This window comes from Pinus tabuliformis, chromosome J (genome assembly GCF_031772625.1).
Source record: "Pinus tabuliformis cultivar Carrire ecotype Pingquan chromosome J, CPIR1, whole genome shotgun sequence".
NCBI classification, from domain to species: domain Eukaryota; kingdom Viridiplantae; phylum Streptophyta; class Pinopsida; order Pinales; family Pinaceae; genus Pinus; species Pinus tabuliformis.
Window position 1 is genome coordinate 502,070,397 of NC_142295.1, and position 72,089 is coordinate 502,142,485.

Genomic DNA, 72,089 nt, shown 5'->3' on the forward strand with positions numbered 1-72,089 from the left:
CAATTAATATAGATGTACTTAATGTCAAATTTGATGACTATGGAATTAATATAGATTGGTACAAAAGCTACAGATGATATGAGTAGAGAAATGACAGTTTAGAGATCGATGGATGTCAAAGGTGAATTTTGAGAAAGTATACATGAATCCTACAAAGAAGCGTCACATACATACGCAAGTCCTATAAGTGAAAGTGGCATACAAAATTTGAATCATGGTAATCTGGATATCAGGGTTTTCTACCATGGTTTTGGCCCATAGTAATTAGAGCAAGAATGGTTATTTGATCTCATTAAAGAATACTAACAATATTACCAAGGGATTTACCTAAGGTATTAACTAAGGATAAAGCTATATAAGGATATGGAGATCAAGGTGTTAAGTGTGCAAGTAAATGATCCATCTGTGTGTGATTTCATTTGGAACAGGTATGCACCAGGGAGCAAGGAGATGATTTAGATATGATGGACCTGAAAGTGTTGTGAAGGCTAATAAAAATACTTGTTTGATATGTTTATGATTTTAATGTTAGATTTGTAGCTATGATGATGGTTTGATCTAAATATAGTGATGCATGTTGAGATTTGGGTTTAACAGATGTTGAGAATTGTAGCAAAGGTTTGATTTATAACTCAAGATATGTATGCATGGTTTCTTCTGGTTAGTTGCGTACATATGCAGATGTGGTTCAGTATGGTAGCGTATAAATCTGTCAATAATTTATTCAATGTGTTGGTATCTAAAATCAAGTTTTATGCATTATAGTCACACATATATGTTGTTATGTTTCATTAATGTCATGTATATGTTCTAAGGGTTTGTAGTGCACCTTGACTATCACATTTGATGAGTTCTTCTTTGTTTGAAGTTGTCTCTATCTTAATGATTTGTGTCTGATAATGTTGATTGAACGTAGAATGGAGTTTTAATTCGTAATGATGCTACATTAGTTCATTAATCAATGATTGGTTCAGTAATTTATGTATGGTTCAATGATTGATTTTGTGTTACAATAATTCATGGTTCAACTTTCAGAATTTTGAGATCTGTACACAGGTATTATTCAAACGAATTGTGTATATAAGCGGGTTTTATTCAAAACATTTGCTTACATAGTCTGATATTTATTTGGTCTGGTTGGGTACTATATTTAGTGGTTTGATGCTTTAGAAACTCAATTGGTTTACAATGCTTCAGTGACTCAGATTTAGTATTTTAGTTTGTCATGTTAGACTGGGTTTATTATTGTTATGGGTCCAATTTGAAAATATAATGAAAGGTTGCCTACAAGTTGTTTGATGCTTGTTTGATAGGTGGATCCAGTCTAAAATATTCTAAAAATTTGTCCAACAATGAGTTGAGGGTTGCAAACTTCAGAAAGGGGGTTGGAGCTCCCTTCAAGTAGAAGTTGGTAAACAAGTCTAGGGGCTTTTGGCTCCCTTCTAGTGGGTGCTGGAGAACGAGTGGAGGTTGTAACCTCCTCCAGGTGGATTCTTGTGTACTGGTAAGAGTCTGCATTAGTAAAAAATTGTAATGAAGATTTTATTTACAGAATAAGAAATAAGACAGAGATAGCAACAACAATGGTTTTCTCCCACATTGGGTTTCCACCAAAAAATCATGGTGTTCTATGTGTGTTTCTTGTGTTGTGATTCATTTGTTCTTTACTGCTTACTAAATGATTAATGATTTGATTATGCATTGGTTAAAGCTAACTCAGTGATGGAAGTTAAGATAAATTAAGTAATCTGGATATATGTTGTTTGCATTCACAATATCCATGTACATATTGTTGAAAGTAGCAACAAGAAATGATAAAAATAGAATCAAGAAATTCCAATTTAATTTGTCCTTGAATTAAACTGAGAATTAAAATCGAATTTTATTCTCATAGAAACTTGTAATAGTTAAATAGAGTGAGTACTTGACTTAGTTAACTTAAGAATTTGGAGTTGGAAGTCTTTCTGAAGTCATGTATATGTTCTCCCTATATTATAGGGGTCTAGGATTAAGTCCAGTTAAATTAGTTCCAAATTGTTTGAGGAACTAATAGTGATTTAACAGTCAATTGATGCATTATTGCATTCAACTAGTTCTACTCCAGTTAGCTAGATATTTCCTCATTAGAAACTCATGCATGTCGATTATGAGAAAGACCTAGTTGAGACTAGAGTGCAGGGACAGTGTACTATTTGTTGTATAATTTTTTGAGTTATACAAATGGTGCATGCAATCAGGAACTGAACCTAGAAAGGATTGTATAGTTATGGATGAGGAATTTCCCTTTAAGTACGAGCTAATTCTCTCAGGAATTGTGTAAAGAATTAGAAGATTGGTGCCTTGGAAATTTGGCTAAGTATTGGCCAAAGGAGATCATCAAGTGGAGGATAGGAAACACTTGTGAAAGTTAAGCTCAAGGTTGAGTAGTGCATATTTCATTCATCTGAATTCTTTGACCAAGGGCGCAAGGAAATAGGGAGCTTGGAGAGCAGAGAAGAGGCCTGGATTTGGCTTGAGCTTGCTTGTGAGCTAGAGATTGATTTTATTGAGTGCTTGGATTGTTCTTGTGAGAACAAACATTTTATTATCATCTTGGATTTCTGATTAATGCAATACAGATAGTGAGGTTTTGAGTTGTGGCTTTCCCCAGATACTTATTGTGTTATGTGCCATTGATGTTCTTCCTCTTGTCAATTATTGTTTTTCTTGATCTTTATGTGCTTTCGTTGTAAAGAGTAGAAGTAGATTCTTGTCTCTTGTTTTATTAGATTAATTGAGCTTGTGAATCTACATGAAAATTATACACATACGTTGGTTGCATGAATGATAGTAGCATATGAAATTCACAATAAGAAATGAAAAGTTAAAGTGAGTTAAAAATATTGAGTTACCTCTGCCCCCCAGCTCTCTGTATTTTCACCAAGAAAAGAGCCATAAGGTGACATCAACAGAGATATAGGAGCTGGACAACCTACATTTTGCTACTAAATATTTCCATGGATATGATCCGAGGTGAATTGTCAGATAACATTTTCAAAGGATCAATCACAAGACAAGGTACTCGTTGATGTCAACTATAGAATATGAGAAAATAAAGAACTTGCACAATGCCAACATGAAGGCATATCCAGTAATGGAGACTAGTTTACCCCATGATCTACTAGCTCAATACTTACAAGTGCAGGAGGAGGAGGAGATAACACCTCAAGAAAATAATGTAGCTCCCAAGAAAAGTATAAGGTATTCCTCAACAAGCGAGAGCAGTGAGAAATGCAAATTCGGTCCTTTAAATTTAGGAACCATTCAAGTAGAGGAGGATGGGAGAGAAGTAGAAGAAGAAGAGAGGAAGAGATAATAGTATGAGTTATTGTAGAAGCAACAAGTAGAAGAAGAAGAGAAGAGGAGGATAAGAGAATAACAACAGAGGCACTGCTAGGAGGAGGAAGAAACATAGAGATTGGAAGAAGGCCTTTTGAATCAAGAGCTGGAAGAGGAACAGTTCGAGGAAGAAGATACCATCCAGCCAATGTAGGAAGAACCAAATACTCCAGGAGAACATCCTCTCACTGGTGGTCATCTTCCATTTGGAGAGATGGGGATCACACCTCCACCAACAGACAGAGTCATGGATGTATGCAGTGTAACGTTTGATTAGTTGAATAAGAGGATCGTGCAATAGAGGAATAGATATTTCTCAAAGGATCCTCAAAATCCAGTCTCAGTGTCTATAGAGAAGGTGATAATTGCCAACACTAGAAGGAATATGAGGGTAGTCATGCTGGAAAATGTTGAATTAGCTACAACGACACTAGATAGCTCTAAGTATTTATTGAATGAAAATTTCAAGTTGAGAAGATAACTTGTTGTAGTGAAGCAATAGGCAGAACATCTTGCGACAGAGAATCAACAATTGTCATCATAGAATTTCAACACCGAAGAATGGAAATCATGCATGCAAGAAGAGTTGGGGTTAATGGAGGACACCATGGTACAACTATATGATGATATGATACTTATACAGGAGGTCATGGATCCTCTCATTAACATTCATAAGAATGCACAAGAAGTGGTGAAACTCCAAAAGATAGAAAATAGATCAGTTGACTAGATGCATGAGTGGACTGCCAAATAATAAAATGCTCTGCAACATTTGGAAAAGAAGGATAAAATTATTGTATATATAGATAGAGTTCAATTGAGACTCCACCTATAGAACTACTCGCATCTTGAAGCATAGTCAACTAGTACTATAGTTGTGTATAATTGATTGCATAATGGGTTTAAGTCTCTAACATAGAAACATGGGATGCCCACCATCAGGTATCTTAAAGAAATTAGAGGAAAATAAGTCATATTCCAAGAGATCAGAGAATATATTGAACAAATAAAGCATACAATGGAATGGGAAGGCTTGGAGGTTACCAAAGACATTATTTTTCAATATACCTTGCACCAGTCAAAGTGCACATGGAAATCTTATGGTTGCGGAATAATGTACAATCAAGCTCCAAGAATATAGTGATGAAGGAACTGGAGGTGAAGATGCACTACAGAGGGGAATTTCTAGTTTGGGTTGAAGCCATTGCAAAGGAGTTCAAAGCATCAAACACTTACATCACAAGTGAACTCCAAGAGGAAGAAAATGATTTATCCTTTTGATGGGTCTTTGTCCCATTGTCAGTTTTGTCTTATTAGGCCACTGTCTCATTTGTAAATTGTCTTATGTAATAAATGTTATGTGATGAAGTCCAAGGGACACATGTGGAATGTGAAAAGCCACACATTGGAATGTAATGAGTCATGTATAGAATATGAACAATCAAAGAAGTAAAAAATTCATGAGAAAGCTCAAAGGTCATTGTAAATTGTTATAAATTGCTTTCCATAACGCAAGAAAAGGGCTTTCGGAGACAGATCATTCTTTGGAGAAGCAAGTTGTGGCTTCATGTTCCACTATTGGATATAGTGTTTCATTCATGTAATAGTGTACTTAGGATCTTACACTTTTAATAAAAAACTCAATGAGCTGATACTTCTTCATACATGTATCATAGATGTAGTTAGATTATTTTGGTTATGTTTATGATATATGTTTCCTTATTTACATACTAAGTTAATGAACTAATTCGTTGCTTATCTATGTCTATTATTTAATGAGTGTTGTTATGATTTAATGATTTTTGTTTATTATGTGGACTAATTTGTAGGCATTCAACAAGTCTTTTTCTTTCCCCGGGTCCCCCTTTAGGATAGTACTATTACTTTTCTAATTGGTGGCTTGATTCCCTCACCAGCTGTGGAAGTATCCATTGTATACCTTACATTGGATGTCTCACAAAGCCCACATTCTTTTTGCCCTAAAGTAGTGTTTGTTCTCTTATGTTGGTTGATACCTAAGGCATATCTTTAAATCATTCCAATGGTGGTCAGACCATATAACCAGATGGGACTTCTACACCAAATGGTGTGAGGTCTAATTGGGACTTCACATCGGAGAGATCCCCTTACAATGTTAGTGGAATCCAACACCATCAACATAACTAGAAAAAGATAATCGTCATGAAGATAACCTTGAACTTTTCAAGGTGATTTCATATGCAACACCCCACCTTATTTTTTTAACATACCCATATAATATTTTTTATTTTTTTAACAGTATGGGATGTAATAATCATTTACACACATATATGTCTCCTGATTTGTCTACCCATACACTTCCCTATCGTTATAAATAATAAACTTCTCTCTATTCACTATCTGACTGTCACGGGATATGATTTACTAATTAACATTTATTGATACTTAAGTCATCCAAAACGTTGTTTTCTCTGCTAAGCACTCAATATATCAGTTCTTGTATGTAAGGGTATCCCAAAAATAATCCTATTGGTATTTGATAACTTAACTTACGCAATAGAATTATTTTCAATATAACCATGACAATATTCTTCATTCCCTTAGTTGTATAACACAAAATTTTTATTATTTATTATTCATTTCCAGCTCTTAATTAGTAATTTCTTCCCTCAAATCTATTTTGTTGTTTAAAACAACATAATTTTTTATGTAGTTGTACCCATATCTCAAATTTTGATTTAGGTAAGGGCACAGAATTTGGTATTGTAGGCGGAGTTGCCATATTTCCAATTCTTCTTTCCTATGGAACACAAAATAGTTTTTTATTCTTTTCCATTAAGTAAGCCACAATGTAGGACCCTTTAGCTCTAATACCACTTTTGGTATTGTGGGTGGAGTTGCCATATTTCCAATTCTTCTTTCGTATGGAACACAACATAGTTTTTTATTATTTTCCATTAGTTTTTTATTATTTTATTTTCCATTAGTTTTTTATTATTTTTCATTAAGTAAGCCACAATGTAGAACCCTTTATCTCTAATACCACTTGTAACATCTCCCTAGTCTTAGGGTCAAGATAGGCTCAACCAATTGTACCCTTTAGCTCTAATACCACGTGTAACATCTCCATAGTCTTAGGGTCAAGATAGGCTCAACAGCTCTAGTACCACTTGCAACATCTCCCTAGTCTTAGGGTCAAGATAGGCTCAACCAATTGTACCCTTTAGCTCTAATACCACTTGTAACATCTCCATAGTCTTAGGGTCAAGATAGGCTCAACTACTTGTACCCTTTAGCTCTAATACCACTTGTAACATCTCCATAGTCTTAGGGTCAAGATCGCTTGATCTTAATAGAAATTATGAAATTATGACTGTGTATGTAGTGTAATATTATGTCAAGCATAGTTATATATGTTTATGGTATTTTCCTTTTAACAATTTATCCGAACATTTGGGTTATAAATTCATTACATTATAGGATGTGAGCACAGTATTTTCAACTTACTTGTAATTTATGACAACTTATGATTCATTGATATAACATTAATCTTATGCTTCATCAACCATGTGGAATATATTCTGAGTTTGGGCATTGGTCATTTAATTTGTTACCATATATACTTTATATTTATAATAAGACTTGGTATTTGGATCCTTCGAACCCTCTCGAAGTCTAGCTATAAAATTTTGACATAAGGTTTAATGGTCGTACTATCATCGTCCCATACAGTTTCTAATTTGATGGTTGACATACTAGGGCTTGGAATTAGACGGTTCTGATGGAAAGAGGAGTCACAATGGTAACTACCTCTCTCTCCCCTTAGCTTCACTTCAATCCATTTTCAATTTTTCATTCAGGGAAAACTTACTCTGCAACTGATTATTTCTTCATGGGTTTGGTCCACTATGTGCCATGCTCTAATAATATTCTTCATATAGACATAGCCTCAGGTGGTTTCATTGGTTATTTTTTTCGTCGGTCTTGATTACTATACTAACCCTCCTCGAACACCACTTACGCAGGGGTTTCCTTTCCTAGGGCGTTAAAGGTTTGGAGAGAGAACTAGCTGGAGGTATCAACACCAATCTTTGGTGTCGGAAAGGTTACCTTTCGAACTCAAATTTCTACTTCTATTCGCATAAGAATCAATTATAGAATTCCTTAGTAATTTTTCTAGTTTGACTCATGAAATTATTTGGGAAATTTCTTCAGGGTTCCACGAGGAAAGGGATGCTCATGCCGCTACAGGTAATATTATTATAACCCTAACTTGTTCTCTATCATCTTTGATTTTCTGAAAACTATAGAGTTTACCTAACCCTACCTCCACTTTCTGTTACAGGTTTGTTTCCTTCTAGTTTTATATGGCATGCAACCCATGTTCTCATTATGGGTGGCTATTTCTCAAATTATGGTGGTGTCGGTTGACTCTCAACCCAGATTCTAGCACCAAATTTTTCCACATTGAGTTATTACTCATTAATGTTGAAAATGCAACAAGATGATGGAGCTTAGTGGAAAGGAGTCGCCTTCACTAAGTGGGCCTGCAGGCTATTTTTGGCGCAAAGTCTATTTTTAGACTATGTCTATTTTTAGACATATGGATCATGGTATATGAGTTGCAGGATGTTGTTTATGGATGATTGGTCATGTTGGGAAAAATAGATGGACTTCTATTTTTGGATCACAGCAGGAGTGATCAGAGTCTATTTTTAGACTGCTAGTAAAAAATAGAAAAGTCAAATATTATTGTCTCATAATAATATTTAGACTATAAACTTTATCTTATCCTCTTGGAGCACTTCAGTTTGAGCTACAGATGTGACACATGCAGCTGTCAGAAGTAAATACGCTTTTCTTGTGAGTCATTTGAGCTATTGCATGCAGGACATCAGTTAGAACTCATGCATATGTGTTCTGTGGAGTTGGATGTGGAGTTGATGGAGTTGTGTTCAGTTTGACTTAGTTGAACTAGTTGTATTTAGTCTAACTAAAGAATACACTAGTGATGAGTTGTGTGAATTGATTGTTAATTAATTCACTAATTATTAACTCATAATGCAACTGAAGAATACATCAGTTAACTCAGTGCATGTACAGTTCAGTGGAGACAGGTGTTAGAGGTTGAGATTGCTATCAGTTGTGACTATAGTTGTGCATGAGATCTTGCACAAGCAATGTATTGAGTATGCCCATGAGGATTTCACAACATATGCCCAGTAGAATAGCCTGTGCTCACGTGATTTCCAGTGTGAGTGATTTTCACAAGGTAAATAGGAGTTTGGATCAACCATTCATCATTCATTCTCTTGCAGGGTTGTGCAGTGGAGGCAAGCAAACAGTGGAGGAGATTTGAGGCATCAGATCTGAGCTAGTTTGTGTGTAACAAGTGGAGATAGTTCTGGATACTTGTGAGGAGTATTGTACTATGTATTGTTACATGTTCTCAATCATTAATATATAGATAGTGTGGGGTTTTCAGTTGTAAGCTTTCCCCGGGTTACATACTGTGTTAATGTGTGCATGCTATTGATGTTTCATTATTTTTAATGCTACTAAATTGATGATCAATGTAGAGGAGGTTATGTATTATGCATGTATTCCACAATAGTGTATAATCGGGATAATCTCTATTGAATATGTGTTTATTATTCAAAATTTCTACAATTAATTATTTGCAAATCAATGTTTTCTTTAAATTTTATAGCCTATGGCCTTAGAGTTCTGTAAACAAGGTTTCAAGATTGGCCTAGGTAAACAAGAGTATTTTACCAAAAACCCTAGGCATTATGTTCAGAATAATTTCAAATAATAGTTGATTTTTTTGGAATAGTTTTCGACATTCTTGCCATGAAACACAAGACCTAGTTTTCATAATTACGCCGATAGGTGTCCTTCTTATCAGAATTGGCAAGTTAATCATTTTCTTAATTAATATTTTTGATCACATGGCCTGAATTCAAAGATGCCAGTATATTCTTGTAGTCTCCATTAGATCAATGACTAAAATTAAATGCCATAACTTCCTTGCATATCTAAAAGGGGTGTTTAAACCCTACTTAAATTAATTTTTTACCAAATGAGATTAAAATGTTACTATGCCTTTCATTTATCTCCACATATAAGGATTAACAAAAATAATATTAAAAAATAAAATAAAAAAATATGAAACAATATAGGATGGAACAACAGTTTTCCTTGCATATGCGCAACCTGGCAACATGCAGTTATCCCATCATTTAATCATGAAACTCTTGACTGTTGGCATTCTCACCATTCCTCCTCCCCCTTCGTATGAAGATGTATACAGATACCTCGGCTGGCATGCTCCTCCCCGCCGTTCTCCAAATGCTTTCCCAAGTTACAGGGACGGATCGTCAGCATTTACTCAACTTGCACGGCTCGACGCCATGAACGAATCGTTGTGGAGCTACAGGTAAATAACTAGGGTTTAGTTTTAGCTGCTTTTTTCATTATTGTTTTGACCTAATGGGTTACCATTTTTTATTGTTTTTTTGGTTTCTTCTCCAATGCAGGATGTGATTCCATTCAGAGGTGCACTTGTCCTCTCTGCAGATCTCCCACATTCTAAACACAACACGTTTGGAGATGCTCTATCATCAACAATATGAAGTCTGGTTTTCTGGTAATTGTTACTGTAACTCTATGCTGCTGGTCAAATCAAATGAAACGAGAAAGGCCATTGTGAAAAGGCTTGGCGTAGATTTAGGAACATTTTAGGTTGGATCTGGACAGTCTTTTCAGTTGTAGTTTTTCATTATTCAGTGAATCACTTTACAATTTTGTGGGTAATTTGATTATTTATATTTAGTTTCTTTGTTTCCATGCTGTCAAACTTGTCTGCCGCATAAAATGTCATATCATTATCACGACTTTCACTCGCCCGTGAGCGTTATTATTTTCATATAACCATCAATGGTGTAGTCTACATAGGAACTGATTTCATGGACCATTTTCAGTAGAAAGCCGCCATTAGTTCTTTGAGGATTCTCATAATGAATTTGTTCTTTGATATTGCTTTACTTTTGACTTTAAATTTGTGCCTTGAATTTAATGTTTACTATAAAAAGTACAATGAGTAAATTTTATTTTTCTATAATCTGAATACCTAATATTTTTGACTTCTTATTGCGATCGCACATCATTCTTAATTACATAATTTATAAGATGATTTATGATCCTTTCTTCAAACAGCTAGGTTTTTTCCGTTCTGTATCCTTTCCAAAACTTTTTATTGCATTCTCTGTCTCAGAGTTGAGGACGTTGTCCAATCTAGAATTCGAAGACAACAATCACCATGCATGAACAAATAACTATGAACATAATTTCAGCATTAAATTTTGACAGAACCTTCACATTAATTCTTCTGGTGGCGGATGTATGGAAACGCTTTTCTGCTACAGAGGTGGTATGGCCATTAATAAATCTCTTCACCGCCATTCTCACTGATATGAAAAAAGATTTTTCCTTTTGCGGTATCAAACTGATGTAGTAGAATAGTCCGCATCGCAGTACACTGAGAAATTTTTTTCTTCTATGTATGAATGTGTATTATGAAAAAATATTAATTATTAATACTCATTTTGTAACTACTAATATCATTTTTCATTACTATATTATACCTGAAAATAAATCATTCGGAATCAAATGCAAATCACTATAAGACTTCATAATGAATGCGCAGCCGACTACATAAGAAAACATCAGTAAGAGTAGGGTGTACCTATCAATGCAGCAAAATTAAACAACTGTGTGATTGATAAGTGATTTTAAATAATGTTAACAAAATATATCAAAAATCTTCCGGATCCAATCACATTACATGGCATGAAAATTGCTCTTTTACAGAAGTTTAAAATTTTAAATTATTACTCTATATAAAAGGGAGAGGGTAAAAAGAGTTATTTTTTGACATTACACGTTTGTCGCAAACTTTTTGAGTTAAACAACTGTGTGCTTGATAAGTGATTTTAAATAATGTTAACAAAATATATCAAAAATCTTCCGGATCCAATAGTGTTACACGGCATGAAAATTGCTCTTTTACAGAAGTTTAAAATTTTAAATTATTACTCTATATAAAAGGGAGAGAGTAAAAAGAGTTATTTTTTGACATTGCACGTTTGTTCCAAACTTTTACTCAAAAATATCATATAATGTAATGGATCCAAAAAAATTCACATCAAAATGGTTCATCTCACTAAAACTTAAACTCCCAAAAATATATAATAATAATAATAAAACATATTACTATAATAGCAAGATCTTTGTAAGAAAGTATCAATCTTGATTGCATTCAATGCCTCTCCCCATCTCACCTACCAAGCCCCCCAGCACCCATTAGAAAATAATATATTTTATGTAAGTGCTATTAAATTTTGATGTAACTTTTATCATATATATAGTAAACAATAATTAGTTATTAGTTCACTGTCTTTTTATTTTATTCCGTTATGTTATATACGAACGATGTGATATTGGGTAAATAAAAAAATAATAAACTAATCATTAACCAGATGCATGATATTTATTGCTTTCTCACACATCAATTCCGTCGCAATCTTCTCTGTGGCCATTACATTCTGCATTTAGTCTAAATGAGGCTATGGCTTTGATGCAGAGGTTTTGTTCTGCTACATCCTGATCACTGTTCTTCTTACATGCTAAATTTTTAATGATGTAAATGAAGAGATTTAATGCTAGATTTTAGACGTAATTGATATGGATAATAAGATTGTCTTTCTGATTAAGGGAACAGTCACTAAAATACTGCTAGCTGTTAAATAATTTTCGCAGGTCAATGAGAAAGATTATGATACTGCTGAACCAATGTTATTCATTCTTTACATGGTAATTACATAGTACCAAGTTTAGTTGATGTATTAAAGAAGGCGCCATGATGCAGATGGCTGATAAGTGAATGCATCCTTGATGCAGTCCGAAAGATACCTAAACGGATGCTATGATCTAGAATGTCCAGGATTTGTGGCAGCTGATGGCACTGACATTCGACCCGGCGTTACACAAATGGGGCCAGTATCGGAGATTGGAGGGGAACAGGATGAGTTTTCTCTAATGCTTGACCTCGTAAGAAATGTGTATTTTGATGTGTCAATTTTATGCCAAATAAAAGCTAAATAAGTAAAATATTATTGGATGCACAACGAATGACGCAAGACACAGGTCTGGTATGGGCTTTATTTTTCAACGGTGAGAATATAGGTCATTGGCCTGCCTCATTGTTCAATCGGCTTGCTCATGGTATGACTCACTTCGATGCTGGAGGGGAAGTTTGTCATGACTCAGCTCCCCTGGGGGCCATGACTAAGACGTAGATGGGTAGCAGTCGCTTTGCTGCGGAAGAAGATGGTTTTTCCGTGTATACGAGGGCCATACAATTGTTTGATCAGATGGGGGCTGAGTTTGATCCCGAATATCACGTTATTGTAGACAAGCCCAGAAAATGGAGGAAGTTCGCCAGCTTCCGCAAGGCGGCTCAGGCTTAGGCTCTAGCTAGTTATCGTCCGATGCACTCATGGGCCTTCGCATTATCCTCCTCCGTCGTTGATCTTCTCCCATAGATCCAACGCTTTACATTGGTTTCAGGTTGCCAACACGCATGGGGTTTAAACACTCGGTGAAGCAGTTTCCCCACTCTACTCACTGCTACATGTCAAACACTAAGTGGAATCGGGTGCTCAGCCTCTAATACCGATTACCATTCTTCCTCCGCCTGATAATCCGTTTACACTATTTAAAAACCACTCCTACATGTTTTTGGGGTTTTCTTCAGGTTCTGCTCCTTCAGTTAATTACTGCGATGCGATGTGATCCTGATTCTTCCACTCCTATCTTTACCTCTGTGGCGCTATTCAAGAAAATGTAACAGCTTATATGGTTCTTTTAATGGATGTTGTTTTTTCCTCTCAAAAAAATGTTCAATGGTTCGAGGAGGAGGAGTGGATTATTTCTGGAATGATGGGGTTCGACAGTTTATGGCCAAAGTTTGAAAGATTGCTGAGCTTAAACTCTTTCGTGGGATGCCAAAAATCATTTTAGTTTTGAGATTCTCATCTGCAATTTCGAGTGCCCTTGATTCTGAATTTTTATGTGGAAAAGGGTTTATGTCCATTTGGTTTTGAAACTGAATCTTGGAAGCATGGGATGATATATGTTCGAAATCTTGGAAATATGGGATGATATTTGGGATGATATATGTTAAGGCAATGATAAGTATTTATTTTTGAAAAATAATAAAGATTGAAATATAATTCTAAAATTTATCTTTGTTAAACATTAAATTCTTAAAATGTTAAGTAGATTAAATTTAATTTGAAAAATTATAAACATCAATACTGATGAACCAGTGAACTTTGAAATATATTTGTTAAATAATAATATTTGAAATGCAATTCTAAAAAAAAATCAAAATATGAAATAGATTAAAAAAATAAATTGAAATAGATGATGAAGTCTTATAGTGATTTGCATTTGATTCCGAATGATTTATTTTCAGGTATAATATAGTAATGAAAAATGATATTAGTAGTTACAAAATGCTTATTAATAATCAATATTTTTTCATAATACACACTCATACATAGAAGAAAAAAATTTCTTAGTATATATTTAAATTTAATAGGGAAAAAAAAAAGAATATTAATATATAAATACAAAATTGTTTATCCCCATGTTTATGAAATTATAAATGTTGAAAATGTATCTTTATAATAAAATTATCATATGAGGCCATAGAATATAAAATTAATTAAATATCTTGTGTATCTATTAAATTATACATGTCCATATTTGTGAAATAGTAATTTTGAAGCTTACTTTTAAAAATTTATAGTTTCACTAAACATAAATTTTAGAATGTAAAGTGGGAAAGAACAATACAACATTATAAATATACATGGTTTTGAAAGAGTAGAAAAACATTAAAAAAATTGATGTAAATTCCAAAATAACAACACATCATAAATATATGGATTCCAAGTTGTAATAATAACACATAAAATTTTGAAATATTATATTAATTTTGTCTTTATTAAGGATAGAAATGTTAAAATATGAAGTGTATATTAAAATTAATGGAAAAAATGGATATGTATCAAATTATCCATGTCCATTGTGAAACAACAAATTTTGAAATGTAATTGTAAAGCTTATTTTTATTAAACATAGAAATTTTAAAATATCAAGTGGAAAATAACAACAAAACATCAATTAATAAATGATAAGTATCTATTTTTGAAAAATATTAAATATTGAAATATAATTCTAAAATTTATCTTTGTTGAACATCAAAATTTTAAAATGTAAAGTAGATTAAATTTAATTTGAAAAATTATAGATATCAATACTAGTGAATGAGTAAGCTTTGAAATATATTTGTTAAATAATAATTTTTGAAATGCAATTCTAAACAAAAATCAAAATATGAAATAGATTAAAAGAATAAATTGAAATAGGCAATGAATATAATTAGAATAATAAATTATGCATTCAATTATAGATCTCCAATATTAATATTCATAACATTTAATTAACAATATTAAAATTATTAATGACATTGACATTATTATTATAAATAATATCATCAACATTTAATATTAAAAATAATATTAAATTTTTTTAATTTACAATCTTATCTATTATTATTATTTTAATTTATTAATATTATTGATATTATATTAATTAATTAGTTAATTAATTAATATAATATACCATCAACATTAATAACATTAAATATTAATAAAATTTTAATATTAAGTTTTAATACTATTTATAAATGTTAGATATTAGGCTTTTGTGAACAATATTGTAAATGAGAGTGCCTTTCGGATTAATCACATTATTAGGATTTGGTCGACAATTTGAACCAACTAATGTGCATGAACCACATTAGTTGGTTCGAAATGTCGACCAAATCCTAATAATGTGATTAATGTGAACGGTACTCTCATTTATTTATAAATATTAATTTTAATATTAATTATTAATATTAATATTACTTTTAATATTATTAATATTTATAAATATTAATTTTAACGTTAATTATTAATATTAATAGCATTAAATAATATCATCATGGTCAACCATGGTCAATATGAAAATCAACCATCGTCAATCATGGTCAGCCATGGTCCAACATCACATTGTGAAAGAACTGCCTCAACATGAAAATCAACCATGGTCAACCATTGTCGACCATGGTCAACCATGTTTCAACGTCGCATTTTGACAAATATTTTTTCAATGTGAAAATCAACCATGGTCATGTCAACTATGGTCAACCATGGTCAATAATCATGTTCACATTGTGAAGAATATTGTCTCTTTGTCCAACGTCACATTGTGATAAAGATTGTCTCAATACGATAATCAACCATGGCTAATCATCATCAAGCATGGTCATTCATGGTCAAACATGGTCCAACATCACATTATAAGAATTATTGTCTCAATATGAAAATAAGCCATGTCAACCATCTTCAATCATGGTCTACCATGGTCAAGTGCCACATTGTGACAAATATTGTCTTAAATGAAAATCAATCATGGTCAATCATGGTCAACCATGGTCAATATGAAAATCAACCATGGTTCAACATCCCATTGTCACAAAGATGTCTCAGTGTGAAAATCAACCATTCTTAATCATGGTCAACCATGGTCAATAATCATGGTCACATTGTGACAAAGATGGTCTCTTAGTCCAATGTCACATTATGAAAACCATGGTCATCCGTGGTTAAACATGGTACAACGTCACATTGGGACAAAGATTGTCTCAATATGAAAATCAACCATGGTCATCCATGGTCCAACAGCACATTGCGACAAATATTTTCTCAATATGAAAATCAATTATGTTCAATCATGGTCCAGCATCGCATTGACACAGATTGTCTCACTATGTAAATCAATGATGGTCGATCATGTTTATTTTAATGTTTATAATATTTTTCTTAGGGTTTATATACGTTGGGTTTATAATATCAGTCTCTTGGATTTAATATTGTTCCCTTGGGTTCATAATCCCTTGGGGTCTTACTATTAATCCCTTTGTTTTATTATTCCTTTGGGTTTCTCATATTAATCCCTTGGGTTTATTATCCCCTTAGGATTATAATATCAATCATGGTAAACCATTGTCAGTCATAGCCAACCATGTTTGAATGTCACATTCTGACAAGGATTGTCTCAGCATGAAAATAAATAATAATCCTTTGGGTTTATTATATCAATCCCTTGGGTTTATTATTCCCTTGGGTTTATATTATTAGTCCCTTTTGTTTAATAGTATTCCCTTTGGTTCATAACCCCTTGGGGTTTTAGTATTAATCCCTTGGGTTTATAATATGAATTGCTTGGGTTTATTATTCCTGAGTCAATCATGGTTTATTATTATGTCAACCACGGTCCAACATGGAATTGTGATAAGTATTGTCTCAATATGAACATCAATGATGGTCTATCATGTTTATTTCAATGTTTATAATATTTGTCTTAGGGTTTATATATATTGGGTTTATAATATTAGTCCCTTGGGTTTAATATTATTCCCTTGGGTTCATAATCCCTTGCGGTTTTAGTATTAATCCCTTGGGTTTACTATTCCTGTAGGTTTATAATATCAATCATGGTCAACCATTGTCAATCATAGCCAACCATGGTCAACCATGTTTGAATGTTGCATTGTGGCAATGATTGTCTCATGATCAAAATAAACCATGTTTATTTTTATGTTTGTATTATTTATATTTGGGGTTATCAATATTGGGTTTATAATATTAGTCCCTTGCAATTAATATTATTCCCTTGGGTTCATAATCCTTTGGGGTTTTAATATTAATCCCTTGGGCTTAACATTATTCCCTTGGGTTCATATTTGTTGGCATTATGATATGGGTGTTGTCCTTGATGGCAACTCACTCAGAGGCATGATACAGGTGATGGCAACTTAATCAGATGGCAGATCTAGTGCAGTAGGTCAAAAGAAAGGTATACGCGGGTTAGACTTGATGAAAGCATGTATACACGTGGGTAAGCGGAGCAAAAGGCGCGTGTACATACACACGCAAGTTCATAGAAGGAAAAACACGTACATGTGGGAAAGCTTATTTTTGGGCCCGTGGTATTTAGACCTATAGTTTTGGTCCTTAGTATTGCGTTCGAAGTGTTGAACCCAGGTATTGGGTCCCTAGTATTGTTTCTACATGGTTTTGGACCATGGTATTGAGAGAAGCCTAAACCTATATAAGGAGAAAATCATTAGGCCAAAGAGCAGGTGTGCAAGTGATGAATACCTGATGAAGTGTGAGATCCAGATGCTGGTTATGGGTTGGTGATGCCTTGCTTGATCTGAACCAAGGTTGCACTCATGTGGAGGATGATGAACGATGGAACGGGATCTCAAGGCTTGGAATGATTATCTTTATATGGTTTGATTATGGATAGACTAGATCCATTGACGCATGTTTATTGTATGAATGTTATGTTCTGGGTATGTTTTGATGTCTGAAATAGCTGCAAAGTTATAAGTTAGAATTTGCAGATCTGTACGCGGGTTGTCTTTGGTAAAAGCGCGTATACACGCAGGTTGGGTTCGTCCGAGTAGCGTATACAGTATGAAGTATGATAATTGAAGATGGAGTTGGATCTGGTTGTTGTTACAGAGTTATGTTGTCTGTTCTATGTTCTGGTGACTGTGTTATTGACAGGGTTTCAGTATTGGGTGATTAAGAGATTGATGATGTAGGTTGTACTGCAATGGTGATTGTTTTATGGATCCAGTATGAAAATGTATGAAACGTGGTCCTGGGATGATCATAGAGTTCAGTAGGCTGGCGCCTATGTATTGGTAAACATGTTGGCCAGTACAAGAGCCAGGGGGTTGTAGCTCCCTTCCAGGAGCAGTTGGAAAACGAGTGAAGGTTGGAGCCTTCTAAATGGATCGGATAGTACAAGAGCTAAGAGGGTTGTAGCCCTCTACACGTTGCAGCCTACGTGCTGGTAAAGGACTGCACCAGTACATTGTAAAAGAAGTTTCTTATTAAAGGAAGATAGAAACAAATTGCAGCAGGTGGTTTTCACCCACATTGGGTTTCCACCTTATATCATGGTGTTCATGTGTGTGGCTTATGTGTGATGATCTGTTTTGTTATACTACTCCTGTTTAATGTTAATATGGTTAATAATGTTCTGATGCATTCACTGAAGATAAACCAATTGAATCATAAGATTACTGTATGTACGCTAGTTCCATTTAACACAGTCGCGTATATACGCGGATATCCTGAACTGAAGCCGCGTATATGAATCTTAATATGGAAATGAAAAAGTCTTATTGATTTGATAATACTGATTCACCCCCCCCCCTCTCAGTATTATTTCCAACAATTGGTATCAGAGTAGGTCCTTCGGTAGAAGCTTGATCGCTTGAAGGAGATCCGTAGAACAATGGGAAAGAAAGCGCGTCAAAAGAAGAAGACAACTCAAAAGAACAATGACAGCCTGCCGGTGAGTGGAAGTAAGTATTTAGATTCTGAATCACCTCAGATTGAAGATGGACAAGCAAATGAAGCATCAGATAAAATCATAGATCAAGAAGATCTACCTAGCAAAAGGGAGAGTGCCCTCAAAGAAGAAATTATCAGCTTAAAAGCTCAGTTGGAATGTGCCTCCAGAGTACGACAAATGCTGCAGGTGCTGAATGAAGAGCAAGAAAATGAGATTCTCAAACTAAGGCAGCAAGTGGAAGAAGGAAGAAAGTCTGAAGAAATTTTGAAGAAGCAATGTCTGGAAAAGGAAGAATATCATCAGGTTGAGGTAAATATTTTGAAAAGTAAATTAGAAGAAAAGGATAAACTATTGTGATTTCAAGACAGTACTAAGATTTTGGATGATATTCTTAGTAGTCAACGATCTCCTGCTATCAAAACTGGCCTTGGTTTTTATGAATCTGTTGAAGGTGAATCTAGCTCACAAGGTGAGGCAAGGAACTCTAATGAGAAATCTGAAATGCTCAACAAGGAACAACCAAGGAAAGAAATTCCTCAAAGACAATTCGTTGCTCCTAACTATGGAAGTGATAGACGATTATTTCCTCCACTGAATAATGTTGAATGTTATGTATGTCATAATCTTGGACATGTTGCAGCCAGATGTAGAAGTAGAATGGTTCAAGACCGTCAAACAGAAAGATCATCATGTTCCAAGTACTTTAAGGGATATTGTTTTGCTTGCAATATGTTTGGTCACAAAGCCATTGACTGTTTTAGGAGGAATATGAAACATGTAAGATGTTATGCATGCAACAAGCCTGGACATATAGCGAAAGAATGCAGAAGAAGATTGTGGACACCAAACCGAAAGAAGAAAACATCATCACAGTTGAAGATATGGAAGAAAAAGGAAGTACAGCCAGAAATATGTGGCATAGCAGTATACATAGACATGACAGACTCAGAGGAAGTTGTAAATGTGGAACCTCTGTGTTCTAAATCTCATACGCTTGTTTCATGAAGACAAGTCACGTATATACGCGAGTTATATGCTGCACAGTCGCGTATATGATGTTCTGAAGAAAAGCAACAGTACAGAAGTCTGATATGGTTCAGTCACTGTTTTGATGATGGCATGGCACAGGTTCAGGGGGAGCATATACTTCAAATAATGCATTGTTGGCATTATGGTTAGAAGTCTTTGGTGATGATGCTTATTGACATATCTTGCTTGACTAAAAGAATGGATTGCAGGTTACAGGTCTGGATGCTATATGCTTATAATGTAGATCATATGATGTATGATAGCTGCTAATAACTATCATGGTCTTGTTTAGGTCCTTGGTCTTCGTGAGTCATATGATGTATTTTGTTACCCCACTATGCATAGGATGGATGATGTAATGAGTCATGTATATCCCCACTTGGTAGGGTGGATGAGTCAAAAATAGTGTATTCCCACTTGATTGGGAGATTGATGTATGTATAGAGTCATCTTATGCTCAGGGGGAGCATGGACGGATTGGTACATCTTGGCATGTACAAAGGGGGAGCTCATCAGAGATTCCAGCAGGTACTCAGGGGGAGTATGGACAACAGATGGAGATCAAGAAGAGAATATCTTGGTCCGCTTTTTGCCCTTGATGTCAAAGGGGGAGAGTGACTTGGTGTAGTGGTTGCCATCAAGCCCAAAGGGGGAGATTGTTGGCATTATGGTACACGTGTTGTCCTTGATGGCAACTCACTCGGAGGTATGATACAGGTGATGGCAACTTAACCAGATGGCAGATCTAGTGCAGTAGGTCAAAAGAAAGGTATACACAGGTTAGACTTGATGAAAGCGTGTATACACGCGAGTAAGCAGAGCAAAAGGCACGTATACGTACACACGCAAGTTCATAGAAGGAAAAGCGCATACATGTGGGAAAGCTTATTTTTGGGTCTGTGGTATTTAGACCTATGGTTTTGGTCCTTGGTATTGCGTTCGAAGTGTTGAACCCAGGTATTGGGTCCCTAGTATTGTTTCTACATGGTTTTGGACCATGGTATTGAGAGAAGCCTAAACCTATATAAGGAGAAAATCATTAGGCCAAAGAGCAGGTGTGAAAGTGATGAATATCTGATGAAGTGTGAGATCCAGATGCTGGTTATGGGTTGGTGATGCCTTGCTTGATCTGAACCAAGGTTGCACTCATGTGGAGGATGATGAACGATGGAACGGGATCTCAAGGCTTGGAATGATTATCTTTATATGGTTTGATTATGGATAGACTAGATCCATTGACGCATGTTTATTGTATGAATGTTATGTTCTGGGTATGTTTTGATGTCTGAAATAGCTGCAAAGTTATAAGTTAGAATTTGCAGATCTGTACGCGGGTTGTCTTTGGTAAAAGCACATATACACGCATGTTGGGTTCGTCTGAGTAGTGTATACAGTATGAAGTATGATAATTGAAGATGGAGTTGGATCTCATTCTTGTTACAGATTTATGTTGTCTGTTCTGTGTTTTGGTGACTGTGTTGTTGACAAAGTTTCAGTATTGGGAAATTCAGAGATTGATGATGTAGGTTATATTGCAATGGTGATTGTTTTATGGATCCAGTATGAAAATGTATGAAACGTGGTCCTGGGATGATCATAGAGTTCAGTAGGCCGGCGCCTACATACTGGTAAACATATTGGCTAGTACAAGAGCCAGGGGTTGTAGCTCCCTTCCAGGAGCAGCTGGAAAACGAGTGAAGGTTGGAGCCTTCTATAGGCTGGGGCCTACGTACTAGTAAATGGATCGGCTAGTACAAGAGCTAAGAGGGTTGTAGCCCTCTATAGGTTGCAGCCTGCATGCTGGTAAAGGACTGCACCAGTACATTGTAAAAGAAGTTTCTTATTAAAGGAAGATAGAAACAAATTGCAGCAGGTGGTTTTCACCCACATTGGGTTTCCACCTTATATCATGGTGTTCATGTGTGTGGCTTATGTGTGATGATCTATTCTGTTATACTGCTCCTATTTACTATTAATATGGTTAATAATGTTCTGATGCATTCACTGAAGATAAACCAACTGAATCATAAGATTACTGTATGTACGCTAGTTCCATTTAACACAGTCGCGTATATACGTGGATATCCTGAACTGAAGCCGCGTATATGAATCTTAATATGGAAATGAAAAAGTCTTATTGATTTGATAATACTGATTCAGCCCCCCCCCCCCCCCCTCTCAGTATTATTTCCAACAATATTCCCTAGTGGTTTTTGTATTAATCCCTTGGAGTTTAAGTATTAATCCCTTGGGATTTTAGTATTAATGTAAATAAGCTGGGTTTACTATTCCCTTAGGTTTATAATATGAAAATCAATGATGGTCGATCATGTTTGTTTTAACATTTATAATATTTGTCTTGGGGTTTATATACGTTGGGTTTATAATATTAGTCCCTTGGATTTAATATTATTCCCTTTGGTTCATAATCCCTTGGGGTCTTAGTATTAATCCCTTCATTTTATTATTCATTTGGGTTTCCCATATTAATCCCTTTGGTTTATTATTCCTTTGGGTTTATTATACTCAATACCTTGGGTTTTTTATTCCCTTGGTTTTATATTATGAGTTCCTCCTGTTTAATAGTATTCCCTTTGGTTCATAATCCCTTTGGTTTTAGTATTAATCCCTTGGGTTTATAATATCAATAGCTTGGGTTTATTATTCCTGAGTCAAACATGGTTTTTTATGATATCGACCATGGTCCAACATGGAATTGTGATAAGGATTGTCTCAATATGAAAATCAATGATGGTACATCATGTTATTTCAATGTTTATAATATTTGTCTTAGGGTTTTTAGTATTTATATTTGGGTTTATCAATGTTGGGTTTATAATATTAGTCCCATGCTTGAATGTCACATTTTGACAAAGATTGTCTTGCCATGAAAATAAAACATGTTTATTTTAGTGTTTGTAATATTTATATTTGGGTTTACGAATATTGGGTTTATAATATTAGTCCCTTTGGCTTAATATTGTTCCCTTGGGTTTATTATTCCCTTTGGTTAATAATATAAATCATGGCAAACCATTGTAAATCGTAGCCAAACATCGTCAACCATGGTTGATTGTCGCATTGTGACAAGAATTGTCTCACAGTCAAAATAAACCATGTTTATTTTAGTATTTGTAGTATTTGTATTTGGTTTTACCAATGTTGGTTTTATTATATTAGTCCCTTGGTTGAATGTCCCATTTTGACAAAGATTGACTCCCCATGAAAATAAACCATGTTTATTTTAGTGTTTGTACTCTTTATATTTGGGTTTAACAATGTTGGGTTTATAATATTAGTCCCATGGGTTTAATATTATTCCCTTGGGTTCATAATCCCTTGGGGTTTTCGTATTAATCCATTGTAAACCATTGTCAATCATAGCCAAACATGGTCAACCATGGTTGAATGTCGCATTGTGACAAGAATTGTCTCACCATCAAAATAAACCATGTTTATTTTAGTGTTTGTAGTATTTATATTTGGGTTTACCAATGTTGGGTTTATAATATTAGTCCCATGCTTGAATGTCACATTTTGACAAAGATTGTCTCACCACGAAAAAACATGTTTATTTTAGTGTTTGTAATATTTATATTTGCATTTACGAATATTGGGTTTATAATATTAGTCCCTTGGGCTTAATATTGTTCCCTTGGGTTCATATTCCCTTGGGGTTTTAGTATTACTCCCTTCGGTTTATTATTCATTTGGGTTTATAATATCAAAATTTGGGTTTTTTTATTTGCTTAGGTTTATAATATAAATCGTAGCCAAACATGGTGAACCATGTTCGAATGTCGCATTATGACAAGGATTGTCTCGCCATCAAAATAAACTATGTTTATTTTAGTGTTTGTAGTATTGATATTTGCCTTTACTCGATGTGAAGTTTATAATAGTAGTTCCATGGGTTTAATATTATTCCCTTTGCTTCATAATCCCTTTGGTTTATTATTCCATTTGGTTGATAATATAAATCATGGTAAACCATTGTCAATCATAGCCAAACATCGTTAACCATGGTTGAATGTCGCATTGTGACAAGAATTGTCTCACCGTCAAAATAAACTATGTTTATTTTAGTATTTGTAGTATTTATATTTGGATTTACCAATGTTGGTTTTATAATATTAGTCCCTTCGTTGAATGTCGCATTTTGACAAGTATTGACTCACCATGAAAATAAACCATGTTTATTTTAGTGTTTGTAGTGTTTATATTTGGGTTTAACAATGTTGGGTTTATAATATTAGTCCCATGGGTTTAATATTATTCCCTTGGGTTCATAATCCATTGGGGTCTTCGTATTAATCCTTTGTAAATCATTGTCAATCATAGCCAAACATGGTCAACCATGGTTGAATGTCTCATTGTGACAAGAATTGTCTCACCATCAAAATAAACCATGTTTATTTTAGTGTCTATAGTATTTGTATTTGGGTTTACCAATGTTGGGTTTATAATATTAGTCCCATGCTTGAATGTCACATTTTGACAAAGATTGTCTCACCATGAAAATAAAACATGTTTATTTTAGTGTTTTTAATATTTATATTTGGGTTTACGAATATTGGGTTTATAATATTAGTCCCTTGGGCTTAATATTGTTGCCGTGGGTTCATATTCCCTTGGGGTTTTAGTATTACTCCCTTCGGTTTATTATTCATTTGGGTTTATAATATCAAAATTTGGGTTTTCTTATTCCCTTAGGTTTATAATATAAATCATAGTCAAACATGGTAACCATGTTTGAATGTCGCATTGTGACAAGGATTGTCTCACCATCAAAATAAACTATGTTTATTTTAGTGTTTGTAGTATTGATATTTGCCTTTACTCGATGTGAAGTTTATAATATTATTCCCATGGGTTTAATATTATTCTCTTCGCTTCATAATCCCTTGGGTTTATTATTCATTTGGGTTTATAATATTGATCCCTTGGGTTTATTATTCCATTTGGTTGATGATATAAATCATGGTAAACCATTGTCAATCATAGTCAAACATCATCAACCATGGTTGAATGTCGCATTCTGACAAGAATTGTCTCACTGTCAAAATAAACCATGTTTATTTTAGAATTTGTAGTATTTATATTTGGGTTTACCAATGTTGGTTTTATAATATTAGTCCCTTGGTTGAATGTCGCATTTTGAGAAAGATTGACTCACCATGAAAATAAACCATGTTTATTTTAGTGTTTGTAGTGTTTATATTTGGGTTTAACAATGTTGGGATTATAATATTAGTCCGATGGTTTTAATATTGTTCGCCTAGGTTCATAATCCCTTGGGATTTTCGTTTTAATACCTTAGTTTTATTATTCCATGGGGTTTATAATATCAATGCCTTGGGGTTTATTATATTATTTTAATAATATAATGATAATTTAATATTACTATGAGCTAGTTTTATTATTAATTAATATATATTAGGAGTTTATATTATTGGTATAATATTTATATAATAATATATATAAATTATCTCGTTGTTAATATTTATATAGTTATTAATAATCTTAAATGTGTTTGATAATATTTATATCATTATTAATAATCTTAAATACCAATAATAATTAACCCAATGTATACAAACCCTAAAATAAATATTCAAAACACTAAAACCTAAGAAAAAGAAGAAGAATATGATTTTATATTATAATAATAATAATAATAATTAAATTTATATATTATTATAATAATATAATAATAATAATAATATATTATTATATTATTATTATTATTATTATTATTATTATTATTATTATAGTTGTTATTATTTTTTTTATAATTTTATATTATTATATTATTTTAATAGTATAATGATAATCTAATATTATTATAAGCTATTCTTATTATTAATTAATATATATTAGGAGTTTATTTAATTATTATAATATTAATGTAATATATATATAGATAATATTGATTATATTATTATTATAATAATAATTATATTTGTAATAATAATAATAAAACCTAATAATAATAATAATAATATTGATTATATTATTATTATAATAATAAATATCTTTGTAATAATAATAATAAAGCATAATAATAATAATAACAATATTATTATTATTATGAGTTTATATTATGATAATAATATTAATATGATAATCATAAATATATAATTATATAAGAATATAGTTGCTATTATTTGTATAGTTATTAATTATAATTATTATTATAATCAAATATTATTAATAATTATATAAATATAAATATAATAGTCATAAATATATAAATATATAAGAATATAGTTGCTATTATTTGTATAGTTATTAATTATAATTATTATTATAATCAAATATTATTAATAACTATATAAATATTAATAAAAATATTATAATAATATTATGAGTTTATATTATTATAATAATATTAATATAATAATCATAAATATATAATTATATAAAAATATAGTTGCTATTATTTGTGTAGTTATTAATTATAATTATTATTATAATAGAATATTATTAATGACTATATAAATATTAACAATCAGATTATTTCTATATATTATTATATAAATATTATATAATATTATAATAATATTGATTATATTATTATTATAATAATAATTATATTTGTAATAATAATAATGCGTGATAATAATAATATTATGAGTTTGTATTATTATAATAATATTAATATAATAATCATAAATATGTAATTATTTACGAATATAGTTGTTATTATTTGTATAGTTATTAATTATAATTATTATTATAATCAAATATTATTAATAACTATATAAATATTATAATAATATTAATATAATAATCATAAATATATAATTATATAAGAATATAGTTGCCATTATTTGTATAGTTATTAATTATAATTAGTATTATAATCAAATATTATTAATAACTATATAAATATTAACAACCAGATTATTTCTATATATTATTATATAAATATTATAATAATATTGATTATATTATTATAATAATATTAATATAATAATCATAAATATATAATTATATAAGAATATAGTTGCTATTATTTGTATAGTTATTAATTATAATTGTTATTATAATCAAATATTATAAATAAATTTATAAATATTAATATAAATATTATATAATTTTATAATAATATTGATTATATTATTGTTATAATATTAATTATATTTGTAATAATAATAATAAAGCATAATAATAAGAATAATAATATGAGTTGTTGCGGCTCTGAGAGACCAGGCTAGCCCTCGGCTCTGTCCCCTAAGATCTGCTCCTCGCATGTCCTGCAGACTGCGCACAAGCCCACACTCCACTGCCTAGCTCTCTGCGGGAGTGTTCGCACGAAGATTTCCCCCTGCCATGTGGTCGGCCTGATCCATGGAGGTTTGAGCTGCCTCTGATCGTTTTTGGCAGGCTCCCCTCAGAGCTTGTGTCCATGGAGGTGCTAGGCACACCCTAGGCAGCTATCTCCCCTCCCATCCCACCGATCTCATCAGCGCAGGCCTTTAACCGGCTCTTGGAAGGTCTCCCTAAGAAGAAGAATGTCGAAGCTGTGAAATTCGTCAAGAAACTAGACGATATTCCAGAGATCTCCCTCCCTCTGGAAACCCCGATTCAAGTTGCATTGTCCTTGTCCAAGAGAGCTCTTATCGGCCAGTTCACTGGACTATGGCCATCCCCCAAATCCACTGAGAGCTGGGTCAAAAGAAACTGGGCGTTGTTGATCAAAGAAAGTGTGACCACTTACTTTCTGGGGCGAGGATTCTTCCTCTTCGAATTTACCTCAAAGGGCAACAAAGACCTGATCTTTCGAAACAGCCCCTACTTCATGGGCCCTCATGTTCTGTACCTGAAAAAATGGACTCCAAACTTTGATCCAGCTGTAGATGTACCCAAAGCTATCCCAGTGTGGGTCAACCTTCCAAACCTCCCAGTGCATTACTGGAATTGGGATTCATTGATGCACATAGGAAACGCCCTGGGGAAATTCATAGATCGAGAGAATAACAAGGATCAATATGATTTTGCCAAGATCTGCATGGAGGTATATCTAGAGGTGGGACTTCCAGAGGCCATCAAAATCAAGGTAGAATGCTGGACACACATGCAGAAACTAGACTATGAACAGTTGCCTTTCAAATGTCAGAAATACCATGTTTATGGCCACTTCGCCAGAAGCTATTCGTCCTACATGGAAACTGAGCAAGGGAAGGAGGACGGCTGGAACGAAGTCAAACGATCTAGAACTCCTCTCAAGGCACAGAAGGTGGGAGGCACTAACGGTAAAGATCCTCATCAGGGCCCTGCTCAGCAGATCCCGCCTAAGACTACTCCAGAAAATAGGTTTGATCCTCTTAGCTCTCAACCAGAGGACACACATGAAGTCGTGGCCCAGAAATCAGTGACTCCAGAGAAAGGTACTCAGCCCAACCTTTCCAAGGACTCAGGCATTGCAAAAAGCTCAAAAGGAACTCCAGAAGAAGTTGAGGAAGAGGACCAAGAATCGGAAGACTCGAAGGAGGAAGGAGAAATAGGAGATTCCCAAGCCTCTGTAAGGAGATCTACAAGAGGGAACAAAACAGATTGGGACAAAAGGGAATATGAAACGTACAAGGACAAGTTGTAGGGTAGCCAACCAACTTTGGAGAGGCTGTTAGCAAAAAAACCGAAGATGGCTAGAAACCAGCATCAAGGCTCCAAGGGAGCCCACCAAAGCGAAGGTAAATAATGAAAATAATCTCCTGGAACTGTAGGGGTATGGGGAGCAAAATCAAAGAAGAGCCTATAAGAAATTTAATAAGAATAGAAGCCCCGGACATACTCCTTCTCCAGGAGACTAAGATGGAGGACTCAGACTTCCTTCATTCAAGTAGAAAATTCTGGAATAAGAGCAAAGCAGTAGCTATCTCAGCCTGAGGAGCCTCTGGAGGGCTGGGAACCCTTTGGAATGATAGCATGTTCTCGCTAATAACCGAGATTTCAACCACCCACTGGTTGACGTTAAAGATGCAGCATTTAGTTACTAAAGAAATCTTTTGCCTCTTCAATGTTTATGTGCCAGTCAACGCTGGAGAAAAAAAGACCTGCTGGGACTCAAAAAGAAACCAAGAAGATCTGGGCACTCTAGAAAACACCATCATTGCAGAAGACCTAAATCTCACGTTGCATTCTTCAGAAAAGCGTGGAGGAAGCATTGTGCGAGACCCGACAAGGGAATGGGCAGAGGATCTCCTTCAGGATTGGGATCTGTTAGATATCAAGCCTATTTCAGGTAAGTACACATGGTCAAATAAAAGAATAGGGCTTGGACACATTGTAGCAAGGCTCGATAGATTCTTTGTGCAAAGTTCCTTCCTTTTGCTTGGTTTAGATGCTAGTCTGCATATTCTTCCTTGTAGCACCTCTGATCATAACCCTATCAAGATGATCCTCTGGGCTCACTCTGATCTTGGCCCCATCCCCTTCAAGTTCAACTCTCTTTGGATCAAAGAACCTAGCTTCTTGCAGATAGTCAAGCAAAGTTGGTCCCAGCCAGTCAACGAATCTCCATTTTTCATATGGGAAGAAAAACTTAGAAGAGTGAAATCTGCCCTAAAGTGTTGGGCCAAAACTCTTCCTAACCCAGCTACTGAAAGGAAAAAGATCCAAAGTCTGCTAGATGTCCACCATCTGCTCTCGAAGGAGGCTCACATCTCCAAAGAAATTCTTTACAAAGAGGTCCATCTTCAACAGCAATATCATAAAGCCTGCCTGGACGAAGAGGAAACACGGAGGGTTAAATCTCGCTACCTTCGGCTCAAAGCAGGAGATAGAAACACTTCATATTTTCACAAACAATCTCAAGCCAGAAAAAGCTTCAACTACATAGCTGAAATCAAAGAAGAACCTATTATCCACAAAGGCTTTACAGGCATCAAGCAAGCAGCCTTCCTCCATTTCCAAAATCTGTACAGCGAAGAGGTGAATGTGACTCAGAACTCTTGTCTTCTGGACGGGGTTCCCTCTTCAATCTCAGCTGATATGAATCACCATCTAGAAGCCAAAGTCACCATGGACGAGGTCAAAAATGCTCTCTTTGCCATGGACCCAGACAAAGCCCCAGGTCCTGACGGTTTCTCTGCCAGGTTTCTTCAATCCTGCTAGCACATTGTGGGAAAAGATCTCCTTAAAATGATCCAAAAATCGCAAGCCTGTCAGAAAATTGGAGGAAGCACAAACTCCTCGTTCCTTGCACTTATTCCTAAGGAGAAGGGTGCCAATTCCTTCAATAGATTTCATCCCATATCTCTTTGTAACATTGGCTACAAACTGATCACCAAAATCATTGCTATTAGGCTGAAACACATCCTCCCTAAAATCATTCCAGAGAATCAATGGGGCTTCATTCATAGAAGACAGCTAGTGGTCAACTTCATTTTAGTTCAAGAGGTAATCCTATCAAGTCACCAGTGCAAGGAAAGAGGTATGGCCATCAAACTGGACTTAGCATATGCTTTTGATCATGTTAGACATAGCCTTCTAATGAATGTTTTGCAAAAATTTGGATTTGGAGAGAGCTTTATAAACTGGATCCGAGCTTGCATCTCGGAGCCATGGATAGCTCCTCTAATTAATGGTAGAGCTGCTGGTTTCTTTAAAGCTACAAGAGGATTAAGGCAGGGCTGCCCCCTGTCCCCTCTGTTGTTTGTTATCCAAGCCTCCATTCTCAACTTTCACTTAAATAAAAAAATGCAAGATCAGGAGATTCCAGGGATTTGCATTGTGAGGGGAGTTCAGAATATAAATCATTCCCTGTTTGAAGACGATACACTGCTACTTGGGGCCGCTTCGATCCACTCAGCCACCAAATTCAAAGAGGCTCTATATGAGTTCGGCATGATGTCTGGAAGTAGTCTCAACAAGGGAAAGTGCCACATCTACTGCTCGAATACGTCGCCCTCTATGCTTAATTCCATAGCCAGATGCTTAGGATTTGCTGCCTCCTCTGTATGGACCTCGTTTAAGTATCTAGGGATGCCTATCTTCCTCAAGCGTGCCTATAGCAGGGATTGGCTTCCTCAACTAGAAAAATTCAAGATCAAACTCCAGGCATGGGGCTTTAACTGGCTAAATATTGCAGGCAAGTCAGTCCTGATCAAAGTCGTTCTCTGCAGTCTCCCCTTATTCCAGTTCTCAGTGCTTCTAGCTCCTGTCGGCATTCTTCAGAAAATGGACCAACGCATTCGAAATTTCTTCTGGAAGGGGGGCAAGCAAAATGAGAGGAAAATCCCTCTTGTCAATTGGGAGACAGTCCTCAAACCTCAGATGGAGGGAGGTATAAACTTCAAGAAGCTCCCCCTGCAGAACATCGCCACGGGAGCCAAGCTTCTTTGGAAAATCATAGCGCCCAAGCCTGGCTGGGCTCAGCTAGCGTTTTGGAGGAAATACTTCAAAGGCGAGAGGGCAAGATGTCTGGATGGGCCTCTTCCCCAAGGCACCTCTTCATTTGCTAGACTCAACTCCAAAGCTGCCCCTCTGATCTGCTCCAAGGCCTACTGGATCCCTGGAAATGGAAAAAAATTAACATATGGATAGATCACATAATGGATCGCGATCCGATCGGTGACTCCCCCTCTGTGAAGACGTTGCGTGATTGGCTAACAGACACAGGTAGATCCACATTGTGGGATATCTCCAAGTGGGAAGGGACGCGTTGGAATGGCTAGAAATTATTTGATCCACCTTCGGAACTCCTTCAGGATGCTAATTGCCTCTGCGCTATGCTAAATGGACCTGCCCCTTCGCACATCCGCAGAAAAGACAGGCGAGGCTGGGGTTCCTTAACTGCGGGCTACACTGTTGCTCATGACTATTCAAACCTTGCCTCAATACCAAACGTTCCTCCTGATCCGGCCCCATGGAAGACTGTTTGGGGCATCCCATCGCTGCCCAAGATAGACATGTTTAGTTGGCTTCTATGCCACAAAAAAATTCTCACTGATGAGAACCTGCAGAGGCATGGTTTCTATGGCCCGTCTAGATGCTCCTTGTGCAGAGAGAAGGCGGAATGCATCACGCATCTCGTATTAAATTGCAAATTTGCAGTGCAGGTCTGGAGACAACTGATGGATCATTGGAATCCAAATTTCAAACTTCCTGCCTCCATAACTGATCTTTTCACTAACTGGCAGAACATATATCCAGGTCCCCCCCAAAAAAACAAAGTCATAAAGGTCGCCTGGTCTTCTCTCCTCAAAATTTGTTGCTGGCAGGTCTGGCTAGAGCGGAACAGCAGAACCTTCAGAAACGTCGAGCACGATGTCAAAGTGGTAGTGGCTAAGATAAAGATACAACTAAAAGAATGCCTGGAGGATCAAAAAGACAACTCAAATCTTAGTCAGCTCGACACTATTTGGGGGACTTCCTTAAACCTGCAATTCCGCCAAGCCGATAGAAACATTACCTCTCTTGAGGAATGGAAAATAAGGGGGATAAATAAGGAAGAATTTCAAGACTGGATCTCCAACCATAAGGTGCATTATCTCTTCTTCGATGGGGCAGCAAAAGGAAATCCTGGCAAGGCTGGGGAAGGAGGAACAGTTAATAACACTGAAGGCATACTGATCAACAACTTTTCCTGGGGTCTGGGGTTCAATTCCAGCATTCAAGCGGAAGCATTGGCCCTCTACCAAGGTCTCAAGATGCTCTTGAATTTGGAAATTAAGGAGGCAATCATAATTGGGGACTCCCAAGTGATCATAAAACTCATGGTGACCAATACTGCCCCCCGGGACTTAAGATTAGCAAGGCTGATTCATAGAATCAGAAGCTTGGGGAAGCTATTCTAAAACTTGAAATATTTTCATGTATTGAGAGACAACAACAAAGAAGCAGATTGTGAAGCTAATAAAGTTGTACTTCTCTCTGCCGGGGCAATGATAAGGGACAGGGATGAAACATGGGATCCAATTCCATAATCATTTCAATAGATATGTTTTATTGTCTGATTCTAAATTAGTTTGTTTGCATATTCAAGCTTGGGCAAATCACAGAAATCAACTCCATTGTTGAACTGAAAAAGCGCTGGAAGCGGAATACAAACCCCCCAGTACTTCAGGAGGTCGGTTCTATTTGGATCTGGACAACTCCCATTGTAACCAGAATTTTGTCATTTAGGCCAATCAACTAATACAATCCATAACCGTTCTTGTGAAAAAAAAGAATAATAATATGAGTTTATATTATTATAATAATATTAATATAATAATCTAAATATATAATCATATAAGAATATAGTTGCTATTATTTGCATAGTTATTAATTGTAATTATTATTATAATCAAATATTATTAATAACTATATAAATATTAACCACCAGATTATTTCTATATGTTATTATATAAATATTATATAATATTATAATAATATTGATTATATTATTATTATAATAATAATTATATTTGTAATATTAATAATAAAGTGTAATCATGATAATAATAATTTTATAGGAGATTTTTCGGCGTAAATCACTTGAAATTTCATTTGTCCACGCTTTTCGAACCCACTAGTGTGGTTCATCGTCAGGACAATTTGAAGAATTAGATCTAGCATGCATGTTAAATACTCAGAGTGATTCTTCAACTTGTCCTGACGATGAACCACACTAGTGGGTTCGAAAAGCGTGGACAAAAGAAATTTCATGTGATTTACGCCGAAAAATCTCTCATAAAATTGATGTGGATTAGAGAAGCCTCAATTCAATAATAATAATAGTAGTAGTAGTTTAGATTATTATAATAATATTAATATAATAATCATAAATATATAATTATATAAGAATATAATTGCTATTATTTGTATAGCTATTAATTATAATTATTATTATAATCAACTATTATTAATAACTATATAAATATTAACAACGAGATTATTTCTATATATTATTATATAAATATTATATAATATTATAATGATATTGATTATATTATTATTATTATTATATTGTATATTATGATAATAATATAATAATAAGATAATATTATTATAATATTATAATAAAATATTATTAATAACTATATAAATATTAACAACCGGATTATTTCTATATATTATTATATAAATATTTTACAATATTATAATAATAATAATAATAATGTTATTATTATAATAATAATTATATTTGTATATAATTATAATAATATTATAATATTATAATATTATAATCTATTATTATTATTATTATTATTATACAATATAATTGTTATTATTTTTTTATAATTTTATATTATTAGATTATTTAAATAATATAATGATAATCTAATATTATTATCACATATTCTTATTATTATTAATTAATATATTTGGGGAGTTTATATAATTATTATAATATTAATATAATAGTTATACAATAATATATATAAATAATTTGTTGTTAATATTTATATACTTACTAATAATCGTATATAGTTATTTATATAGTTATTAATAATCCTAAATACTCATAATAATTAAGCCTATGTATACAAACCCTAAGATAAATATTAAAAATACTAAAGTCTAAGAATTATAATAATAATAATAATAATAAATTATGAGTTTATATTATTATAATAATATTAATATAATAATCATAAATATATAAGAATATAGTTGCTATCATTTGTATAGTTATTAATTATAATAAATAATAAATAATTGGTCTTTATTGTTCTTATTATAATTATATTATATAGATGCATGTTCAACTCTGAAGTCCCTTCGGTTAGAGGAGATTCGGAAGCAGAATCAAGCTTCTAAGTTTCAAAGGCTAGCTGGAAATTCAGCGGTTCTTGATAGATCCGTGGGAGCAGCTTCCCGTAGCCGTATCTCTTCTGGTCAAATCTCAGCGCTTAATAATTGGTTATCTGGCAGCTCAGGAGATGACCGAGCTGTCCTTACACCCTGCAGATTGGGGTTTGGTTCCCAGGAGAGCGTTCTTCCCGGTTTCTGCGTTGAGGGAAATCACTCTGGTGATAATGAGTGCTCTCCTCCTGTCGCCAATCATCCAGATCGCTATTCTTTTCCTGGCGTGAGTCAGGTATCGCTTGACAGCAACCTGGCTGTGGGTAGCTCTCTGTCAATGCCATCTTCAGGTTCCAAGCCAGCGCTGAAGGTTTCTGATCTGGGGGTTTTATCTACACTTTCACCTATTGATATCTCTGTTTCCTCACTGCGTAGAAGGTCCTTGAAGCCAGGGGGTGATTTGGCAGGCCGGTTTGGTGTGGTCAGCATGGATTCTGATCAAGTGGTTCTGAATACGCGGGCTCCTATTGATAATTCCGGTTCCTCGAAGGTTGATTTGGCAGGTGGGTTTAATCATGTTCACTGTCACCTAATTCTGGTCGCTCCTCAGTGCATAGCAAGACCGCAGAGCCCGGAGTCGAATTGGCAGGCCGGTTGGTCAGTGTGGGTTCAGATCCGGTGGTCTCGTGTTCACTGTCACCTAATTGTGGTCGCTCCTCGGTGCATAGCAAGACCGCAGAGCCCGGAGTCGAATTAGCAGGCCGGTTGGTCAGCGTGGGTTCAGATCCGGTGGTCTCGTGCTCGTTGTCACCTAATTCTGGTCGCTCCTCAGTGCATAGCAAGACCGCAGTGCCCGTAGTCAATTTGGCATGCCGGTCTGATGTGGTCAGAGAGGGTTCGGTCCCCTTTCCCCGCCCTCTGGTCTTTGGTGGTTTATTATATTATAATAATATTAATAATATTTATATTAATTATAATAATAATAACATTATTAATAAGGATATTAATAATTATAATCATAATGATATGAATAATGATAATAACATTATTAATAAAAATAATAATAATGATATGAATATTAATAATAATATTGTTAATAAGAATAATAATAATCATATGAATAATAAGAATAACATTAATATTTGTAATAATATTAATAATTTTAACAATAATAATAGTTATAATAATAATAATAATAAATTCATTAATAATAAAAATACTAATAATCCAATTAATAAGGATTCAGTATTTAATACAAACATTTCTAACATGGAGAATAATAAGAATGGTGTTAATAATCATTACCTTTCTTCTCGTTCTAATAATAAGGTTATAAATCTTTCCAGTTTCTCCTTTCCCCCTTCTGTTTTTAAAGTTTTGGGTAAAGGTTTAAATTTTTCCTTAGCCCCGAAGAAAATCCCTGTGGATGATATCATTTGTGACATAGAGTTTTGGATCAGAGGTTTACCTGATAGGATCAAGGATACTATTAGGCAAGAAATTGTGGTTGTATTGAGAAAGGCTAAGCCCCCTCAGAGCAACCTTAGCAAGGAAGAATCAGTAGCTCTCAAATCCTTAAACCAGAACAAGGATATCATTGTTTTAAAGGCAGACAAGGGTGGTGCTGCCATCATTCTTAACAAGGTCGATTACCACAGCAAGATGTTGGATCATCTTCATAATAGTGGTAGCTAAAAAAAGCTTCCCAAGAATCCTTTAAAGAAGGTTGCTAGGAATGTGGTACTTGCCATTAAATCCATTAGCTCAATGAGTTCCCTGCACCATAAACTCATTGAAAGCAACCCTATCACTCCTAGAATCTATGGTCTCCCTAAGATTCACAAGGATGGAGCTGCCTTAAGGTCCATTGTCAACACCATTGAAGGTCCTGCCTACCTTCTTGCTAAGTTCCTTGCGTTAAAGCTTAAGCCCTTGGTTGGTCGTACGGAGTCCTTCGTTAAAGACTTTGCTTCCTTTATTGAGGAGCTCAAGGACATCAAGCTTGACCCTGGGGACATTCTTGTTAGTTTTGATGTTGTTTCCCTGTTCACTTGCATCCCTATTAATGAGGCCATGGAGGTGATCAACCACCTAACAGATCGTGACACTGCTAAGTTAGTTGAGATCTGTCTCACTTCTACCTTTTTCTGTTTTGAGCAAGATTTCTTCGAGCAAACCTGCGGGGTTACCATGGGCTCACCCCTTTCCCTTATTGTTGCTAATCTTTTCATGGAATATTTTGAGTCCAAGGCTCTAAACTCTTCCCGGCTCTTGCCAAAGCTTTGGAAAAGATATGTGGATGACACCAATGTTATCTGGTCTCACGGCCAAGAAGAATTAGGTCTCTTCTTCGATCATCTCAACAATCAATCCTCAGCCATTAAGTTCACTATGGAGCAGGAAGTTGATGGTTGCCTTCCGTTCCTCGATATTCTTATTTCTAAGAATAGTGATGGTTCCCTCGCCCACCAAGTTTTTCGGAAGAAAACGCATACTGAGCAATATCTTCATGCCAGTTCCCACCATTTCCTGGCTCAAAAGATGGGTGTTCTCAATACCCTTGCTACTCGGGCCCTAAGGATCTCGGATAAGAAGAGTTTTGAGAAAGAAAAATCCCATCTCCTTGATGTCTTTGTTGAGAATGGTTATAGTAGATACATGGGTCAGAAGGCTTTCCTTAAAGCTTCCAAGAATTCTCTGGCTCAAAGGGAACGGAAGGAACGAGTTCCAGGTGTCCATCTTCTGTATGTTCAGGGGACTACTGATAAGATTGGAAGGATTCTCAGGATGCATAGTGTCCCTATGACCTTTAGGCCCCTGAACACCATTCGCATGTCCCTCAGATCAGTGAAGGATCCTATCGACCCTAAAGATATGAAAGGTGTGTACATGATCCCCTGTTCCTGTGGGACCCCCTATATTGGGGAGACTGGTCGCTCCATTAATCAAAGGATTAGTGAGCATGCAACAGACCTTAAGCATAGGCAAACTAAGTCTTCCGCTTTAGCTGAGCATGCTGAGAAAACCAATCATCATGTTTGCATTGAGGAGGCTAGTGTTATTGCTAAGGTTTCGCACTTCCATCATCAGAAATTTAGGGAAGTGCTTGAGATTGAAAAGAGGCTGAGCAATCTCAATAGAGAAGATGGCTGGAAAATCAGTAGGTGTTGGGTCCCAACACTCTCTTCCTAGTCATTTTTTCCGCTCCCTTCCCCCTTTTTTTTAGTATATTCCATCTACTTTCTTAATTAATTTTTATTATTATTATAACCATCTACTTTCTTAACTAATTTATCTATTTTTATTTAGATCAACTTAATATATTTATTTATTTATTTATTTTTTTAAGGATTTTTAAGTTAACTTAATGTTAGTTTCTCGATTTTATTTATTCTTATTTATTTTTATTTATTTTTTATTTTTTTTTTTTTTTATTTTTATTTATTTTATTATTATTATTTATTTATTTATTTTTTGACTTATTTTATTTTTCTCGTTTTTATTTTTGTTTTATTATTATTTATTTTTAAGTTGACTTATATTATTTTTCTCATTATTATTTATTTATTTATTCATTTTTTTTTTTAACCATCCCTTTCTTATTCTTTTATTTACTTTTTTTACATTTAATTGATTTATTTAATTATGTATTTTTCTAGCTAACTTGTATATACATATAATTTATTCATATAAGAAAAGGTCCTTTTTATAACTAATTTCCATTTAAATACTAATTTAACTTATAATTTTTAATTATTTATTAATACTTTTTAACTAACTATTATCATAAATTTAAATCATTTTTATATATATTTTAAGGGATTGGTCCCCTAAGATAACTTATTTCCCTTAAATTATTAAAAAAGTTTTGATCCCGGTCCAATAGTCAAAAGTAGTTGTTGGTCAAGCTAGCCGTTGGAGGCTCTGCTCAGTCTATTTAACTTGCTAAGCTGGATCTGTTTCTTCAACTTGTCCTGACAATGAACCACACTGGTTGGTTCGAAACGCGTCGACAAATGGTATCTCATGTGATCTTCGCCGAAAAATCTTTTGTAAACTTGATATGGATCACAGAAGCCTCAACTCTATAATATTGATTATATTATTATTATAATAATAATTATATTTGTTTATTATTATAATAGTATAATAATAATATAATATTATTATAATATTATAATCAATTATTATTATTATTATTATTATTATTATACAATATAATTGTTATTATTTTTTTATAATTTTATATTATTAGGTTATTTAAATAATATAAAAATAATCTAATATTATGATGAGCTATTCTTATTATTGATTAATATATATTAGGAGTTTATATAATTATTATAATATTTATACAGTAATATCTATAGATAATCTCGTTGTTAATATTTATATTGTTATTAATAATCTTAAATACCCATAATAATTATTAATGTCCACATTGGAAAATGTGGTTGGTATATATGATTGATATAAGCCTATCGTGTATATCAACCATATTTACCTTCATAAATATGACTGTGCTAGTTATATATACTAGCTCTTTTGAAACTAGGTCAAAACCCTATTAGTCGATCTTCTTTATTGACTTTGGTATCTTAGGGTTTGGAACTATACCTTGTAATTTTTTTCCCTATGATGCATTCTTATTAAACTACTGCTAGCATGTACATAAATGTTGGAGCTCTGTCGACATAATAGTTTGATTCTGGTTTTTCGTTTTACATGTTAGCTAGTTCGACTATTATTGTGAGCGTAAATTCTCTGCCAATTGTATATAATTAGCTACAAATTATTTCCATTGTATAGCCTATTTCTTATGCAGTTGTTATGACTTGATAATTATAAGTATCTCCCACTTTGTCAAATAAGTCAAACTTGTGTGTGAAAATTAAATTAGTGTTTTTAATTATAGGAAGACAATGGTTCCTATATTAAACTATATTTTCTCGGTTGCGTCTTTTTTATTAAAAATTATCGTTCCAGTATGCAAACTTGTTCACAATTTACTCTGTTATTTATAGTTTCCTATTCAGTACCCTATAATATTATTACTGCTCCAATGTTTAGGCAGGACCTCGTTCCTCAGGGACTTGCCACTCACCATTTGTAGCATAATGTAGTTACGCATATACATATATTGAACAAGGATTGTTCTAGATGGAGAAATTATGTTTGCCTTCTAGAACTAACCTTTGTTTTCATAGTGTTATACTAACAAAATATTATTTGCTCACTTTATTCCTGGTATAATGTTTTTTTGCTGAAGCAAGAGTCGTACCTTCTATTTCATTAAATCTGAAAAAAATTACATAAAATACAACAGTACGCAAGGAACTGTGGACCAAGGAAAAACTATTCTCTTACTGCCAAGGCCACTAAGCTAAAGGCAAAAACCCCGAACCCTACAAAAAAAACCTCAAAACCCTCAAATGACAGAAAATGTTGAGGCCGTTCGAGCTTCCCACAGAAATGCGACAGACGAGATTCAAATCGTGCCAGCAACAAGCATACGCTTTACATTGAGAATCAGACCCGAAGAGGAAGAAAGGTACCAATCTAATAGGATTTCGGGTCCGAATGGGGAATAACCCACATACATGTAGAACGTGCGAAAATCATCGATTCCTGCCATGAAACGAAATAAGCACGGAATATATTCCTCATCCGGACTTGCATTCTTAATCTCAACTGTCAATTCTCCTCGCTCGATCCAATGGTAGAGGAAGATGCCATAGTACTTAGAAGCATGGTGCTTAACCACCTAGACCCACCTACAAGCTCGTTTGTTCCTGACCATGGATCTTCCTTGCTTAATCTAATGATTGAGGATCATATCGCATGGGTCTAAAGCACCGAACATTACTGCGCAATGAGGGCGGTATTCATTCCCTCCCCTTGGCCACGTGTCGCATGGTGATTGGAATCACTCCCATTTCGGAAAAATCGCTTCCCGCTTGAAAAACCTGCGATAAACCATATACCACCCCGAGAGCAGTATTGCATCCATAGAAAGAAAACCGAGGGTATTAAGGCCACCGAGAAAGCCCAGATTCCGGCCCCTCACACCATCCCCTCTACGTCAGTACATGAACCACCCATCCAGTCGACCATCCGATAAACACAGTCTGCCAAGCCGCTTCCACCTGGAACCACTGTGTTTGTACTTACCAGGGTTGTAGAGGCCGACAGTGGTCTGCACCCCACAAAAAACCAGAGGGTGAAAAAAACCGCAATTCATAATGAATCCAAGTCATCTAGACCCCGCCTCCATGGCTCTGTTTCGAAACACCATCCTATCTTCATCTGCCTAGTCATGAAAATGTGCCTTTAGTCTATTTTGAGGCATCTCTTGCCAACCCATCGTGACCCTGCTTTTGGTACAGATCACTCCTTGATTGGCCAAGATATCCACCAATTTATTTGCAGTCTTTCACACATGGTTAAAACTTACTATACGAAGGCACTGGAGGTGAAGTTGAATCTGTTGAAAGACCTGGATTAGCCTCCAGAGTTTTGAGACTTTTTCTGGCTCCGTGCCATAGCTGATTCTCTTGAATAAGTCAATGATTAACTCAGAATCAGCTTCGAAAATCACATTTTGGCAGTTATCCTACTCCACCAAATCTAAACATTACTCCATAGCCATTAATTCCGGCATATTGTTAGTGGCTCTTCCTAATGGCAATGCAAGATGAAAAGTATACTTCCGTTTTCATCCCTTAATGCCCCTTCAAAGCTAGCAGTACCCAGGTTGCCTTTCGAAGCCCCATCAATGTTGTATTTCAAGAAACCCTGAGGGGGAGGATACCAGAAATCCTACACAGTATCCATTTTCATTACCTTCCTATCCAGGCCCTGAGGAATAATCCCCTGCATACCTAGTTGATGAAGAATCCTCATTTTAGCTTCTGAAGGTGGATTCTTAGGGGGATTTCACACTATAGTGCCAGCCGTCTACTTAACCTATTTTAAGATTTGCTCAAAAAGGCATTGGGAGGGACTCTTTTCATTTTTGAAGATTCTATTGTTCCTTTCTTTCTAGAGATTCCATATAATGAAGCTTGGCATAAGAGCCCAAGCTGAGCCAAGAAATTCATAATCAGAAAATTTTCTTCTCGAGTTGTTTAGGATATTTATAATACTCCCTTTATCCCTGTCGGTTTGTTGGAAAATGGTGGCGAAAGTATCCCACAACTTGGACGTGAAAATGCAATTATTGAGAAGGTGCTCCATTGTTTCCTCTTGGGCTTCACAGAGCTGGCATCTGGAAGGCCCTAGAACACCCCTCTTCCGAATGTTATCCCAAGTCAGAATTTTCTTATGATGAACCAGCCACATGAAGAGTTTAATCTTCATCCAACCTTGATGCCTCCATAGGTTCTGCCAAATCTTATCCGGAACATGGGAATTGAGCTCAAGGAGTAAGCGTTTTGCCTCCTTAAGATTAAAGGTACCCTCATTGTTGTTGCCCCATCTAAGTTGGTCATGCCCCCTTGTCACTAAAATCTTCCTTTATTCCAACATTTTCATAAGTGCCTCTACTTGTGCTTTCAAGGGGCCGCCATCCCTGAAATCATTGTTCCTCCAGGTTCTCCATTTTCCAGCACTGTTGGTTTGATCCCAAACATCTTTTACCTTAGATAACCCTTTGTTTTTTGTCTCTTTCTTGAGGTCCAAAAAGTTCTCTTTTGACAGTATAGGTTCTTGTTGCCATTTATCCTCCCAAAATAAAGCTAGATCTCCTTCTCTGATTTCCCAAAAGCTATTTTTTTGTGCTAAGCCTCTATTCTCCCATACCTTATTCTAGATGTGTGAGCCCTTTATACTTCCAGACATCCTTATGTGATCATTAATTTACCAAGTGTTGGCATATTTTTCTTTCCAAATACTAGCCCACTGAGCCTTTGGGTCTTTAACCCAATGCCACCATAATTTTGCCCCTAAAACTTTGCTTAGAACCTCTGAATCATCCAATCCAAGACCCCCATGGTTTTTAGGCTTGCGGATTTTTTCCCAGGCTACAAAGGCCCATTTATTTCTTTCCTCCCCCTTACCCCAAAGAAAGTCTCTTTGAATGGTTCTGAATTGTTGCAAGACTCCTTTTGGTGTTGGGAGTGCTGATAGCATGAAAACTGGGATTGATTGAAGAACAACCTTTGTAAGCACCAACCTACCAGCCAAGTTTAAAGATCTAATAGTCCATTTCCTGATTTTATCCTGCATCTTATTAATCACTAGCTCCCAAATGCTCTTGTGCAAAGGTTTAGTAGTTAGAGGAACTCCCAAATATTTTGAAGGGAGGACATCCCTTTGAAAGCCCAAAATTCTAGAGATATTCCTCTAAATAGAAATATTGGTATTAAAGAAAAAAATCTTAGATTTGGAGAGATTAACTTCCATACTTGCAACCATGGAAAAATAACTCAGGATTTGTTTATACACAAGTGCTTCTTTGACCGTGGGGATTCCTTGTAGCATGGTATCATCAACAAATTTTTGATGAGTCAAGGCATGTCCATTCTTAGAAAGTTTGAGACCCTTAATCTTAACAACTTCTTTTACATGCTTGATAGACCGACCAAGTCCTTCCATCATGAGGATGAAGAGAAAGGGAGAGAGTGGGTCTCCCTTCCTGAGGCCTCTTGAAGGAGTAAAAGTCTCAGAGGGAGAACCATTAACCAATATTGAGAAGCTGGAAGAAGTCACTAGGGCCATGACCCATCTAACACGGTTATGATCAAACCCAAAAGCAATAAGAACCTTCCTGATATAGGTCCAATTCAACTTATCATAAGCTTTGGCTAGGTCCAATTGCATGATCATTCCAACCTTTCTATTGCTAGTCAATGAGTGCACCACCTCATGCACTTGAATGATGTTCTTGAGAATTTGTTTGCCTTCCACATAACCATATTGTTCCACAGAAACTAGTGTAGGAAGAAGAGGTTTGAGTCTATTGGCAACAACCTTGGATATTATCTTGTATACCACATTGCACAAAGCTATGGGTCTAAACCTTTTGGGAGTTTCAGCATTGTCCTGTTTAGGGATCAGGGAGATGAAGGAGGTATTGAGCACCTTCAAAATAGTTCTATTCATCCTGTAATCTTCCACAACATTCATAATATCCTATTTAACAATATTTTAGCAAGCTTTAAAGAAATCCACATTGAAACCATCAGGGCCTGGCGCTTTACCATTCTGCATTTCTTTGAGGACCTCATTAACCTCCTATTCAGTCACTGGCCTATTAAGGTTGAAATTATCCTCTCTATACACCAGCCTAGGTATATGTCTTGTAAGGTCCCTGATACAATGCTCTCTATTTGAAATGGTTTCCTTTGCTATACCTTGAAAGTGCTTAACTAACACAACTTCTATTTCGTCATGGGAATTAAGAATATTCCCTCCCTCATCCTTGATTGAAGAGATCCTATTATGATCTCTATTTGTCATGGTTTATCTATGGAACAATCTAGTGTTTCGCTCTCCTTCTTTAAGCCATTGAACTCTAGATTTTTGTCTCCAAAATATTTCCTCTTGTTTACATAAATTCTCCCAGTCTTGATGATGTTTGGTGACTTGATCATTTCTGACTTTATCAAAGCCGTTCATGATAAGGGCTTCGTTGAGTTCCTCCATTCTATCTTCAATAGATTTTTTTGCTTCAAAAATATTGCCAAATTCATTTTTGTTCCATTCTTTAAGCCTCAGCTTGATGTGCTTTAGTATTTTGTGTAGAAGGAACATTCTTGTACCCTAAATAAGCAAATCTTCTAAACCACCAATTTGTAATGTTGCTGATGAAATCTAGGTAGGTGAGCTAGATATTCTCAAATCTAAAAGGTCTATTCCTGGGGGTCCCAATGCCCTGAACCTCCAGTTGAACCAGCCAGTGATCTAAGCCTCCAAAGGGGAGAACTCTCACTATCATTTCCTTGTCGATGAGCATAAGGTCCTCTGAGATTATGAATCTGTCTAACTTTGAGGCTACTTGAGACTCTCCTCCTATTTTATTGTTCCAAGTAAAGAGACCATTACTCGTATCAGTGTCAACTAGCTTCATATTATCTATAAAAGTTTGAAATGCTAAAGAGTCTTTGCTTAGAGTTCTGGTTCCCCCTTTTTTCTTCGAAAGTGATTTGATCATGTTGAAGTCCCCACCCATGATCCATGGTATTCCTGCATGTCTATCTCTGAGATCCGCAAGAGAATATAGAAACATGAGTTTATCATCCATTCTTTGAGGGCCATAAACATTCGCGACTAGACAGGTCTCCCTATCTCTCACAGGCTGAATAACCATAAATAAATAATTCCTAGATGCCTCAGCATCTATTATGCCAATCTTTTGGGGGTTCCAAAGAGTGAGTATGCCTCCTGCTGTATTCTCTGCTTTGACTTCTAGAAACTCAAATCGATTGAGCCATTTGCTATGTATTTCTTTTATTTTTTGAATGGAACATTTAGTTTCCTGGATGAAGATCATATCTGGAGCTTCTTGTTTCATTCTATTACTAAGTAATCTTTGTTTTCTTTTACTACCTAGACCCTTGATATTCCAAGATGTGAACTTCATTATTAAAGATTTGTAAAGGAGTAGCTGGTTAGGTCTTTCATCTTACCTTAATATATCATTAGCTTTCCACATTCCATTAATAGCTCGTTCTACTTTTTCCTGCCTCTTTTCTTTCATGGGTTCCTAGGTGCTAATCCTAGTGTGGTTTTCATAGTTTTCACACCTTCATTACCCTGACTTTCATTGTTTCTTTGCCTTTCCAGCCCTTTAGCTTGAGTTTTCCATATGAACAACTATTGTACTCTATTGAACTCTTCTTGAGGTAACGAGTCTACCCCTCCCATGGTTCCCTATTTCAAGAACCCTTCCAGATCTAGGTGTTCTCTATCAAGAATCTCCTGTAGTTCGTGGTCCTCAATTTCCATCTCACTTTTGGTCATTTCCTGGTCCATCTCCAGTCCTGCATCGCTCATCATAGTCTCTTTCTGTTTATTAATATCCTGCATTTTTTCATGGTCCTCTTCTTTCTCCTTCTCCTCTGGACTTCCTTCCATTGCCTGATCTACTTTTGTTATCACTTCTTCTTCTTCAAGAATTTGGAACCTGTTCTGACTGCCCTATTCCCTTCTGTTTGATGTTTCTTTGGCCCCCTTTGGCCCCCTTTTCCTCTATGTACCACTTTATGAAAGCTTTCAGTATCTTTCATTGTGTTAGCTTTACTCTTGTTCTCTATTTTACTGAGAGGGCAGTCTCTGAATAGGTGCCCATGCTCATGGCATCTGTGACATCTGAATGGAATATGTTCATAATCTACTGTTTGCACCCATTCTTCATCAAAAACTTCTAAGATTACCTCATCTGGTAGAGCTCTAGAGAGATCCATCTCCACACATATTCTTGCAAAGGAAGTGTATTTTCCCCTTCTAGTGGCCTCAGAAGCTTTGAAAAAATGCCCTAATTTATTTCCTATGGCAGATAACGATTCCGTTTGCCAGTAATCAAGAGGTAGAGAGTAGAGTCTTACCCAGACTGGGACCGAAGTAAAAGTCTCACACTCCGGGACAAAATTCATTATCCATGGCCACATATAGAGGCCTGCTGCTACATAGAAGTAGGGCCCTCCTTCAAACACTCTATCTTTATCTTCAATATTTGTAAAAATCACAGTGAAGAATCCCTTTGATCCAAGATGTAGGTCTATGTTTCCTTTTGGTTTCTAGTGGTATTTAATCCATGTCTGTAAAGCTTTTTCAGTGGGCCATAATCCCATGAATTTAAAAATGATTGCATATGTCCACATGTGGTCCATGTGTGCCTGCAGAGCAGGGTCATTTAAAACTACTCTGGGTGTGATCTCAGCTTTGGATTTACATGGTCCCTTCTGTGCTTTGTCTTTTGTTCCCTGTTCCTTGTCTTCTTCCTCATTTTCTTTTGTGCTATTACTATCCCTTGATTTGGTACAATCTTGCTCCTCTTCAATATTCATTTTCCCTTCTTCTGAAGGACCTCTGTCATTTTCTATTGGTTTCTTACCTTTGCTGGCCATAGCCTGCTTGTAGGAGGGAGTGGAGGTCCCTCCTTTGCTCCCTTCCATGGAGTTCACCACCTGCAGAAACCTGGAAGCCCTAGTTGTCCGTTCGCGTCCCGCTCCAAAAAAATCCAATGGTGAAAAAAAAATCTCATTCTGTTCCTGGTATAATGTTAATATTTACTTCTGAAATCTATTCAACCACTCTATCAAACTACTATTTCATTCATAGCAACTCACCATTTCCTTCAACATTTCAGACAGTAAGAATTAATAAGAAGTATTTTACCACTGCAATTCAAGAAGATTTACCATTCCAATTGTCATTCATTTGTATGACTAGTATTATAAACTTTAAGAATGCACTCATTCCACAGTAATATAAGTTCTATAAAATTAGAAATACTTATCTGTTTAGGTTTAGACAGTCACGAAATTCACATAGAAGTAATACCACTCCCCCAACCAATGAGAATGATAATCACTTCCAATTCTCCCCTTGAGCCAGTTTGTCACTCCTAGAACAGTTGCTTGACAGTGATCTAATCAGGTATGTTCAAAGGCATCAAGACTATACCAGTCCAACCAAAGAACTCTTAGACTCACATGTTTGTCTTGGGGTTTTGACTGGCCACCAACCAACTCAAGAATCCCCCAACTGGCAGTGTCATGCCTACCCTCCCTCAACAACATTATGTCTAAGGGTCCCTCAACATTATGTCTAAGGGTCCCTCAACAACATTATGTCTAAGGGTCACAATCTTACCACTTGATTATCCTCTCTTGGACCTCCTCCAACTAGGTACCAGGTCTTCAAGATTGCCTATGTTTTCCTCTCCTCTCACCCTCTTGGCTCCCTTGTCCCAAGTGAGATTATTTATCTCTAGGAATAGGAATAATTGACTTCTAATTGTCTAGTGAGTGAAAATGTCTCATTTGGTGAGTGAAAATGTTTCATTTAGTGCCATTTCCCCGTGAATTCCATGACTTGCCATAACCAGATTTAAAATAAACTCTGAACATTAACTTTTTCTTCTAAACTTTCCACATAGCCCATAATTTACCAAATCTTTATAGTAAATTTAATTTAAATATTTACTTTTCACTAAAAAATGTTACATTATAAAATGTCAAACCAGATAAACAATTAAGACAACTTTTAATTTTTCATTATTTATAAATTCTTCTTATTTTTTTATTTCAAATTATTTTCTTCTATTTTAATTTTTTATTTTCTAAATTATATAATAAAAATTTAATTCTTTTCATTAATAAAATCATATATATAATCCTCACTTAAAAAAATTAACAAATAAAAAAAATCACATTAAAAATAAATTACATAATCTATTTTTCTTATTTTTTTTTTTACAACATAAGTTTTCTCATAAAAATTAAATTCCCTTTAAATATATCAATTTTTTTTAAAATACAACGACTTTCGCTTTGCATTACATGAGTAAAATACTTCTTGATGGTAATGTCGGAATACTTGGTAGAAACAATCTGATACTAATCAACTAACCATAGTTAACATATTTGAATTACAATTTGGATTCAAATTGAATTAGAGGAAGAAAAATATTTGAAGATATGCGAAGATATAAAAGAATATTATTTATTAATAAATTTAATTTATAATGTTTTTTGATTAGATGGATGATTATGTTGATAAATATGTTTATTTTAGAATAGGTATTTTTAAATGTAGATGGTAAAGATTTAATATTTATAGAATAAGCTAGAATATTCTTAATGATATATATATCTATATCTATATCTATATCTATATATATATATATATATATATATATATATATAGGGTTGAGATTTATATTCCAAGTAATTATGTTTTTTTTTCATTTTAACTTAATTCATTAATAATAAAAAATGTCATATGAATCATTATCATATGAAATCATGATTTATCTTATTTTGTACAGGTAGTAATGATAAGCCATAATATTGGTCCATAACTTTGTAACAAATCTTTATAATAAATCATTATATTAAAAATCTTATTAGATGTTTCTTTTAAAAAATATATATGTGTTAAACTTATAAATTATTTTTTTCTATTATTAATAATTATTATTATTATTTTAAAATAAATTTATAATTTAATTAATTCATAACTTAATAAATAAAACTCATTAAATATCTAAGAAAATAATTACACTTATACAATGAATACAAAATAAATATATAAATATATATATATATATATGATTACCATTCTTAAACTTATTGTGTATACACTTATACAGCTACATTTTTGCAAGGACTAACTACTTTATAACTATTTCTGTGGTTTTAGAAGAGTAGAATGAATAGAATTTGTAAAATTCTCTTAAACATAAACCTTCTTTAGCTCTTGAACATGAACTACAAGGGCATCACTGGGGAAGAAATGGAAGAAATACCATACCACGTGAGTTCATATTGTGGGATATATATTGAGGAAAACATGGCATGATATATTGGGGGATATATAGGGGTAAAGAGTTTTTATATTGGCATGTATAAAAAATGGGGCTCAAAGTTAATGAAAAAATGAGCTCAAAGTTAATGAAAAAATATAAAGGGGTATAAAATTGTTAATAAAAAAAAAGATACCTACAATATCTAGTGGAAGTAGGGGTGTTTTAAATTGGGAAGGTGTATTGCGTTTGTATTGGTAGGGGGTTAACTAATATGATTTTTACATGTATTTTCCAATATATAGTCAAATTAAAGGTATTGTTTAATATGCTACAAACACACATGATAAATAAAAAACAGATCAAAGGTTCATTGAGTGAAGCCCTCGTAACATGAACTTTCTTTAACTTATAAACTTTCTTTTACTTTTGAAACATTAAGAGTTAATTTATTGCTAAATAAAATGAAAAATGCAAACACATAGCATTAATGTATATTTACTTTATTTAAATAAAGGAAAAGAAAAAACGAATCTCCTCTAACATCAAACATGTCACGATTTGGCTCATGTTTTCTAACATTTTTACCCCCTCTTTTACCCTTTCACTAAATATATATATTTTTTTATCAAATTGTATAATTTAAGCTTCTAAGCTTTTAGAGAGTGAGATAAGTATTTTCTTTTTTTATTAATTTAATATACATCATATGAATTGTAGAGGTTTTTTTAGTTTATAGATATGAATTGTATTGAGATGTGTTTTTTAGTTTGAGATAGAAAGATATTATAATGTTAATATATATATCTATATGCTAAAGAAGGTTTATGTTTTAAGGGAATTTTACAAATTCTATTCATTCTATTTTTCTAAAACCATAGAAATAGTTATAAAGTAGTGAGTCCTTGCAAAAATTTAGTTGTATAAGTGTATACAAAATAAGTTTAAGAAGGGGAGTCATATATTTATATATGTATTGCAAAATTTAGTCGTGTAAGTGTATACGCACTAAGTTTAAGAATGGGAATCATATATTTTTATATTTATTTGTATTCATTATATAAGTGTAATTATTTAATTAGATTTTTAATGAATTTTATTTATTAAATTATGAATTAATTAAATTATAAATTTATTTTAAAATAATAATAATTAATAGTAGGAAAAATTAATATATAAGTGAGTTATATATATGTGTGAGAGATTTATTTATTTATTATTAATTAATAATAAATAATAATAAATAATAATAATTTGTTTTATTTTCCTATCCAGTTAAAATAGTAGTTTTTTAGCTATTTTCTGGTTTGTTAGAAAAGCATCAACCTAATTCTACCAATGTGATTTCTTCCAACAATGTCTTCAAATAATCAAAATATGGATCACAGAAACTTGAGTTTGATTATAAATATAAATATTTTAATTGGGTCAAAAATAAAATAAAATACAATAAAGAATACTGTAAATAATTAAAATTATAAAAATAAATAATTTTAATTTTAATTATAAATTTAAATTAAATTAAATTATTGAATTAAGGCTTTTGTGATCCATATCAAGTTTTTGAACATGTTTTTTTGGATAATCACATCAAATTTCATTTGTCAAAGTATTTCCAACCAACAAGTGTGGTTCATAATCATTCAAATGGCTAGAAAGAAACAACTATTTTTGACCAAATGAAATGGCTACAATGGACTGAACCTCATGGACAACTGAGCTACAACTTACTGGACCAAAAACAAGAAAAAAATTAATAAATAATTAATTAATTAAATAATTAGTTAATGGTTAGAATTAATTATTTTATTTAAAACTAAATAAATATCCTAAATAATTATTTTATAATTTTATGATATTTTATAACTTATGATATTTTTTATAATAAAACTTATTTAAATCTTAAATCTGTTATAAAATACAAAAGTTTTAGCGTAAATTTATCATAACTTGTGACCTAAAATAGTAAATATGCACTTGTAAATTTATATGTTAATATAAACATATTAAATTAGAAATTATGTTAAAATAAAAATAATTATTTTTAAATCTAAATAATTTTGTTATATAAATATTTTGTATTTTGTGAATAATCAGTAAGCCCACCACCCACGGAGGAGGAATAATCTCAAAGGAAAACATATTGAGATGGAAAAGTGTTTAGATACTATAATCGAGGTATATCTCAAAGGCAAGCAGATGGAGATGGAAAAGTGTTTAGATATTATAGGGAAATGCTTAATGATAAAAATATAGTTTTATTTGTCTTTTTCTAATAATTTAAATCTTTTTTTTTCCTAATTATAATTTAGGATGTATGGTATAGTATATAGGTTATTAGTATAGTTATATATTAAAAAGTTCATAGATATAGGTATCAATTTATGATAAATTTTAAAATACTTGTTACATTATTTATTTCATATTACCTAAATAAAAAAAACATAAAAGTTAATTAAATTGTAATTTTATTTTAAATTATTATTAAAAATTATATATATATTTTAAAAGCATGTAATTATATTTTTAATTATGGATATTCATCTCTATTTTATTATGGAAATTTTTAATTAGTAAATAATTTTTCTTACAAGACTATGGGTCAATATCATGATTTCTGAATACCACATGCCCAATATGACATGTGTTGATATGACATGTTCTTTTATTAATTAATTGGAGGTAAATTAATTAAAAAAATATAATTAATTTGGAGATGGATCTTAACCCTTGATTTGTGAATATTATGAATATTTCGTCATATTTTATGAAAATTAAATCTCTACCATCCACTTAACACTTACTAAAAATTAAATTAAAATGATGAAAAATCTATTTTAAAATAAACAATCATATTATATAATTAAATTTTCTAATTATAAAAATAAATATTTATTATTATTTAAATTAAAATGAAAAAAAAATGTATTGATCATATGCATAACACTTATATGTAAGAACGCTTCAAAGTGATAATTCAAACTTTCAAATCAATTGAACATTTTTAATTTCAATATAGTAAAAACTATGAAACAAAAAACTTAAAGGTTTTAAAGAAATAAATGAGCAAAAATCAAATGTTTTTTTAAAAGTACATAGTTAATGATAAGAAAGTAATATAAATAAATTTAAAATTATTATTTTTTTATTAAAATAAAATAAAATATTTAATTTTGTTAATTGGTGTTTTCAAAATTTTAATTAATTTTTAATAATTATTAAATAGATGGTAGTATGTAATTTTCATGAGATATTTTAGAATATTTTTAATAATAGTAATAAATCCAAGGTTAATAAGTCATAGTCTTGGCTCATGATATTATAACAAATCTTATTTACAAATTAAAAATCTTTATGGTAAAATTGGGGTGAATGTCTATGGTTATAAATTCTCTTTAATTCTTTTTATTATCAATAATAATAATAAAATTTTAAAATAAAGTTACAATTTATTTAATTTTATAAAAAAAATTAATCTTAAGAATGTTATAGAGCTTTTTGGTGTTTATAGTTGTTACCAGCCATTTAATTTATATTGTATACTAATTTTATTTATCTTCTGCGGATCTTTTGGTCTTCCACTTGGCGGGTTCTTCCATGTTCTTCCATTTTGCCGCAAATCTGGGTTCTTCCGTTCTGCCACAGGTTTGAATTTATGAATATTGCTATTGCTATTTCATAGAGGGTTCTTTCGTTCTGCCGTAGATCTTCACGTTTCTGGGTTCTAGGTTTTCTATATTCTTATCAAACCTTACATTCTCTCCGCGATCTGGGTTCTTTCGTTCTGCCATGATTGAATGGGTAGAAATCTATCATTAATTGAAGATGTAGTAGTTCTTCCGTTCTTCCATTTCACTGAAGATATACACATTATCAGTTCTTTCGTTCTGCCACAAATCTTTTCGGGTTCTTTCGTTCTGCTGTAGATCTGGACTTCATTAAACAACTGAGGGACAACATTATAAGAAACACTTTGACTCTTGACTCTGATTCCAAATGGCTCCCAGCTTCGCAAAGATAGTTGCTGGATCAGCTCTGTCTGCCTCTGGTGGGCAAGCTCCTGCCCATATCGTCAGTCAAGCCCCAACTCCCACTGTGCAGGTGGTCCAAGCCTCACTCGATGAGGTTTTGAAGTTTTCTGAAAGTGCCCTAATGTGTTGGTTCAATGGTTTTTGGTCGCGGCTGACAACTCTCCATAGTTGGATCTCGGAGGAGGTATGGAAGCCTGTTATTTTTGATGAAATTAATATCTACCCATGTGTTAGGGGTTTCTTTATAGTGGATTTTGAAAACCCTAAAAGCAGACAATGTATTATAGATTCCGGCCCTTGGTTTGGGGAAAATTCAGGCCTATTCATGAAGCCATGGAACCCATCATTCGATCCCTCAACAACAGTCATAACCTCAGCACTAGTTTGGGTGAGATTGCGAAACCTACCCTTGCATTTTTGGAATTTCTCCTCGCTAAAAGCCATTGGAAATGCAATTGGGAAATTTTACTGCAGGTGCCTAGAAATAGAGGAATATGCCAGAACCACCTATGCATGCATCTGTGTGGAAATGGACTTTAGCGCCATGAAATAAACCTAACAAGTAAAGCCTATGTGTGGAATGAGAAACTCGATTATGAAAGTGTCGTCTTTAGATGTCGATCGTGCTTTGAGACAGACCATCTAGTCAAAAATTGCCCAAAAGCCTCCCAGAAAAATTATGCTAGAAAGAATCACCACAATTCTACATGGTGGGAAGGAGCAGAAAAAAGAACATTACACTGTCATCAAGGAAGAACACTTTCCAGAAAATTCTGAATTGCAGGAAATCGGGCAAGAAATAAACAACTCTCAAGACAAGCATGGGGAAAGCCCCACCCAACAACAAAAAAGTGAACTCAACAACCCCTCAAGTATCAACAGTTATGAGGATTCGCATACCGCACAAAATAAATCTTCATTTAACAGTGAAGCAGATCTCCGAGACCAAGCTTCTTCTCCGAATATCTTCAAAAGGACGTACACAATAGATCGCGAAGCTAAGACACCAATGTCCCAAGAACCAGAAGAGATGAAGGAGATGCAAGATAAAGGAAGTTGGGATAAAGGAAGCTGGAAGACTGTAGAGAAAAAAAAAAAAGCTACAGCACCAATCTCGCCAAGAATGACGAGAAGCCAAACAATTAAGACCTAAGAAAATTATAGGTCCAATAGACCAATTTGGTCTCATTAACCACCACCATCACCATCATCATCATAATATATTATCTTTTAATAATTATTAAAATCCAATAACCTATATAAAAAGTTTATTTTTATTAAATGTTGAATTTAATGAAATTTCTAAATTTTATAATATTTTTTTTAATAATTATTAGAAACAAAAAACCTATAATAAGAAGTTTTTTTTTAATGTTAAATTTAATAATTTTTTTAATATTTTAAATTGAGTTAGATTTATTCAGAAAATTTGAAATTATTTTATTTTTTTTATGTTTTATTTACTAGTTTTATGGTTAAGAAGAGGTGCTTCTTTGTAGAAGGTTATAGGTTCAAATCAAGAGGGGGAGAGGATGCACATCTCATTAGGTTTTAGTAATTAATTGTAAAAAATATCCTTTATCTAAAAAAAATATCAATTTATCTTACAAACAAAAAATTTCATATACCAATTTATTTATCAAAAAAAACCAATTTATCCTACCAACAAAAAATCTCATATACCAATTTATAATCACCAAATAATTTGTCTAATAAAAAAAACTACAGATTTATCCTATAAACAAAAAAATTTCCTATACCAATATATCATCACCAAATAACTTATTCCATTAAAAACATTAAAAAACTTGTACACTAATTTGGAATCTCTTATCTCGCTCCAAAAATATGACTTATCACAACTTTATGACTTATATGAAGTTTGTGCACAGCAACATTGTTCTGTACTGTCACCTTTGTTACACGGTTAACTTTGTTCTTTTCTATGAAATTTGTTACACACGTTGCGTGAATGGATAATCACAGGGTTTGCTTATACATGTCTAGTTTTGATGGAGCGAGATGTCATAAATGCCTCTTTCAATAAAAAACAATGCCTGTTTCAACGCTTTAATGACTTCCTTTACATATTGCGCTTCAAGTTCAGATGGGTTTTTTTGGGCTACCTGTAACAGATGACAAATCAGGAGTGAGAAGGTCAAAAGGAAGATATATGTATATCTTCTGCGAAAGAACCGCAGGTGCAGTTAATGGCATATATTTATGAATACTGAACGGTCAACCCGCTATGAATGAACACGACAAATATACGGTGAGATGCAGAAGAGGTCACAGAGGTCCAACGTCAGGGTTATCTCATTAGGATGCATCATAATGGGGTCTGTGCAGGTGGCCAATTATGTCCACACTGAATCAATGAATAAAGAATCAAGATTGTTGATTCTAAATTGAAGCCCAAATTTAAGTAACGACTAAACAATTCGGAAGGTTGGTAATAAATGACTGATATGGTCGAATTTTTTTTTAAGGAGATTTGATTTAAGATGGTTTGAATCGTTTTTTAATGGTAAAAATAAATTCAACACTATTATTTAAAATTTTAAAACTACACGAACATAAACTATTCCAAAAAATTCAACAAAATTAAACCAAAATCCTATCAAATTTTCCATACTTTTCAAAAGCAAAATGTCACCTAGTTAAACTACTCTAAGTACATCATAGTAAATGGCATGGCCATGATTACTGTTAATTCAAACCTGCCTTCCCATTTTATTCCGTACACAGTGAATGATTGTGAAGCAGCCAGTCTGGCCGTGACAATGGCGGTGGCAGTGTGACCAGATTCCTCTAAATCAACGCTGTTTTAATGCCACCGCCACGTGCAGCCAAAGCCATTCCATTATCAGTATGGTGTTGTTGTGTGTGACTGAAGCCTGCCACCTTTATGAACCAGTCAACCATCAAGCAAGAACATAGAGTAATGTCACAATAAATTCTGACTGCCAACCATAGCCAGTGGCCACAATAGGGCGGTTTGAGGTTGACCAAAGAACATAGAGTAATGTCACAATAAATTCTGACTGCCAACCATAGCCAGTGGCCACAATAGGGCGATTTGAGGTTGACCATGGATATTGGACTCTGAAGAATGTCAAATATCGGTAGTGCCAACGTTGTATACAGACAACGTTGTCGTAATCCTTTGCCACTGGGTTCAATAAATCCTTCCCCACAGCTTTCAATGTAACCGTTTCTTGCTTTTACATCTTGTACGTATTTATTTCATTTGCTAAAGTTTTGAAATCTCTTCGCCCATGGTACTCCAGAATTCCGAAGTTTTGAATGCGCCTTCCCATGGGACTCCACAATTCTTGAATTTAGGCTGATTGGAGTTTTTGGTAATATCAGAATTCTTGAATTTAGGCTGATTGGAGTTTTTGGTAATACCTTGGAATTTGATTAGAGGGTTTAATTGTTTGACCCTTTTTCTAATGGTTAGATTTTCGAAATATTTCTGAATATGCAAAAGACATAAAGTTGACCTTTCAAAATCTTCTATATCATTAACAAGTATTTTAATGGTGATGCAATAGAAATGAAGTTTAAAGAATTAAATTATATAGTGTTTTTAAAAGTGGAATTTGTGTTTAATTTTCAATTTTTCATATTTATGTCACTTTTGATTTTGAAATAATACTTCTATAATTTTAATTTAATTATCAATCATTATTAAATGGATGGTAGGCATTTAATTTCTAGAGAATATTCTAGAGTATTCTTAATAGTATAGATAAATCACAAGTTGAAATTTATCTTCAAAGTAGTTATGCTCTTTTAGTTATTAATTAAATTATTTAATAAAAATGTCATATGAACAAGTGCCATATAAAGTTAGTTGTGTTTTTTGGACATATGGTATTGATAAGCCATGGTATTGGCCCATGTTATTGTATCAAACCTATTTACATATTAAGAATATTCATGATTAAGTAGGAGTAAATCTCCATGGTTAAGTATCTTGTTTCATGTTCCATGTTCTTTTGAATGTTTATATGTTTAACTTATATATTAGTTTATTATTAATAATAATAACTTAAAATAAAGTCATTATTTAGTTAGGTTTTATGATTTTTCAATTTTAGCAAGATATATAATGAAGTGCTTTGATCCTTATTATGTATTGATACATATAGGTGTTTACCACTAGTTATTTAATTTATATGGTTGTGCTAATAACTAGTGTAATTAGAAGCCCCAAGGGTTAGCTCAGTTGGTTGAGTTCCCATTGCTAAGTACCTCGCTAGTTGGGAGGTCGCACGGGTCAAATCTCCTCGACGCTCTTGATCTTCTTGGATTTTTCCCATGGATGTAAAGGCCACCTAGTGTCCGTGAACCACCCTTGAGAAAAAACTTGTGTAATTAGATAAATTAAATGGTTTTTAATATTGACAGCCACCTAGGCCGATGGGTAGATCACTTCGAGTTCAACTTCTTGAATTTTTCACATGGATGTAATGACTACCTAGTGTCCATGAACCACCTTTAAAATAAAACTAGTGTAATTAGATAAATTGAATAGGCCAATGGATAGATCACTTCGAGTTCATCTTCTTGAATTTTTCCCATGGATGTAAAGACTACCTAGTGTCCATGAACCACCCTTAAAATAAAACTACTGTAATTAGATAAATTGAATGGTGTCCCTGAACCACCCTTAAAATAAAACTAGTGTAATTAGATAAATTGAGTGGTTCTTAATATTGATGACCACCTAGTGTCTGTGAACCACCCTTAAAAAAAATAGTGTAATTAAATAAATTAAATGGTTCTTAATATTGACAGGCATTAAAACACTTATCTCTTGATACATTTGACTTTACCAAGATTTAAAAAATCATAAAAATTAACTAAATTATTATTATTATCATATGAAGAATTAATATATGAGTTAAACATACATACATTTACAAAAACATGTAACAAGATTCTTAGCAATGGAGATTCACCCCACACCCTCCCTACCATGGAGATTCTTAATTTGTAAATAGACATTGTTATAATGCCACGACTTACTAATACCACATGTACAAAAAGCCATAACTCATGCAGAAAGGGTATAAATACTTTTGAAATAAATCTCAACCTTTAATTTAGAATATTCCATAAAGCTTACACCCTACCATCTATTGAATAATTGTTCATAATTAAATTAAAACTTAAAAACCGTATTCCAAAGTAGGGATACTTATCCACATAATTAAAAAGGAGTCGATGTCAAAAGATCTTTTCTATCCATAAATATGTAATTCAAGTCTAGTATATAATGCAACGTATTTAAAAAAATATATCCAATTTTGAATAAGTTGATGCAAACTCTCATTCCGGATATTATCAAACTTCCAAAAAACCAAATTTCCAAATTTTTCTATATTAAATATGTTGGCATTTGTTTAATGAGTAAGTGCATTTTGTATTAAAATTATTTTTTAAACATAAATATGCAATATTGTGCGATAAAAATATATTCTTATTGAAGATTATAATTGAGAATTTCCATTTTTGGCCACAAGGGTGGATAACATTAGCGATGACTATTTATTGGAATTGTACATTGGTGGATCAAAAAAGGACCTTAAACATGAGATTTCCCTAAAAGATCCATAATATGTTAGGGAAACTATGTGATTTTTTCATCATGTTTAATCCAAGAATAAGACTACACCAAAGTCTACCATGGGAACAAACACACGAAGCAAAGATTGTTTTGGGTTTCATAAGACAACCCAACCTACTAGAATATCATAGAAGGAAATGGAGGAAAGAAGAGAAAAAGGTTTTTGTTTTTCTTGTAACACAAAAGGTCAAAAGAGAATAAGTGTCAACAAATAAACTTATCCACCATCGAAAATAATGATGAAGAGGAAATGGAGGCATCTATACAAAGAAGTGAGGAATAACTCGTCAACTTAAAAGAACAATAAATATAGACAAAAATTGTACAAAACATTGATTCAGATAGATGTGAGATATATGTTCATGCATTGTTAGATTTCTACAAATTGCAATGAACCATTCATTATATTTGAATTAGAAGGAGTTCAATATGAGCTCAAAATTTTAAAATCTGGAGCTTGTCAAGCTATCAGCTCTCATAGAATGGAAAATCTCATAAAAAAGGTAGCAATGGAAATGTGGTTAAATTGTATTCTATGGAAGTTAAGTAGGAAGATGAAAATATTTCTGAGGAATTAAAAGGCACCTTGGAAAATCAAAATAGGATATTCCAATAAATTTCCAAATGTGTACCTCCATCTAAAAATCATGAACATTAAGCACTCTTCATAATAAAAGCTCTTATACATATCCTCAACAACAAAAATGGGTAGTGAAAATGCAAGAGTTTGATTTTGAAATAATCTACAAGAAGGGGAAGGACAATGTAGTAGGAGATGCTCTTTCTAGAATAGAAACATCCTCAAGCTTGTATTTTATTACATCTTCTATCCTCGTATGTCTAGAAGAAGATCACCATGAATCACAAAATGACACGAGTGCTAAACAAAAAAATACAATGTACAAAGGAAGGAATGAACTCTATGGAACATTAGGAATGGGAGGAGATATACTTTGGTACAAAAATAGACTATTTTTATGTCCACAGTGAAAGTTGAAGAAAAGGTCATTAAGGGAGTCTCATGATTGTCTAATGGTAGGACATGCATGGTTCCTTAAAACATATCAAAATATCAAAAAATATATTTTGGGGGAAGGAATGAAGGAGGACATTAAAATTATTATAAGTAAATGTTAGGTCTAGCAAAAAAAATAAAGGAGAGATAGCGAAATATCCTAGGTTACTTCAAGTGTTAGATATATATAATCCAAGATGACAAGGAATATCATTGGACTTCATTATAAGGTTACCAAAATATGAATGTAAAGATTATTTTTGTGGACTTCATAGACTCACAAAATATTCATATTTTTGTGAAATTCAAAGTGCATACACAACAAACCAAATGAAAAAAGTGTTCATGAAGGAAATTCATAGATTTCATGCTATTCCTAACATAATAGTAAGTGATAGAGATCCAAAATTCATAAGTAATTTTTGGAAAGAATTATGTGAGATGAGTGGAACAACACTAGCAATGAGTTCAACATATCATCCACAAAAAAATAGTCAAACATAAGTAGTAAACATATGTTTACAAGGTTATATATGATGTTATTCTTTATATAAGAAATCTAGAGATGAGTGGAACAACATTAGAAATGAGTTCAACATATCATCCACAAAGAGATGGTCAAACATAAGTAGTAAACACATGTTTACAAGGTTATATATGATGTTATTCTTTAGATAAGAAATCCCAATTGATGAAGTGGCTTCTTTTGGTAGAATGGTGGTATAATACTACCTATGATACGTCTATTAAAATTACCCCATTTGAGGCTCTTTATGGATATCTAGCTCCTAGTATCTCATATTTTTCACAAAATAAGTCCAAAGTACAAGAAATAGAGTCGCATATGTACAAACTATATAAACTTTGTTAATTATTAAGGAAAACCTTCAAATTGCACAAGACACAATGAAGTAACAAGAAAATCAACATCGAAGTGAAAGACAATTTGAGGGAGATTGGATATTTTTGAGACTACAAGATTATAATAAATTTACATTCAAGAAAAAGAATAATTAGAAATTAGCTCCAAACTTTTATGGGCCCTACAAGATTATTCAAGAGATTGGAAAGGTGGTGTATGAGTTAGAATTGAATTCTTCTTGTATTCATAAGGTTTATCATGTTTTTTTCCTGCAAAAGGTTGCGGGACACACTATATCACTGTAAATAGAACTTCTAGAATTATATGAAAAGTAAAGTTGATTCTTAAACCAAAAAAGTTGTGATCAACTTTCTCTATATCTTTTAAATAAAACCATTATGGAGTACCTAATCAAGTGGAATAGCATGCCTTTAGAAGAAGCTACATTGGAAAATGAGTAGTTCATGAACAAACACCCTAAACAACAAGCTTTGAGAGAAAATGTTTTCTAAAATAATGGGGCTATGTTATGGCCATTGGGCCCTATTTTAATGCCCAAATAAGCATTAATTATTATTTTAAATTTTGTATTAGGATGTCTTCTAGAACCTTTCATGGTCCCATTTTATTATACTTATACTATTTTTCTCCTATATATATACTAAGGAGACCTAGTCCAAGGATCATTAAATCATGTACATTAAATTCTTTGTAAAAGGAGGGTTTTCCCTTGAAATGAATATAATTATTGATTTCTTATCATTTTTAAGGTGTAAGGTTCATAACACATTGATTCATAGAAATGCTACCAACAATTTCCTCCATATATGTTTGAATATGCTACTTTACTATTAGAAAACAGTCCATGATTTGCAAGAAAGGCTTCTTAGGAAATATTGTTTCTTTTGGGCATGTTGCACATATGTTCTATAGTTATAAACCTAGGACACTTATGTACATTCATAGTCCACTTTGTAATGTAATGATTATTTCCCATGTCTTCAACAAGATGTGTAATATGATGTTTCATAGAAAAACCATAAATGAACAAGAAGAAACAATTTTGTTCTTTGACAAGTTCAAGCTGGAATTTTTTATTCCAAGCAGTGTCATCATCACCTCTCATAGATAGAATATATTTTTTTATTACATTATGGAATTCATTATGGGTGAATAGGGTTAGTAAATTGAAATGGTCTACATTATGGAATTCACTATGGGCGAATATGGTTAGTAAATTGAAATGGTCTACAACCTTTATCTCAAAATGAATGGTAGATGCAATGGTGAATAGAAATTCGATTCAACTTTTGAGAGGATAGAATGAAAAGAAACCAAGGACCTAGGATAAAATTATGAATTAAATTCCACACTCCTAAAATGAGGTTGTCCAACTTCCAATAGTAAGTCTCCATTCAAAATTTATTTTGGGTATTTACCACAATCATGTTTAGGCATCATGTATCGGAAACCTAAAACATAGTGGAAATGATCATAAAGTGATAAAATAAAGGCCAAAAACTTCATTGTTAGGATAACAAATGTACAATTGTATGTTCATAACTAATTTTGAAGTTAGTGCATTCCTTCTTGGCTGAATGATGTCTTTGGGGTAAACTATCACAATGATATTAGAAAGAAGCAGTCGCGTATTTCATGATGAAAGGATTTGCATCAAAATTGATTTTCTTGAACCAAAAACCAAAATAGTATTTTTTTTGGAATTTGAACACCAAAGCCAATAAAAAAACCTAAATACTCAAATAGCCTTAGCTAGGAACCCAATTCCACTAAATACATATTAGTAATGTGATGCAAGTTTTCCATAAATGACCCCTTTGAGGTGAAACAACTCACTTAGATTCAATGAAAAGAGGTAGAAGCCTTGTTAAGCTAACAAGCCTAGATGCGAAAAAAAGGGTTTGACAGTAAATTGCCTCATTCACCAACATATTGATCATGAAATTAGGGAATAATGACCCAACTATCAAGCAAGATATCTACTTTGAATGAGAATGTGGATGAGTTTTTGTCTCGTCTCAAGTAACTAAATGTTAAATTATACCTATAAATGCTTCTCGTAGCAAAAAAAAATTGACTCTTCGACCTAAATCTTGTGGTGTGCCTACACCAACATCCAGTTATATTAGTGGTTGTAGTAGCAATATTATCAATGACCCTTTATTTCTCATGAATTCATAAAGTGGGAAAATTATAGTTGAATCATCATTAATAGAGGAGGTAACAATTCATGGTATAAGTCAATGACAAATGAGCCATCAGTTACAAATTCTTAGCAACCTTCTGCATGGAAAATTGGACTATAAGGAGAAACGAGGAAGAGTTAATTGCAGACTGGGAGGTTGTTAGCAACTCATCACAAATATGTGAAGTTCATTTCTCCCATCACAAAGAAAAAATTTAAGATGCGCTACATCATAATATAGTGAGTTAAGATATGCTACATCACAGTGATTTGTGCAAGGATGCGACTAGTCGCATAGTAAGGATCTGAAAATTGCAATATAATCACAAATTAAGGAGGAAAATTTGTGATTTGGATCACCATATTGTAATCCCCTCACTTACAATGGTAGAATTTAGGGTAGTAGACATGTCTACTCCTACTAATCTTTTTGCTGCCATTTATGCTCAATCACAGATAAAGGAGAAAAAATGTGCCTAATCACTAATAAGGAAGGCACATTTACGCCACATCACAAACACCAAAAGGAAGGGAAGTGAACTAAAATGATTCAGATTCATCATGCCTTCCCACTATTGAAAATTCAGCAAGAAAATATCTATTTGAAATTTCTCAGGTTAAACTAGAGACAATTCGAATTTCTCTTTCAGCAGAATTCTTAGAGGCAGTTAGTTGAGGTGACATGGAACTTGTCGCTCAATTAACTTAGTTAATTCAAGTTGGGAAACCTTGAGTTCAGCTCATTATGACTGATTGCTAATTTGTATCAATTTATTTATGTTAATTTCAATTATTGTTAGTTAAACTAGTTCTAACTGTCAGAAAAACTAGTGGAGGTGAAGTTGTGGAAGTTTAACTTCAACCACACTCAGTGATCAACCAATTAAATGATCAATCAACCCAAAATAATTGTTGCATGCATAGAATTTGAGTTACCCAGTTGTGGTGAAGATTCCAAGCAAGTGTACTATTAGTTGTAGCATATTCCCATGTGTACATGCGACGCGTATAGTCATAGGAAGGACCTAGAGGAATACACAATTCAATAGAGGGAATTTCCTAAATAATAGGGGCTAATTTCCTGGAGGAATAGTGCAAGGAAATAGGAGCTTAGAGGGATTGAAAATTGGCTAAGTTTTGGCCAGAGTTAGTCAATCAGGTAGAGGGATAGACTATACAGTTGCAAGTTGTGCTTCGGCTTGAGAAAGCATATGCATTTCATCTCTATTATCTAATTAATGCAATATAGATAGGAAGGGATTTTGAGCAATTCCTTTCCACTAGATAAATATTTGTGTGTGTTTGATGTTCCTTTTTCATGTCTATGGTTTGTGTTCTAGATGGTAATTAACTTTCGTAAATCAATAGAGTGGCTTCGAGTCTTGTGATTTAGTAAATTTCATGAGTAGTTTTGAATCTACACATTAATTTCTACATGGTATCAAAGTTGGAATCGCTACAGAGCATATATTTTGAAGTTCTCATTGCATGAGGTTCGAATTTGATTATCAGTGTCATTAGATTTATTCAGAGATGAGAAGATGAATTTCAATGGACTAAGGTTAGAGTATGCCTTGGAAGCACCTCAAATTTTTTTGCATAGAAGGACCGCATGGAAGAAGCATTGGATGAAAATGGGTTGCTATAATACATCAAGATAGATTTTGCAAAACCTCAAGCATTTGATGCCCAAAACCATCCTCAGTGGAAGAATATGTGGCCAAGGCAAGGAGAACCAAATTGGAGGTAGTACGAGATCATATTGTCTCGAATATCCATGGAAAATAAAATTCGTTCGATGTGGAAATCACTGACATAATTGTTCGATAATAGTAGTGAACACAGGAAGCTGGCACTCAAGGACAAAATTTGAAGTATCAAGATGCAAAAGAATGACACAATTTCATAGTATCTGAGTGAGTTTACATAGTGTTTTGATGAAGTTGGCAGGCTCAATGTTAATATTCCTACAGAGGAATTTACAAATCTAGCCCTTACGGGCCTTCCCAAGAGCTGGAATAGCTATCAAGATTTGGTGAATGAGAGGGAGAAACTACTGTGTTGGAAGCACTTATGGTCCAACCTGGTACAGGAGGAAATAAGGTGGAAAACTAGAGACGAGACTTCATCCAAGGGAGAGGATGAGGAGAACTGTACCTTGGCTAGAAAGGAAAAGAAAGGGAAAGGGAAGAAATCCCAATTTAAAGTAGAATCAAGTCAAGGGGGCAAGAAGAAAGACTTGTCCATAATCAAGTGCTTTCACTGTCATGAATTTGGGCACTATGCCACGAAGTGTCAACACAAGAAGACAAGAAAGAATACCTCAGCAAGAGGAGCACATGAAGCTTTGGCTTCATAGTTTGTGTTTGACTTTACTCTCAATGCATGCATGGTGAGCACATTGATGGAAAGCGTGTGGTACTTGGACAATAGTGCCTCATTTCATATGATGGGGAATAAATATTTTTTCAATGATTTGAAGGATAAATATCTCCATATACACAATGATATGGGAGATGATAGAAGGTACAGTGTGACTGGGACAGTCACCTCTTAGAGGGAGTTGTGCTCTCCTCTTAGACTCAAGGATGTGATGTTTGTTCCAGGTCTAAAGAAGAATATTTCCTCCATTGCAATTTTGGAATACCGTGGTTATGATGTGATCTTTAGCAAAGGAAAGGAATTCCTGAGACACATAGCCATGGGATAGGTGAAGCATATTGGGAGTCATGTGAAGAACCTCTACAAGCTAGATGTGGAGGATTGTGCTGCATTAAGCACAAAGTCAGAGAAAGTGTAGAGTTGCGATGTTAGTGAACTTTGGCATAGAAGAATTGGCCATTTTCATCATGGTGCTTTGAAGATCATGTAGAAGATAACCACAGGCCTCCCCAAAAGAGCACTAGAGTAGCAGGATACATGCAAATGGTGTACCCTGGGGAAGTACACAAAATCCACATTCCATGATCAGGACAATAGAGCACACGTAGTCCTTGAGAGGATTCACTCTGATGTCTGTGGACCTTTCTTGGCAACCTCCACTGCCAAGCACAAATATTTTATCATTTTTATTGATGACCTCTTGTGGAAGTGTTGGATCTATTCATGCGAAAGAAGGATGAAACATTCTCCAAGTTCGTATAATTCAAAGCACTTGTCCAGAAAGAAATGGGAAGAAAGTGAAGGAGCTTAGGAGCGATAATGGAGGTGAGTACGTGTCAAATGAGTCTAAAAATTTATGTGCAAAAGAAGGAATTTGATGAGAGTTGACAACACCCAACAACCCACAACAGAATGGGGTGGCTAAGAGGAAGAACCACAACATTGTGGGAGAAGCGAGTGTGATGTTGCATGATCCAAGATTATGTCTACACTTACGGGCTGAAGCATGAAACACAACAGTCTATTTGCAGAACAAGAGTCCTCATCGGATTCTTGGCATGATTACACTGTAGGATGCTTTCTCAGGGAGGAAGTCGGATGTGTTGAACTTCAAGATTTTTGGAGCCTTTTTTACTTCCATTTATCCAAAGAATCAAGGAAGAATCCAGAGTCGAAAATAAAGTTAGGGGTATTTGTGGGTTACACAGAAAATCCCCACAACTACCGTGCGTAATTTCCATCCCTCAAAATGATCATTGTGCGAAGGGATGTAAAAATTGATGAACAAAAATCCATGAGGTTCTCTCTTAAGAGGGAGCTTCAGATCCCACCATAGGAGGAGATTTTAGCGCCAAAGGAGGAGCCTTAGGATGTTGTGGAGCAACCCCAAGTTGAGGAGCATAGAGTGGAGACAACCACTCAAGTAGAACCATCCAAAGAAGGCAGGAAGAGAACCATGAAAGCTGAGAGACTTGTGAAGGACATGAATGAGAATGTTGGTGCTCCTTCAAATTAGTGAAGGAAGAGAAGGTCACTAGATTGGTACATTGGTTGCATGGCTTTAATGATTGAGCTTGTAGAGACTAAGTCATCCTCTTTCGAGGAAGAAGTAGAGAAACTTGTATGGGTTGATGCAATGGTAGAGGAGTATGAATACATTCTAAACAAATGTATTCGGGAAGTTGTCCTAAGACCAACAGACAAATCAGTTGTGGGTACGAGATGGATCTTCAAGCTGAAGCATGCAACATATGGTAGCATAGAAAAGTACAAGGCCAGATTTATTTCCAACGGGTGCTCTCAGGTTTAGGGGATTGACAATGAGGAGACATTTTCTCCTGTAGCAAGGTACTCATCCATCATATCAATCCCTTCTTTGGTTGCACATATGGGGTGGAAGATCCTCCAGATGGATGTGAAAACATCATTCCTCAATGAATTTATTGAGGAGGAGGTGTATATCGAGAAACTGAAAGGCTTCGAGACTTTTGATTGAGATTCTCATGTGTGCAAACTCAAGCGAGCGTTGTATGGTCTCAAGCAAGCACCCCGTGCTTGGTACAGAAGGATCGATAACTCTCTCGCGGGTTTGGGCTTCACCAAAAGTGAAGAAGATGAAAAACTCTATCATATTTTGGTAGAAGGTAAATTGTTGATTATTGTCCTATATGTTGATGAATTGATTTTGACTGGTGATGAGAAACTAATCAGATCTTGCAAGGAGGAACTTACAATAGAGTTTGAGATGAAGGACATGGGTCTCTTGCACTATTTCCTCTTATTGGAAGTATGGCAAGGTGATGGGGAACTATTTGTCTCTCAGGGAAATTATTCCAATGAGATACTTCAGAAGTTCTGCATGGACAAATGAAAACCCATGGAGACTCTTCTAGAAACCAACTAGAGGAAGGAGGATGCCACTTTAGGTGAGGAAGTGGATGGTTCTGTTTACCAGTATTTGGTGGGTTCACTCATGTATCTTGTGAACACAGGACATATATGTGCTTTGTAGTCAAGTAGTTGAGCCAAGATATGGTTAGGCCAACCAAAATGTTTTGGAGGACAACTAAGAATGATTTATAGTACCTAAGAGGCACTATCTAGCCTGGAATTTGGTGTAGACAGACAGAGGGAGCGAAGTTGTGTGGCTTCATAAATGCAGATTGGGTGTGGAGTCCATCAGATCGAAAGAGAACTTTAGGTGGAATTTTTAATGTTGGGTCTGTAGTGGTTTCTTGGTATAGCAAGAAGAAAATATTTGTGGTACTCAGTTGGGCAGAAGAAGAATACATGACTGCAAGTCAAGTAGAATGTGAGGTGATCTAGATGAGAAAGATACTTGTTGGCTTGTTCAGTCAGATGATGGATCCAGCTGTGATTTACTATGACAATCAAAGTTACATCAAACTCTCTGAAAATATTTTTTTTCAAGATCAATCCAAGCATATTGATATCCAATATCACCATTTATGGGATTTTGTTTAGAGGTAGATTATGTTGTTGTAGTGCATTTCAACAAAGGAACAAGATACTAATATTTTGAAAAATGCCTTGTCAAGAGGGAAGTTCAAGTTCCATAGGTTTAGGATAGGGGCGGTTGATAATCCCTTTCTTGCTAAGAGGGAGTGTTGAAAATGTAGCAAGAAAATCCTAGTTTGACTTTGCCTTGGTAAAACTAGATAAAATTTGAATTTCTATTTCAATAGAAATCTTGGAGGTAGTTAACTGAGGTGACATGGAACTTTTCACTCATTTAACTCAATTAATTCAAGTTGGGGAAGCTTGAGTTTAGTTTTGTATGATTTATTTTTAATTTGTAGCAATCTATTTCAATTAATTTAAGTTGTTGTTAGTTAAACTAGTTCTAATTGTTAAAAGAACTAATGGAGGTCAAGTTGTGGGAGTGGAACTTAAACCACACTAAGTGATCAACCAATTAACTAATTAATTTACCCAAAATAATTTTTGCATGCAGAGAATTCAAGTTACCGAGTCGAGATAGAGATTCCAAGGTAGTGTACTATTAATTGTAGCATATTCCCATGTGTATAGGTGGTGCATGCATTCAAAGGAAGGACCTAGAGGAATTGTACAATTCAATAGTGGGAATTTCCTAAATAATAGGGGCTAATTTCCTGGAGGAACAAAACAAGGAAATAGGAGATTGGATGACTTGAAAATTGGCTAGGTCTTGTCCAGAGTCAGTCAGTCAAGAAGAGGGATAGACTATACACTTGCAGGTTGTGATAAGGCTTAAGCAAGCATATGTATTTCATCTCTATTCTCTGATTAATGCAATACATATAGGAAGGGGTTTCGAGCAGTTTCTTTCCCCTAGATAAATCTTTGTGCATGTGTGATGTTTCCTTTTTCATGTTTATGATTTTTTTTCTAGATGGTGAATTAACTTCCGCAGATCAGTAGAGGAGCTTCGAGCCTTGTAATTTAGTGAATTTCATGAACAACTGTGAATCTACACATTAAATTGTACACCGAGAGTTAATAATGAAGTATAGTGGGGCAAGAAGTGTTTATGATTTGATGAAAATTAGTTACACCCAAAGTGACTTAGGGGATTCATTTAGTCTGACCACTCAGCTTCCTATTATGGTTGCTTATGAAACCACGGACTTTATAGAAATTCCAATGCCACAAAACATACATTCTTTATTGTAATACATTATATCATTCTATGAATCTGATTATATTTTTGTTCAACATTCTACTTTGCCTCAATTTGATACTATGGGTGGAGAGAGGAAGCTTGGATAAAAACATTCTATGAGCATTAGGATGAAGTCAATGTTATTAAAGGTACCATACTAGGATCCTTCTTACTTCTTTCTCTGATTTATATGTCGTCAAGTGGAGCCTCACTGATATAGGTATAAACAATTCCAATGAACAATTAATCTTGGTGAGTGCAACATTTTATTTAACAATCAAACTATTGGATGTTGTGAGAGGAAGAAAATTATTTAGCGTGACTACTCATAGTGATTCTATATATTCAATTTATTTTAGTCCATGAGAAGAGTACATCACAATTGGGTTGCATGCCCAACGTCTGCATGTACGGATCCTGAAGAATGGATTTCTTGTCAAGACATATAGAGAAAAGCAAAAATAACCACCATGATGACAAAAAAATGAATTCCACCTATAAAATTGAATTACAAGGTCAATATTTTATGGAGAACTAGAGTTATGACAACCCATTGTCCATTCTAAAGAAAATATTGAGCTTAATGTGCTAGAGAAGTTGAAACACTTGATTGTTGATCATTAAGGAATGTGAAATAATCCTACACTAGATCTAGTTGTAAACAATGACAATGCAATTGGCCAATTTTAAAAGGATATGTAGAGAACAACACAAACGACACTTCTTGAGAATTAAGCAACATTGGAAAGAGAGAAAGAGCGATTTTTATCCAACTTGTCTTGCGTGGATGTATCCATAATGGGGCCTTTGATGCTATTTGGATTGATGACCAAGATTATACTATTTAATAGCCCAATGTCAACGTGGCATTCATTAGTAAAAGAAATGAATTATTATTGCATTCATTTGACACGATTCTTAGTGGATGAACTACTAAAAGATTATTGGCACTTGCACTAACCTTGGTAGAACAAGGATTACTAAAGAGCTCTTAAAATATTCTAGCTATCCATATTTCTTGATGCAATGGATAGAATATTAATGTTACAAAGCTTTCTCCCTATAGAAATGAGGCTTATAGAAAATTAGTAACAGGAACAAAGTCTAACTTGCAACTTTTCTCTTTCATAGTTGGTCTTGATCATGGCTAAATTACTTGGAAGAAACACCATTATGTAGAAAGATGAAAATCTTGTTAAACTGAGAAAATATGATCAAGAAAGAAAAATGTATATAGAAGAATCTTTGTACCAACATTCCACACACAATAATGTAGGGCAAGCATTGATTGGCAATAGGGTTGCTGGTGTAGCTAACATATACAATATTCTACCATCTAAAGAAGATGATAAAATATTGCATGTAAATAAAGATGGTTCTTTAAGATATGATCATGATAATAGAATCTTGAAAAAATTAATTACATGAAAAAGTGGTTCTCTTCAAATGTTAACACTCTATTGAGCATTAAACATTGCTCACATTTTATAATAGCTTCCATTTCTTATGGATTTTCTTGGTTACACCCTTCTAGGGTTCAACCATCGTAGCTTTCCATGATAAGATTAACCTGGACATGGTTAAGGAATTTCTTGGTGTGTGTTCTACATATTTGATTATGAAGTTCATAGAAAGTGTTCTTAATATTATGATGATATGTGCAGCTTTTGTGACCTCTCTAGGTTTATCTACTGCAAAAATGTTTCTACATCTACTCTTGTTTGGAGTTTTCTCTTATTCAATGGGTGCATCTAGGGATACCTTCACTAATGGTTCAAAAAAGTACACTATTACATCTATCAATGTTCTTGAGCCTGAGTTTGATTATCTTCATAAGAAAAAAAGTGTTGACCAAGGCCAATAAGGAACGATTATTGGTTATATTTAACTATTACAAAAAAACTCAATCACAAAATTGAATTTGAGAATATGATTATTGGATGGGAATACCTTCATGTTTTATCCCATCCATTGAGAAGTGGTTCAAAGAAGCAAGTAGCTCAAGTTCACTGTTTGGTCATCTAGTTGAACAGAAGGTTTGTCTTGACAGATGGGGAAGCAAATTTAGTAGATTACAGTGACCTTGTTTCCATATATGTTCTCAAAAAAGGTTATACAAAAGCAAGGCCACTGATAGCGAAAGCCATAATGCTACTAGAACTTAAGGCACCTTTGGAATTTTAAATTCCAATTTTTGGAAAATTCAATAAGATAAAATGTATGATCATGGATAATGATCAGGAGGGAGATGATTGTATAATTATTGTTCATGTACATTTGAACAATATATTTGGATATTCAACAAAAAATTTCTCCATGGCACAAGGAAAAGGTGAGTTTACAATGGAATATTGAGAACATGTTGTAGTATCTGAAGATGTGCAGATGTAGCTAATAAACAGTTATAAGATGACCAAGGGATCCAAATCTAGATGATAATGAGAATGAGTTGAGCATGTAGAATTCATTATCTTGGCTTGTTGAATTAGGCTATTATATTTAGTGGATTCTTCAATTATATTTGATGAATGCAAGCTTGAGTCATCTAGAAATTTCTGAAGATATGTCGGTAAAGTGTATTTTAAGTTACTACTTTTCTAGAGGACGTTATGGGATGCATATGGGTAGCTTATTGTCTCATCTTGA